Source organism: Dromaius novaehollandiae, chromosome 1, assembly GCF_036370855.1.
Source record: "Dromaius novaehollandiae isolate bDroNov1 chromosome 1, bDroNov1.hap1, whole genome shotgun sequence".
NCBI lineage: Eukaryota > Metazoa > Chordata > Aves > Casuariiformes > Dromaiidae > Dromaius > Dromaius novaehollandiae.
In genome coordinates this window covers 136,263,184-136,335,272 of record NC_088098.1, presented here as the reverse complement: position 1 = coordinate 136,335,272, position 72,089 = coordinate 136,263,184, and the positions used below count along the sequence as shown (strand labels likewise).

Here is a 72,089-nt window from a genome sequence, read left to right as displayed (position 1 = left end):
CATTATATGCAAAATGCAGTAGTTTGCTTTCTCTGTGTCATGGGCCACTATTACTACATTATTTTGGGGCTAAAATTTTTTCACACATTTATTTAGTCATTTAAAAGTCTTAGTCCCAGTTTCTGAGAGTATTGGTCGTTGTGGGTCAAGCTATACTACTGGTCCCATCACCATTTATTTATGCTGACTTTAGCAGGGCCGTTCCCAAAGCCCAGCACAAGGAGCACAAATACAGACACTGTTCTTGGGCTACAAAATAAACTTTCAAAGGAGATTATTAGACTGTGAATTAGCCTTCTCTTCAGAGTATCTTGCAAAACCATCTTCTTTACCAAGACATAAATCTCAATGAATTAGTACAGCAGAAGGAGAAGGAGAGAAAAACAATGATTATGCCAAGCAACATCTGCTTCTCCAGCAAAGGGGAGAAGTTCTGATGTCTACCACGAAACTTTCTAGACATTATTTACCCAGGAAATAGTTTGATAATATTCTTACAGGTGCTGTAAAAACATGTAGGCACAATCTACTGCACTGCAATTAGTGTGGAACTGTGATCAATGCTTACATCAAAGGACTGCTGCATCAGCCGTCTCCCACAAAAGCCCAGGCAGCTCACAAATGTCAAAGATGCAAAAATGCTCCCTCCCACCATTGGCAGAACCTTCTCTTTCTCCATATCCTCCACTTTCACCAGAACCAGGATCTCACTCTTTTGGTGTTATGCATGGCAGTACACTGTCAATGAGATGCCCTTCAGACTTTCCAGCAAGGAGCTAAGAAATCTCAGAGATGCCTCTTTTGGCTAAATTAAAAGAGTTGGGATCTAAAGATGCTACTTTACTTTAAAAATACATACTTCTGCCCATACAATGAGCACCATCTGCAGTCAAGAAAGCCACTAGAATGAGAATGTCATAACTGAAACTAGAAAAAGACGATGAAAGGTATATTCAGAACTCTTCAATTTTTTTTGTTATGTGTTATGTTCTGAGATTTAGGAAGATATACAGACAGATCAGTCTAGTCTGCCAGTATGATCTTAGGATACTGGAATACCATAATAGTGAATCAGAAAGTTACTATTTTGAACATGAAGAAGTGAAGGTGGCAGAGGTGAAGGGAGGAAGGATGTTCAGGAATGGCATGTATTCCAGACGTATATCCTTTGTGCTGTTTGATAACCCCAAATGAAATAGTGTGAGGCGGAATGATGCTAGTATGCTTCAGTCCTACTAGGTAGGATTTTCTTCTAATTTTGAAAAGAGTGAAGAGAGAAAGAAACCTACTTCCTTCCAGTCACACACAGCAATGTCTGAATGTCAGGTTTTGTCTTGATTGCCTTGCAGGCTGAATTGTCATTTACATTCACACTTAGGATTGTTTTAGCTCAGCTCTGCACAGACAAGTGTCCTGGCTCACAGAGTTCCTGCATATTTAGCCCAGATGGCTTTAGCTTCAGGACTGTGAATGTAATGAGTCTTTGCTGAAACCAGTTGTATTTTTTCAAGATGCAGAAAATGTTTTCATAGGTTTTGATTTCTTTTTGGCTTAAGGTAATCTTTGTTTACATTGTCTGGGCTGACTACACTCCAGGACAAAAAGCACCATGTTGCTGAGGTGGAGTGTGCTGCCTCCACAGACACTGGGTCACAAACGGCACACAGCAAAAATGTTTGGCTCCATCAAACCTTGCAGGAGAAACTGCGAAACTAAAAGACTTCCCATCTGCAGTCCACATGTGAAATGGAGGTGTGTGTGTGTATTTTCCATAGGTGTTATGATTATTTGTAATACAGAACCACCTGGAGTCCACTATGGAGGCTGGGCTCCACTGCATTTGTTAGGACGTGTAAGCACAGCATATACCAATGTCCTTTGAAGTGACAGAAGACAAAAGCACCAACAAGAGGGTTGGTGAAGTTTTCTTTCCCTTCAGTGAGTGGACAGGCAGATGGCAGTCTGGGCTACCTTTATGGAAGCTATGCCAGCCCTTAAGATTAATGCAATATCTTCCCGAGACTCTGTGACAGAACTGTGGATTGAATTCAGATTTCTCACGATACAGCCAGTACCTTACATCCAAAGCAATTTCTTTCTGTCTTGCTGACAGGCAAATTGGAAATGTGACAGATGACAGACAAGCTGGCAGGGTGACAGAAGGCTTTCAGATGGAGTCTGCAAAGATGGCAAGAATATCCATTTTTCTCCCACTCCAGACACTCACTTGCTTCTACCTTCTTAGCTCCTGTTTATAACCTGCTTTGCCAGAAAAGGCAGTGTTTCATTTTTTTCATGAAAGTCCTTTCAGAGACACTAATATAGCACAACTGAGCAAAGGCATTAAGATAATTACAATGAGAAGTTATTATATCTTGGCCAAGTCTTGTGCCATGCCTGCTCAACTTTTCCGAATATGAATTTCTTGCAAAATTCATTCCCGGACCACATTATAAAAGCCTACCTGTGTCAAGGCCTCCCAGAGCTTTGAAGTGGATCTGCCTGAGTGTTTTCCTTAAAGTAAGAAATAATAAAAAAAAAAATCTCTCAAGGATGAAAACTAGATTTTATGAAAACAATCCTCTTAAAACAGCAAAAATACAGAACTCAGAAGAACAGAAGTTAGACAAATCTTTGCCTTCCTGCTCCATCCCTGAAGAGAGGAACTCACATTCCCTCAGCTTTCAATAATAGTCACATAGTCTTATCTTGGTCCTTAAGTCTTTGTTACTGTCCCATCTGAGACCTGAATGTCTCCTTTGTGTTCTCAGCAATTGGGCTCTGCTCTTGTCCTACTTATATTAGGTGAAATACAACCCAAGTAAGGACCTCAAGTCAAAACTAGGTATGGGCCTAAACAGAGACACACACAGAAACTGTGCACAATAGGAAATACATGGTAGAGGGCAGTGGCTGGCCATGGTCTGGCATCTCAATAATGAGGAGGAGAAGAGAAACCTCAGAGAAACTGGGGAAAGACATTAAGAAAACACTAGGTCCACCATGATCAGCATGGAGAGCACTGGACAGAGAAAGTGCAGCAAGAGTTTTCTGGGCTGAGCCTTGGCTGAAAGCAGTTTGGAGCTGTGAGCAAAAAACCCCCCTCCTTTTGTTGAATTTCTCCTGTGTGCATGAAAACTGTGTGTTGTTCACACACTGTTCACAAGAGCTGGGGCACTTGACTCTACCATCCATTTCTTTGCCCAAGAGAAATAACCTAGAAGACCCCATAACTTGATTAGCCAACTGTGTCAAAAAGGACTAATAATATGCATAATGTAACAATTAGCTTTTGGCAGTATTTAATATATTCACTCCGGGGAAGGTTTGCATAATAGTTCTGATTAATACAAATGAATCAAATTTTAAGAAGGTTGTCAGCTGTCCTCCCCCCTAAAAAGCAGAATGATTAATGACAGCAAAATTATAACAAGATGGTAATAATAGGTTGCACTTAGCTTTTTAAATTTTAAGGAACTTTACAAACATTCACTAATTGATTTAAAGCCTCTGTTTATCCTGTGGTGTGAACACTGGGAATATAAGACAAATGTATTAACCAGAGAGATAATGAAATTCAGAGTGCTCCCCACTGAAATCAGACAGTGTTCTAGTTCTCTGTTAGCAAGGAACAGTATTAGACTCTTAAACAGCTGATGTTAGAAAGCAGATCTTTCAGCTGGCAGAGACCTAGAAGAAACGCGACCATTTATAACAAGGCTGATACTGTCCTAGTGAAGTTTCCTGCTGTCTGTAACAAAAATTACTTCCACTGATTTGTGTACATTTAGAAGCATACTCAGGCACAGAGAAACTGTACTCACATAAAATATGATATTGTTACTAACAGTGATGGCTCGCACACTTCTAGTGAACACTCACTAAACACTCAGCAAATTCAGTTGTGAGGCCACCTCTGAGGTGAAATACTAGTCACCGTGCAGAGGGATGTGAGATTTAAACTCAGCCTTCTCTTGTTAAAGCATTCATTTTCCTCAAGACAAGTCTAGTTGTCTGCAACGAGGCTTCTTCACAGTGAGGGAGAGGATATATCAGCTAGGCTTAAGGGAAGGCTCCATTTTAAGATCTGAAAGTAATTGCTACACTTGAATAATAAAAATGAGATACATCTTTTTGATCTTCAGATCTTTAAATTAGCATTACAGTATGTTTTTCATAGAGAGATATTAGCACTGTTGGATTACTTGGTGGTTCTTGTTCCACTTATGTTTATCTTTTGTAAAGGTTATGCTCCAGCTTGTAATAGAATTGGCAACACAGATTGCTAGCAAAAAGGCTTTTTGTACAGAAGTGTAAAGAATTATAGAAAGGAACACAACCCTAAAATTACCACCAGAGACATTTCACAGGGATGGCATGCTTAGAATTGTTCTTGGCCAAAAAGCAGTGTTTCTGGATCCTCTTTCAAATGGTTTCATATAGCACACTTAACATCAGAGTAACACAAGACGGAGGGACTGCAAATATCACATGAGGTAACCTTGAAGCATGGAGCATTGGCAGACACAGCACGGAGGCACTTGAACTGCTTCTGCATGGAGCCGGCTGGTATTCAGAAGCAGTATAGCTGTGTTGCACTGCTGTGCTGAACTAAAGGAACCTGCCTACCAACTTCCCATCTCTACTGCTTCAAGATCCAAGCTGACATGCCTGCACAGAGCTGTGCTGCACCATGGGAACTTCCTGGTTTCAGTGAAGTTGGAGATCTCTGCACAGCAGTTCTTATGTGGTGTGAGCATCAGGACTGAGAATCTGAGCCTAAGTGGTATGTGAAGCTAGTGTGGATAGAAAAAGAGATACTGTATTTGCTTGCACACCCTCTAAGACATGCCGCTGCATGCTGTACTAATTGGAATTTATTAAACTAGGCAAATTTCATGCCCAGATGACCATTAATCCTTGGAAGAGCAGCATCACTTCTGTCTTGCCCTGTTTGTGTAATCCAGCTAATTTTCTTATGTGATCTCAGTCTCTCTGGAGGCAGTGTTGCTGTGGGTGAGGGAAAAGGAGAGCTGTGTGTTGTTTGCATAACAATACAGATATGAAATCTATACTGCATATTTATACTGGTACTTGAGTCAATGTCTTCTGACCATTTCTACTTACAGTCATAATGTAGATGTTGAAAGAAAAGTAGAAAGCTAATGTGTCCATTTGATGGCCCCCAAAAGAGCAGACTGGGGGTGGCGGTGCAGTTTTCCTTTGTAACTTTGTGACTGCTGCAAAAAAGTTGAGAAGAGCAAGGATAGATGCCTGCTGTCTGAGAGGTTTAACTGGGTGCAATCTTGCACCAGTGCAGACACACTTTCTCTGTGACCCCAGCTAACGATGAGCTGAATGAAGACCATACCTAGGTCCCCCTCTGGGCTCACATGCACTTCTGAGTGGCGTAGACATCCCATTGCTTGGTTCTAAGGTGCATATAGCCTGCAACAGAACGGAGCATAAGCTGCAAATAGCAGGCATTCTTCTTTGGTGAAAAGGAGGCCTTCTTCAATGTCGCAAATTAGATCTGCTCCACTGGTACATGGTAAGTCAGAAGCAGGGCTCCTAGAAATCTGTGAATCCACCTCTCTTGTGAGACAGTGACTGTAATGTCCTCCCCCTGCAACTCAATGGTGTTGTCATGGACAAATTCATAGTTCTCAGGAATGTCTTGGGGCTAATTTGTAAAGTAGCAAATCATTCCCAACTGGCTCTTTCTTCAGCATGTCACTAGCATCCTGTGTTTTCCAGTTCTAGTCCTAATAATTTTCACTAGCTAATACAGGTATTTCCCATGGCTGAACTTCATCTTACTTGAGTATCTTCAGTCTGCTGCCAAAACCTGCTGCATCTCCTGAACCTGAGTAAATTCAGTGGCTTTTTTAAGTGTTTCCTTTCCTGGTTTCATGCAACAAATAGAGTTTGACACTTAAATCTAAAACTCATATTTAGCTCCCTCCAAGACCTTGCAAATACATTTCTGGGCTACAGCACTCAGTTTTTCCTACTGATCTGTCTTTCACCCTTCTAGGTCACTGACTTACTTTATTATTTGTACTTGTATCAACTCCCTTTTGTCCATACTGATGATCACACATGAATCAATATCATTATTTGCTGTAAGTGCTGCTTTAAGCATTTCATGGACACTGGAGACCTCCCCTCAAGACCTTCACTGTCTTGTAATATCTTGCACCAGCTGATGGGTTTATTGTCCAAGCCCTGTGCCTTCTCATATCGTATAAGGCTGAGCATGCTGTCTTTATTCAAATGGTAAAGTATGTAAAGATTAACAAAATGCATTGATTACCAAAATATAAAAATATGATTAACTGAAGGAACAAGAAATGCCCCCCCCCCCGCCCCCCACAAAAAAAGCTAGGGGTGACTGAACAGGAAAACTTCGTTCCAAACATTTGTTCAGAGAAAAAGGTCTCTCCCAGCCTCTAACAGGTGCTCCAGGCACCATGCTAGATACACAGCTTTGTTATGCAGGATTCAAGGTTAAACACAACACTAAGAGCTTGAAAGACGTGATTTATACAGAAAGCATGTTACTGAAAACTAGCCCCAAAATGCTGGTCTTGCACCAGAAAGCTTATTTACAAAGCACACAGGTAAAATACAACTCATCAAAATGTGTAGATACTTTGTGTCTGTTTAATGAAGGCTCTCTGAGAGTACTTTTGGGCCTCTGAGTCAACAAGCATTTGTCTTCCTCCTTAAAATGTCTTGCTTCTTTCTTTCAGCCAGCCTTCATGCCCCTGTGTAGGTGTTTTTTTTAAATGACCTCCAATATAAGTCTTCCTGCATTTTAATTTCTTTAAGATGGAGTCCTGAATGTTAATGGTACTTCAATATATTAAATCTGTGAATAATTAAGGCCTTTTTTTGCCTCACTCCTTTAGTGGGAATGATTTGTATTCAGTGCACTAAGTTCTAATGCTTGACAGCTGAAGCTTTATATTTTTTTGCAGTTTCAGAGACTAAAAGCTTCTGTTAGTTTAGACAGTCATTGAAAACAAATCTCAAAATGGTAATACAAAGAACTGGAGATCTTATTCAGTAAATATATTCACAGAGAAATATATTATTCTTCAGTGTATTTATGTGTGCATTTACCGTTAATTTTATTTTAATTTCTCTGATAATTTTTCCATGGCGCATATCAAAATTGTGCTTCAGTGATGCTTTACTGAGTATCTGTGAAAATATAGTCATCTTTCTGCTGGCTTAAGGAATTAAAAGTGAAGCTGCTTTGCTAGGAACATGGTAGCAGTGTAAAACGTTCATTTCCCCTGTTGTTATTTTTAATGCTTTATGCAGTTTTATTCAAAGTGAGAGAAGATTTGCACGTATTACAAATGCAATTGACTGGAAATGATTTCTTGAGTCCTTTCCACTCAGTATGTCCAATCCTTTCTTGACTGACTAGAAACCCATGATATTGGCCAAATATCCAACTTATATTCTCTTGGATTTGAGTACTATTTCCAGGAATGAACTTAGTAACCCTTAATATCACAACATTTTTACTCAGTCTCATACCTAACACTTTTAAAAGCATTTATGCCTTCACAGTATATTACTTGATAGCAATGAATGAAAAAAACCACAACTTTGGGAGGAAAATTCGAAGTATGTCAATGAAGTAAACATCAAAAAGTTTTGACCTGATCTTATACATAATGCTTTAAAGATACTCTCTTCCTCTTCTGTGTATCATTTATTATGAATGAACAAAGACACTATAATTTTGAGATAAAAATTTAAGTCTAAAATATTAAGCTAGAAGAAGATGATGGGATATCTCAGAGGTACTAATTACTGAGACTGTGTAGCTCAGTGTGGTGGGGGCTGGGAATATAGAACAGAAATGGTTATGCTTTCCCATGGTGCAAGTCAAGAAAAATAACACTATCAACAAGAAGAATGATAAAGCAAGGAAACAAGGATCCTTTCAAACAGATTGTTTTATTTAAGTATGAGGATGTTTTGAGAAAATGAATCACATATGCATCCACCTTTTTTGTGTACCTTAGTTACATCAAAACAACCTTGTAAACTTTTATAAAATGTCTATTAGAAGATATGTATACAGTTAAAGCCTATCAATGGATTAGGATGTTTGTATGGTGGTCTGATCAGTACCCAGCACTCCCCTCAGAACTGAGTGTAATCAGTTCTTCTTTATGATATCTTATATTGACTGTAAGCTTTTTTACAGCAGTTTTTTTTTTGTTTTTTTTTTTTTTTGCTTGTATTTATGCTAAAAAAATATGGGGCTGATGCCTCTTCAGGTTATAACAACATAAATAGCTCTTGACACTTTACCTCAACAATATGGTTTAACAGAGAAACAACAGATGGGTTACAAGTATCTCTGCGTATATTCTTAAGGACAGACTTTGAAAGCTGCATTATGTAGTAGCATGTGGGGAAGGATAAGTTAAGATAGCCAAATGATGCAGCCCAGTGCAACCTCAGCATTGCAGCATTTATATAAAATGATTTAAAAATGCGTACTTAAAAGTCATGAAGGGAAAACTTTCTTATGTGTAGCCCTGTTAAATATGCAAGTACATACAATTTTAGCTTGAACAAAGCAAAAAGAATGGGCTTTGGAGAGGTGTATTGAGCAAGAAAAGGTGAAGTAACTGTTTATTTCCTCTCTCCACCTCTAGGACCCAGGCCTGAAAATCCTTGTGAACATGGGAGTAGTCACCTTGGCTTCCACTGAATTAATTATGTGTTATATCAGTGCTTGCAGGATGAGAGCTTTATGGATCAGGTCTATACCTGATGTTAATGTGTCTTAACAACTGAAGGTGAATGATGAAGATTTTCGGCATGAGTCTTTACACATTGATGCATTTTGCCTGTTTATTTCAAAACAACTCGTAACACAAATTCTTCTGCAATGCATAACAGACATAGGACATTTTTATGATGTCAATATTAAATCAAAATGCATCTTACAACCTTGTATTTCTATGGATAGCAGTCAGATTACTAACTACATTTGCCAAGTGTCTCCTAGTGTAGCCTGGCAACGTATCACTTCTGCAGGAATCACAAGCCTGTTACACTGAAAAATAATAATAGTAACTTGGAATCAAATAAGGAGAAAATGGCATAGAAATAAAGGATAGCAAGGAGAGAGGAAGATGAAAAACAGACATATTGACTTGTTGGTTTTTATGATCCTAAAATTTGACATAAAGGCAGGCAAAAGGCAAAAGCCCATTGCCTATCGACTGTATGATGAATAACAGCAGACTTCAGACCTGCCTGAACAGCTGCCACCTGTGTGTTCCTGGAGTATCTCCTTCCAAGAGATGCTGGAATATTATTGCCTGGGATGGGGAAAACAATGAGAAAAGAACAAGCAAAATGTTTAGGCCTCAGGAAAAAAAGAATATTTTGGGCTTGTTTTGAGTGAATGCTTGGAAACTGACAGCACCTCCATTTTATTTTCTGAGTTTCTTTTTATGCCTTTTCAAAGATTTCAATACTTCTTTAGTTTCTTGTTAAGAATTTGCAAGAATACAGAAAGAAGTATGCTTAGATACCTTTAAATTAGATTTTAAATACCCATGGATACGTTTAAATTAGATTTTAAATACCCATAGACCTGTTAAATATATGCTATGTAAGAGTTTTTATAAAATCAACAAAGTTGCCTCCAGAGTCCTGTTTTGAAGGGATAAATGCTTGTTAGTCTATTTCTCAGCCTCATAGTGTCATTTATCATTTTTCTGATAGTGTTTTTATATACATTAGCTTTAATAATTAAGATATTATTTTACCCTTGTTCATAGTCATGGATTAGGCAGCTTCAGAAAAGGTATTACAGGCCAGAGTCTCAGGTCAAGGCTGACTTATCATTCTATTATATGGGTTTTTTGGTGCTGTTACGCTGTTTTGTTCACACTGAATTTTACTAGTATAGTATCATAATTCACATATCATATTAAAATCATAAACTATACAAGGTTTTGCCTTTTACTGAGTGTTACTAATGGAAATGTTTCAGAAATTCCTGATTTTAATGTATGAGCCATGTGATTTTTTGGTGCACTTTGCACCAAAATTTTTTTTTTTATCCCATAAAAATAGACCTCTAAAACCTTAGTTCAATCTTTTTTTCCATAATAAATTAGAAACTAAAAATTATTAAGCATTCTGTGCCTGAGACCCAAGATTATGTGGTGCTTGCTCTTAGGTGGGATTTAGCCCATGTAGGGAATTCCAACCAAAGGAATTTTAGACTAAAAGCAAGATTTAAAGGACCACCAGTACAGGCGAATGAAGGGATATGCTTCTTGGATGATCTCACACCTGAGAGCAGAGCTAATATAAAAACATTAAAAAACCCCCACCTATTTTGGGTTTAAGGGGGTTTACTGAATGTAAATTATATGAGTCCTTACAAAGGCATACATTTCAACTGTCTTCAGAACTTGGCCTGCCTTGCAAACCTAACTTTTGTGCAATGATTGCTCCTTCTGGGGGTGAAATATGACTTCCTTCAGAGCTCTAGATCTGTCATCTGGATAGGGGTCTTCCTCTCCAAAAAAGCTGGCAGAGAAAATGGACTGAAGTGGTGAAGCTGGTAGTAGCTTGGTTTAAGAGCTCAGGACCTGGTCCATAGCCATTTGGGCAAGACTGTCTTCGGCTCCAAGGGGTTGCTCCAAAGTCCACTGCTGCAAGTGTGGTCGCATTACTGGGGATGGAAAAGGGGGAGTGGACCCACTGGCCCAAGACTGGCTGCATTACACGTAAATACTTGATGGATGAAAGCTCCCATGGAGCTTTCCATTAGGAGAAACAGATTTAACAAGCATCATTCCCCTCCCTTCAAGGTACAGGGGATATTTAAGCCACTGCAGGTGGACAAAAACCACAAGCGTGAAAACCTACTTGTGATATTTTTTGATTGGCTAATTACACATCTACTAGTCTAGTGCCACATCTACACTTCAAATACTGTAATTTGCCTTGTCAGGTGCTTCTTTGTGTTGTGCATTTCACTGTGCTAAAATAATTGCTATCATATACTTCTAAGGGAGATTATGGTTGCTGGGCCTACAATTTTCATTAGATCTTTTCAGTCAGTCACCACAGTCACTCCCATTGCTCCTCGTACTGTGAGATACCAATGAGGAAAGAGAAAAAAAAAGGAAAAGTAAGTCTGACAGTCTCTACTATGTATTTTACTATGTACAATAATTTATTTCCATCTTAAATATTGCCATTCCTGGCAACAAGGCAACAGCGCACACCTTTCAATTATTTTCTTCACAGCCAATTTCCAAAGAAGTGAGACCCTCTTACAGTCAGATTTTAGATAATAATATAAATAAGGAGGCTAGCCAATGTTTTCTACCGTCCTACTGCATAATGCCCATTTTAGACCCATGATAGTGATCTAGAATGTCCCATTGTTGCTTTGGAAACTTTCCTTTTCAGCCCCGTCTCCAGTCCAAGGCAGAGAAGATGACACAGAGGAAAACATTTATCAAGAAAGATCTCAGCTGTCCTAGTCACTGCTCTGTTGCTGTAGGCATTACCTGGTGCAAATCAGGCTTTTACACTGTCATACGCAACCAGACTCCCCTCTTGAACTGTTTGCTCCTGATCCACCACACCACTTACCTTTGGGAGGTATCATGCCACTCTTGCCAGTCAGGGAGGTGGGCAGACAGCTGAACTAGACCACAAGCAATGCTTTAATCTTTTGCTGTTATTATTGCTACTATTTCACAGCAGCCACTTCTATCCCTTGGTCTGCAATGGCACAGCTGGCTGCTACTCCTAGCACCATCCCACAGTCTCATGTGTTTCTACTTCAGCTGAAGGATGCTGTAAACATTGAGCTCAAATGGGAAATGTGTCTGAGAGTTCATACCTGCCGATTCAGCTACTCCACATGTCATTCACCTCAGCACACTGCCTGTGCACTAAAACTGCAATAAATCTGTATAGGCATGTGCTGGCCCATTCTGCAGGCTGTGAAGATCTTCCTGAAGATCTGATGTATGCACCAGAGATGTGGGGGGATTCACCTTTCTGTGGCCATCATGGATATTTTGGATATGTCGACCTATCAATTTAACCTCCTCCCTCTGGCTGACTTGCTCTTTGGAATTGTTTGTTCTCTGTGCATTTTTTTACCTCTGTTGGCTGCAAAAAATATCTCTGCAAATGCAATTTATAATAAAGAAGGTATATGTTCCAAAAGTGTTAGCAAGAAAATGGAGCAGGAATGAACTGCTAAAAATAGCTCACCTATGATCTTAAGCCCTTTGACTTACTGATAGTATGCCTTTTACAAAACATGAAGAACATGTAACCACGTTGAGTCAAATCAATGGTCCTTCTAGCCTGCTAGCTGCATTTGCACAATGACCTGCAACAGATACATGGGGCTAGTCTGTAAGAACAGGGACACATCTCCTGTAAAATCTCCCTGCTTCACAACAGCTTATGATCCTCCTAAAGCACAGATTCCAGCTGCATCTTCATGCTGAACTACCCATGACAGATTTTTTATTCTATTCTTCATCTGATCATTTTTGAACTCATTCAAATTTTTGGCTTTCAGAATTACCTCTGACATTAAGTTCTCTGGTTCAATGATGCATGATTTGGGGGAATAGCAATTCTGTTTGATTGTTCTAGAGCTCTTCCCCAGTAATTTTATTTTGTGAGCCTAATTCTTGAATTATGTCATTTTCTGTTCACCTCCTCCATGCCACTGTGATTTTATAGAGTTCAATATCACTACTCAGCTCTTTCTTTTCCAGGACTAAAGAACACATTTTTATTTGCAATGCATTTTATGTTTTTTAGTTATGAACACTTAACTGAAGTTAAGAGTTTTGATTAAAAAATGGCTTATTTTATATCCTGTACTTATACCAGAAGAGATCTTTTGCTATTAGATACTACTACTATTTTAAAATAGAGATTCTAAAGTATTTTTTATTAGCAGAATGAAACCATTGCAAGAGTCCGTCATTGAACTCCAATATGCTTATCACAATGTGGAAGAATAAACACCTCTGCTGTTTTAATATATTTGCTTTTATATTGGAGCAGAGTTTTTTCAAGCCTATCTCAGACAGGATTTTCTAGAATAATTTTCAGTTTATGTGTAGTAAAATATTAAATATTAAGACAAAGTAATCTATAAAATTCATGGATTGGTAGCATTTTTAATCACATGGCTTTTGCTCTTTTTACCTAAGGTTGTACAGTTAAGTGCTGAACAACCCTTTGAAAATACTGTCTAGGAGATGTGTAGCATGTGAGACTATAACCTATTATTATTTATGCAGGCCTGAATCAGTTTGGCTTTGGTTTATCGTTTACCATCTTAGAAAAGCCTTTGTTATCTTAGAAAAGCTCACATACATGAGTAAGCTGGTGAGTCTGCTGTTTTTCCCTGGGTACTTTACTATTTGTTGTTAATTTTCAAAAAAAGCTGTTGATTGACTTACCATCTGTGAGTATATCATTACATACGATATACTCACAAACCTAATTAAATTCCACTGTTTGGCAGAAATGGGATCAGGTTTATCAGATGATGAAGCAGAACCTTGTAGTCAGGGTTCAGGATTTAAACAGCACAGTACTCTTTTCTGCAGATGCATTTTGAAGAATAATTTGTTAGTATTCAGCGCCCTGTAGACCTTCCCTTAATGCACAGCATTTAGAATTGGTTGAATAACAATGAAAAAAATTATTTCCGATGAAACATACTATAATTAGCAATTAAAATTATGCACATCATCCACTTCTAAAGCCAATCTGGGGCCTGTTTCATATTCCTGTAGCTATTCAGAATAAAAGCAATTGAACTCTGTATAATTTGTTTCCTTTTTCTATGCCAGATAAAGTAGAATGGAGAACAAAAGCCGGAAACATCTGAATTATAATCCCAATGCTTCCACAAAAATTCTGCCCATTTTATTAAAAGCTTCATTAATTTTGCGTGGTCCATTTGTTACGTGACCAATGTAAAATGATTTTGTACCCAGTTAAATACTCACTGAAATCTTAGTGGACTTCAGTGAACTTCTGTCCAGACCTTTGTTTAGACGTCAAAAGATAGATTAAGTCATAACTTAAAACACCCGCATTTGAAATGTCAGCCTTTCTGACTGTGTTTTGATGTTGCTACCTATAAAATGGTTACAATACATTTAACCATTCCCACAGGAGTTTGAAAGGATTCATCAGTGTGTGTCTGCATAACAGAAAAGCACCAGTCACTGTAAACATCTTCATCCAAGGTGTTTGTCTTGCAGTTATTTACCTCTGAAGAAATGAAATATTGATTGTTTTCCTCAATCATTTTAACTCTCTCTATTTTCAAAGCAGTATTGTAAGTGAAGTTGATACACCAGAAACCACCTCATCCAAAACTCACTGGACATAGTTACATTACCTTCCAGTGGGCTTTTTTAACAAATCCTTAATGGTTAGTGCTGTTTTTTTTATTTAAAAAGAAAAAAAAATCAGAAAATAGCCCTATTAATTTTAGTGGGACCCCTCATCTTGTGTACAAGCGGCATGCTATGATCCCAGGGAGAAAACTATGAGGGGAAACTAAAGTTTATTATCAGTTTGTAGGGAGACTGCATTATTTAGGCCTTGCATAAATTTGGGCTTGGAAAGAGCTAGAGCAGCCTGTTCATTTTCCTGATAGCTCAAGATTTATACTCTGTTCTGTACACTCAGTGATTTATTCATAAGATGATTTATTAATGGGGAGCTCGAGACTGACACATCTGCAGGTTGGTGAGCACCTTTTGTGCACTGCTGAGCAAACCTGTGTCCCCATGAATGCAGCAGTGTTCATGCTTCTGCACCTTTAAAGCTTTAAAAACATCTATTTCATGTGTTTTAATGTCAGAGAAAGTTCTGCATATCTAGAGACTGGCAGTTGCCTGGATTGTTGTTTTGTGCCTGCCTTTTTCCTGCTGTAATTGTTCTAGTCTGACCTTTATATGATATTCCTTTCTAATTTAAAGAGCAAATTCCATAGATAATTTACAATTAAGCAAAATAATTAGGTTCTGAATGAACAATTTGGTGCTTTGCATCTGACGAGGCCTATTAATCTTTCCCAGTATGGGCTGCAGACACACTGGACACCAGCAGTTAAGATGGAGTGCCAAGGCTATAAAAATCAAGATAAATGACTGTTTTGTTTAAACCCATCTGCTGTTGATGGGCCTCTAAATGATGTTGATGAGCTTCTAAATGATTTCATAGACCGTGTCTGTTCACAACACTTTCACTTGGAGTCATTTTAACACATTTTGAGGTAGTTTTGTTAAAACTCTTGGTTTTGTGGATATTGTTTTAAAAGATGATATGTAAAGGCATTACATCAGTCATGTTAGTAATGGTGCTTGTGCCCTTTGTGGTGCATAAAGACAATTTAATCATTCCAAATGTCACTGTCACATCCTAGGTTTTCCTCTGAGAAATTTGGCAGTCTTTGGAGGCTTGGCAATGTGATATTACAGGCACTTAAATCTGAACTGCAATTTTTTCACACTCCAATTAAATGGGGGTGGGGGGGATATTTTTAGTCTGTGTCTGGAAATACAGGCCTGAGCTGGGGCTGGAAATAGAGGGATCCAGTAAGAAGAGGTAGATGTGCCATAGAGATGCCCTTTGATGCCCAGCACCACACACAGGCACTTCCTGCATTGCATGATAGAAGTTATACATTTCTTTTGATTGCTCTATTAGGACTGGACTTCTGGCCTGCTACCACAGAGCAAATAGCCATACCACCACACAAAGGATTTTGGAGGCCACAAGCCCAGTGCTGGCATATCCAGTTCAGTGCACATGCAAGGGCATTGTACCAGCCTGCTCTCAGTGGCCACTGGGCAGCACAAGGACAAGGAGCTGCCTGCTTTGATGAGGACAGACCAACTCCTTGCATTTGCAGGGATGAGGGGAACCAGCAGTGCCAGGTGCCCTAGGCCGTGGCTGATCAGTCTTGGGTGCTCAAGAAATTGGGGGTGAGGGCCTATACTTTAAGATGGCATGGCCCAGGCATGCTTATCCTTGACAGAGTTACTGTGACAGCAGCCAACATTTCCTTTTCATGCCAATAACCATATGCTGCTACAGCCACTAAGCCAGGAGGAGTAAAATGTGCCACATCCCCTTAGGAAGCAGTTCTGACAGTTGTAGGTAATGAGGAGAAATTCAGCCTCTGCCCACTTTGCATGTCCTCACGCTCAGCCAAAATCATAGCCCTCTGGGATTCAATAGAGCAGAATGATGCTGGATGCTGTGATTTGCCTGTCTTCTGTCACCAAAATGCAATCGTAGTAGTGAAGGAAACAAACAGAACATATAGCTGCTTCGTATCCCCCAAACCGAGTTGCTATAATTACCAAGTGATCTCTTCTGATGCTTCCTCATCTCTAGCATATCTGTGTTGGTCTTCACCCCTCAGCTATTACATTTTTCTTAGGCTGATATTACTTGATTCTCTCACTTTGTGAATCAGCTCCAAGGGTACAGTTGCCTGGGATAAAATGTGGTTATCTTGGTGAATCTGATTTAGGCTTCCATTTGGTAATTTTGTTCTCGCTGGCTACAAGGAAAGTCATAACTGGTGACTGAAGAGCTTACTTAGAGCAAAGTATCATTTAGGAGAAAAGCATTTCAGAGAAAACATACATTACCATCAATAAAACAGCCCTACCCCCTGCCCATTCACAAGGTAATTAATGGTCTTCCTCATGGAGGCCCTGAAAGGACCGGCTGCCCATTTGCCCATCTCTCAGCTTGTCTCTGTGTCAGAGCTCCCTGATCTGCCCTAGTAACTCAAGGGCCCCTTTCAAGACCCCTCATAACTGCTCAGAGCCTATTGAACAAGCAAGTTCCCGCTCTAATTAAGCAAAATTTACAACACATTTGACACAGGTTCTTTAAAACTACCAGCTTGCTCTGTTTTATTTCATGTACCTACACACCATTGTCTGAACTCCATGAAGTTCCTTCCCTGCCTGTAGTTGATCCTGCTCTGCAATCACAGCATTGTCTCAGTATAACAAAGAAGTGGCAAAGTGGTTTAAGGATTACCAGTTTGGGGCAGATTCCCTCATGGCAATGAGAAAATGAATGCTCTATTACCAGCCTTTCCTCATGCTCTATTACTACTCCATACAGATGCATTTTCTGGCTAACTCCTGTTCCATTACAACCAAAGGAAAAATTCATTCTTATTTTGATGTTTTGCTGTTTCACGCTTCTCCACCTTGCTCCTTTCAGTTTCCATTAAAATGTCAATATGAAATATAAATGTGCTAAATCATAAGATATTTATGATTTATGAATATTTAAATTATAGCCACAATGTCTTCTTTTTCTCTTTTAAGGTATGAAGTTATGGTAGCACCATTTCAGGGCATTTTAGTAAAATTTAGAAATATATATTTTAAAAGTATAGCTTGGAAGCAGCAAGCAGACAATACAGAATAAGAAATGCAGACGAGGCCTGACTTTTAAGTTATGTGAATGGCAGTCCATTCTATATTCCAGGTAAAGAGTGGTCTAAGGCATACTTCAAGTGTGCAAGATCTAGTATCTGATTACACAGACATGGGAAGGTTTGAAAAATTCTTAAATTTTCTTTCTGGCCTATTAAGACGTGTATTGTTAGATACACATTAGTAGGTTGCTAGGCCATAGTTATCTCAACACTGACTCAATGTTATCATTTGCTATTTGAAATACATAAAATAGTGGTTTTATAAGAGCAATTATGTAATAATTAAACATGAAAGAAAAACACAGTCTCCTGGAAATTAATCACATCCATCCTTTGACTGTATCTCTTATCTACACAGCACAGGATATTGGGAATACTAACCTATTGAAATGTAGTTAGGAAAATGCACATACAGTATGAAATCTTCTGAGCTTGTGGGCTTTAAAACCATTATTGCTGATATTAATCATGTATAGTAAAACTCTTTGCGCCTCAAATTTTCACTGAATGGAATATAAATTTGTTCTGGACAACAACTTTTCAAAAGGTTAAGTGCCCAACAGTACAAGAGGAAACTTCTAAAATTTTTTTCCCATCCAATGAAACTCCATTTTATCATGAAGCAGGGGAGTGGTGAAGGAAAAGGGAGGACAGCAAGCACTAGGCAAGAACTAGCATAACTCAAAACAAGACTCAATGAATTTTCCAAGAGCTGTACATTTTCTACTACACAATCATATGATCTTGAACTCACTCTGGCCTTTCCTGTCCCCTTCCTCCTCTTGTTCTGCCTATTGCTAATTTCATTCTTAAGTTGTGTTGTATGTAAAGTGTGTGCTCATATATGTACAGCCATGCATACACAAAATTTATATTCCTTGTTCCAGTGGGTCTAGATTAAATTCGTGGGGAATTTTGTTGACTAATTCCTTCAAAGAACCAGGTAATTTAGGGAGAGCTTGGCAAAGGATGCTATTGCTTGCATAATACCCTTTGGTCAAAGCATTTGCTGGGCAATGGGAGAGCTATGTCCAAGGCCAGCCTTGAGCAGAGCGGGGTGAAGTCATCATTCATATTTTCTACGTGAGAGGCAGAGAACACACAAGTGGGACCATGGCATTATACCCAGCGATATGGCTATTCAGCATGGATGTAAAAGTTCTGTGTTTGGAGCGCTGTAATGCACACATCTTTGTGAAAAGGTTTGGGGTAAAATACAGAAACAGTGGTGGGAGTGGGGCTCATACCTAGAAGGTCTCCGCGTTCAAGTTCACAGAATGTCTGGGGCCTTACCTGAACTATCTTAGGCAAGAGGGCTACTCATAAATATGACTTACGCTCAACCTTGAGTTCACCAAGGTAGATGGAAAAAAGTGTTGTTAAATGATCCTCCCTTGTTAAATAATTTGGGAGGACAGTGAGGAGGTGGAAGCAAGATAGATGCTTTGGGCAATAAAAATAACAAGCTGTTGGATTCCCTATGGAACCCAGATAGATAAAATTCATTTTGTAAATGTAAGCGTGGGGAGTGCATGCTTTAGGATATGCAAATGAAGGGGATTATCAAGTCAGTGTATGAATTAAATTCATTAGAGAGAATGAGTTTATAATTTTAATGTCTGAAATAGCTTGCTGTTTAATGACATATAAAGAAAGGTTAATCAGTTAATTGATTATAATAATGAAAAGGCCAAGTTAGAATTTATATATCTATATTTGAAAAAAAGAGAGAAGTTTAACTGAGAATTAATATTTGATGTTTTTTAAAGAGACAAAGAATTAAATATTTGCAATTTTGACAAAAGATGTTTCTAGGAAACATTTATGGGGAGGGTTACACTTCATCCCACCTGGAATTTTTGTTGTCACTATTTCCCCTCACTCCTAGTATTTATGCCATAAATAGCCAATATACAGCATTTTTACATAATGGGTCAGCGTGTATTCTATTAGTCATCCTCAACTACATGCACAAGAACTATGTGCAAGCACAGTACTTCCTCTGATATGTACACAAAGAAAATTAAATTCTGTGCAAACAATTTTATTCTAACAGGGACCTCAACTGGTGTTTAGCAGGCTGAGTCTAACCTGACATTTATTATCTGTGGCTGAAAAGCAGGTAATGATCAGGGAAAACAGATGAATCCTGGACCATATCTCATGATGCGCTCTATGAACTGCTCAAGAGGAACCCTCCCACAGAGAAGGTGGTCCAGACTCAGAATAACTAGTGTGATGCTGCCATTAATGTGAAAAATATTGCCATGGTTGAACTAGTTTCCCCTTTAACTTTTCTTTGTCTCTTTTCTTCCTCTCTTTCTCTCTCCATTTGTCTCTTCCTCCTTCCTTCCCTCCTCCTCTCCCTCCCTCCTTCCATTTTTTCTTTCTTTCTCTCTTTCTCTCGCTCTCTTTCTCTCTCTCTTTCTTTCTTTCTCAGCAAGCCACACAGATTTTTGGTGTTTACTATTAGATTTTATGTGTGAAAGTAAATAACTCATTGAGAAGATTTTTATGAATAGAAGTTGATAATGATATAGGTTAAACAAAGTGCATGAATTTGCAGAGTTTGTCAGTATAATCCTAAAGTTGTTGCTACCAATGTAGTTTAATTTAAATAATTCTATGCAGAAATTTAGTTCTGAAAAGTTTGCTTTACATAAAGGGATTGAAGTGGATGTTATGGATATATAAAAGTAGTTACCCAGAAAGTGAATAATGGCCTTATTTGTTGGTTAGAAAGGAAAATAAAGACATGTTGAGTTAGAATGGTTGTCTCATTTGCTCAAATTGTTTTTGATTAATTTGAGTACAAGGTTAAAATGTAATAATAATAGGATAACCATTGGTAACACAATAATAAGCATCAATGTAAGCTTGATATAACGGAGTGATTTGTGTAGCCAATAATAATTAGATACTCTAATGTTTTAACCAAAAAGGTTAAGAAATGCTTGGAAACAAATATGTAATACAGATAAAATGAGGCTTAAAAGGCAGACTTAAAATCTGTGGAGCTCTCCCTGAGGTGATGTTTCTGGACATGGTGCCATTCTGCTCTGCCAGATGGCACTAAAGATAAACACGACAAACAAGTGAATAGGCAGAAGCTCTTGTAGGCAAAAGAACTGTTTGATTTCAGCAGTACAATAGTATTAACTTTTGATTCCTGCTTTTTGACATCTGTAGGTTTTTATAATGTCAGTGTGATTAGTCAGAGAGGATTCTATCAGAGGTTACAAGTACTACCCAGTCTGCCCGAGCTCAGGAATAGCGAGACTTCAACCTAAGTCTTCCCTTTCCCAGCAAGATGTTTCTGTCACCTTCTGGAACTGGACTTTTTTCTTTTAAAATCCCAGCACATGCCCTAAGCCATTCACAGCTCCTCCCATTCAAGCTTTCTTTTGCACTGCTTATCTCTGCAATAATAGAAATGCCAAACTAAAACAGATCTTGTCCCTTCTGCGTGATTCCATCTGAGTAGTTTATACAGCTTGAGAGAAGAGTGTACTGAACAAAACCAGGTGGAGATGGCAGGAATTTTATACCTTACATTTAAGTATGTTTCAGTGCATATTTCTCGGATTCTACATATGGATCACCTTAACAAAGTTCTCTTTAATGTGTTGTCAACTGAGCTAAATTAGGCGGGAGTTTTTTTAAGATCGTCGCTCTCATGAATAATTTTAATAAAAGATGAGGGGCTGTCCCGATCCAATATCGGGAGGGTTTCGTTACGATCCCAAGGACGAGATTAAGACGCTAAAACCGGTCAAATATCGTACAACCTTTTACCTTTATTTTCCACGAAGTGGGGAGAAAAGGCGTGTGTGTGTGTGGGGGGGGGGAAGGCGAAGGGGAGGCGAAGGGAAAAAGGGAACAAGGGTAAGGGGAAAAGATAAAGAAAAATTGGAAAAGGAGAGAGGAAGCTAGCTACCACCACTCCGAGGCCGATGATGTTCCGCTGGCTCCGCTCGAATCACAGCTCAAGCTGGGGGCCTCCGACGAGGGACGAGGAGCGAGGGCCGAGAGAGGGAGTGAGAAGGAGATGGGGGGGGGGGGCCGAACAAAGAAATCCCTCGGCAATTATAGCTTTTTCAAATTAAGTTTTCCCACCCCTCACGTGGTAGTTCAGACCAATAGTAATATTTGGGTCTGGGGTCTCCTGCTCCTTATTGGGTCTCATCACTGTCCCTAGGTAGGCCGTTTACTGTTGCCGTTTCTGCTGACAGGTGTGTCTCCATTCTTAGGTCCAGCCATTAGCTCTCAAGGTCCTGACAAAGAAGGTGATAACTTCAGCAATTAGCACTGTTTCAGCAGTGCACAGGAATGCAAATTGCTGGTAACGCCCTTATCATTCCCGCCTGCAGCAGCTCTGGGCCCTTTCTCACTGTACTAGGGAGTGCGGCCTAAGGCTTCAGCAAATTTAGCCACTCATGCCAAGCAGGTTTTATAGAAGTTGTTCTAAAAACGGACAATAATTTACAGTCCAGATCCCAAAGTCTCTGCCCGATTGCGGTCTCGTTCAGTGCAGGCTCGGTGTGTCCCGGGTGGTCGCAGGGAGACCTTTTCAGGGGTCGCAGCAGCTCAGTCGTTGTGGCCTGCCTGCACCCCATGCACCAAGAAATGTTTAAGGCAAAAAATTCATTCATCAGTCCGCCACACCACCCCGTGACTTAAACATTGATTGGTATGTCTCCTTCCTGAAGTCTTCATAGCCTTTGTTCACAGTGGTGATATGAGATAGAGATCAGAAGGAAGTATAGAAAGTGTAACACGTCGCGGGAAGAGTAAAAGGAAGGATATAGGTTCGGGTAAAAGGTGCTTAACAGTGATTAAACAGAGGTGTTGCCCAATGCAAGTTCATGCTTTAACAATTTTAGCAACATTTAACTTCACAGAATAGACATCAAAATTGAGTTAACGAAGGTAAGTGATTGTTACAACAGGTATAACAGCTGACAAATGCGGTATGGATGTCAATATGCAATTTCCTCCTTCAGGGTGTGGTAGGAACAAATTGCATATTTGACACAACATGTCGGATTAATTGAACAAAGCAAGGAATTATACAAGGTAAAAAACATTAAAGCGGCAATTGCACCTAACAAATACAATATGAACTGTTTCACCCATGGTGCCTCTGGTAACCAGGACCACAAATTGCCACTCCAGCCGTTCCAGGTTTGGACGGGGACGTGGGCTATTTTTCTAATATCTTTGGTTAACTGGAGAACTACCTTGCCTACATCATCTATTTCTAAACAACAGTTGGAAATATTTAATTTCCCACACACCCCTCCCTCTTCAGCTAACAGATAGTCTAAAACCATGCGGTGCTGAAGGATTGCCGTGCGCATCTGTTGGGACTGGAGAGTTAAAAGATCTATTGCATCAGCGGTTTTGTTGGTAATAATTTCTAGAGCCACTTTTAGGTTGTAAATTGGTTCTCTCACCCCCGATATTAGTTCATTAGGATTCCAGGTTGCAGGCCCATAATGTTGAATTATTTGTTCAGGAGGCCACTCATTTCCCCATTTTTGCATCCCACCCAAATCTACCTTAATGGATCGCGTCTTATGGGCAACCCTTCTGTCCCCGAGGTTATCATATACCTTTATGCCTAACCGAGGTCCGCCTGTTTCTGGTAAAAGGAAAAACAATGGTCTGATAATCCCTATGTAACAAATTCCCGACCACCCCGCGGGTAAAAATTTATATGCTGTGTGTCCACAGATCCAATAATGCCCCTTCTTAGCTCCGATGCCCTGAGCAAATGGCCCGTTTATCCCTGGTGGGAATTGAAAGTAAGTTGTGTCTCTGTCACCCAGAGGGCTGAAAAATGTGGTTGCCCCATCACCTATTCGGCCGGTACAATACCAAGCCCCAGAAGTGTCTTTCCATTCGCAGGTTCGCTTGTAAGGGGGATAATTGGGTCGTTGGTGAGTTACAGTTTCATTTTTGTTTGACCAGTATCCCCCAAGTCCCCAATTGTGCCCCGTTTCATTGAGCCACATCCATAGCTGGAGATTCCTGTCTTTATCGAGTAGCTTACAAGTGAGTGTCCATTGACTTTCCCCCACTTCAATCCCTCCCTCCTGGGTACAATTTAAACAATATTGTCCCATGGCTGGGAACTGAATTGGCCAGGTCCCACCGTCGTTCCACGTGTCATCCGCGGTTTCGCTGTAATTGTTTACGATCTGGTCTGGGGTGAGGGGTGTGGACATCCATGGCCAGCTTGATAACCCTATCGGTCCTCTGCAACCCCAGCAGTGGCTTAAATTGAAAGTTTGGCTTACTGCTTTCGCCAGCAACACGAACTCGTTGTTCTCGAAGGGATTAAATGGGTTGGGGGAAGGTAGAGGGAGTGGTCGTTCGTCGCCCTCATGGATGCATCCTTGAATCTGGATGGTCCAGAGCAGTAGATGCATCTTGGTCAGACCACCACCTTTGAAAACATAAATAAGAACAAACTCGCTCCTCGGGTCAGGAGGAGGGAATAATCCATTTTGTGTGAATCTTGTAGGTTTTCCCACTAGCATCTTTTGCTCTCCGAATATATTTATTATTCTATTAACCTCCCAGGCATTTTGCTCCCAAAAAGGAAGCCATTTCAGGCAGCCTTTGAACACCATATGTGAGTCCGTGTAGATGTGTACAGGGGAAGTAGCCTGGCTTTTGCACTGGGATACGCTCCACACTGCAGCCAGCTCTCCCACCTGCGCACTGCCCTTTCCCTCTGTAATGATCTGCTCCTTAGTCCCCACTTGGAGCGCCACAGCCCGGTATCACCAGGTTTTCCCTTCCCACTTTGAGGAAGCATCTGTGAACCATGCATTTAGGATCTGATCGGAAAATGTGGGAGCTACTTGAATTACAGAGGGAAGTTGGGGGGTTTCTTTATTCAAGTCTGCCTCATCTTGTATATTTAATACTTTAGTGGCTCCCTCTGTTACGGAGAAGATTTTACAATAATGCTTTATTTGTGCATACCATTTTCGTACAGAGGCTCTCTGAGCCACCCTGTCAGGGGGCGAGGTCCCTGCCAGGACTGCTTTGGTCACCTTAAATGGCCCTCGGAGAACTAGGGGTTGTTTTCGAATAGTTCGTTCAGCCTCCCTTAGAGCAAGGCTGACTACAAACAGCCCCTTCTCCCATGTAGTATACCGCTTTTCAGCGTCTTTGAAGCTACGTGAATAAAACCCGATGGGCCGTGTAGGCCCCTCTGGTCCCTTCTGCCACAGGTGGATAGAGAGTCCGGTCCGGGCAAACCCCCATTCAATCTGGATAGGGTCGGTGGGGTGGATTGGCCCCAAGGCCTGGTAAGCATTTGCCTCAAAGACCAGCAGCTGCAACGCCTCATCGTGGACCGAGGTCCACTCCCAGTGAGCCCTTTTCCGTAGTAAGTCATATAATGGCCTAGCAATAATTGAAAAATCGGGAATGTGCTTCCTCCAAAACACAAGCAGCCCTAAAGCATGTTGCAAGTCCTTCTTGGACTCCGGCATTTTAATTGAGTCCAATGAGGATAGGGTATCCGGGGGAATGCAGGTCATCCCTCCCCTCCACCAAATTCCCAGAAATTTTACCTCGCTGGAGGGAGTTTGGATCTTTTCGGGCGGAATTGTCAGCCCTATCCGCTCTAGGTGGGCAATAATGTCGCACTGCGTTTTCTCAACGTCCTCTACCCGGCTCCCTCCCACGAGCACATCATCTATGTATTGATAAATTTTGACTCCTGCCTGTATGGGGACAGTTTCAAGCTCTTGTGCTAGCGCATGATGGGCTAGCGTAGGGGAGTGCTTGTACCCCTGAGGTAGTCGGGTGAACGTGTATTGCTGTTCCTCCCACGTGAAGGCAAAACGCTCTTGGTCCTCAGGCTGCAAAGGGACCATAAAAAACATGTCTTTGACATCAGTTGTTGCCATCACAGGGTGGGACTGCTCCTGGATAGTCACTATTAATTCAGCAACGTTTGGCACAGCTGCCATCAATGGGCCTGTATTGTTATTTAATTGCCAATAGTCTACAGTTAGTCTCCACTTATTTGGTTTTCGAACTGGCCATACAGGGGAATTGAAGGGGGACTGTGCTGGGATCACAACTCCCTGTTTTTTCAGGTCCTCCAATACTGGGCTAATTCCCTCTCTCGTTCCCAAAGGTAACGGATAGGGTTTTACATTAGTCAGCCGGGAAGGGGGGAGGGGAGGCGTCGCTTGCAGCGAGCGCACTGCCACACCGAAATCTCCGGTCAGTCTTCTGACCTGAGGAACGCCGAAAGACCACGAATTCCCCTGGGAATCCCGCCACTGTTTCCCCTTCAGGACGTCTATGCCTAAGAGATTCATTTGAAAAGGCCCCACAGCCCCATGGTGTCCACAGGACTCTCTTCCCCTGGGAACCACAATGTTACCGGGGTCATGGGCACAGTCTGGGTCTTCCCCAGAGCACTTAAAACTATTAGGTGTTTGGAGGGGACCGAGATGCCACACCGTTCCGCCTCACTCCGTGTTAACGCTGTAATTTGGGCCCCTGTGTCAATTAAAAAAGTTACAGGCCTTCTCTTCGGCCCCACCGCTAGGGTGATTAACAAGTCTCCTTTGTTATTGCAGGTGAGCTGTCTTATAAACATCCGCCCTCCGCCTCCCCCCACACCCTGAGGGGGCGGAGGAGCCAGTTTTCCCACCGCCCTTTCATCCTCCTCGAACTCCTCCCCCACGTTTAACGCCGGTGCGGGGGGTTGTTTCGGTCTGGGCGGGGGTCCCTGTCCGGACCACCTTCGCACCAGAAGCTCTAGTTTTTTGGTCGGGAGCCCGTCCATCAAGTCTCGGGGTATGCCTTTTTGCAGCCCCAATTGCCATAGTCCCTGCCGGGTCAGGGATCTTTCTCTTCTGGCTAAGTCTGGGCTCCTCCCAGAAAATGCCAGCGGCTTGTTTGCTGGCTCTGCCGCCTGCACGGCCCTAGTTTCTACCCTTTGGTAAATCCAGCTGACTGGCCCGTATTTTCTCTCATAATTAATCAATTCCTGGGCTATCTCCCCCCAGGTCCACACCTTTTTCCCTAGCCGACCATGCTCGGGGGTTACCATCCCCTCCAGGGCAGCCGCGATTCTCTCCTCGCGGGGCACATTTTGGATTCTCCCCTGCAATTGAATCCCAATAGGTTTCAGGGAATCAGGAAGTCCCCGTATTAGGGGAGTCATCCGCTCGGGATCTACTGGCAATAACATCGGAGAGCTCAAGTTCGGCTTGAGTTCCCGATCGTACATCATTTGCAGACAAGCTGCCTTTTGTACACTTTCCAGCAACTGATCGACGGAACCTGTTATAGCTAGGGGATCCCCCCTTTCCAAAGGGTTCAGCCCCCCTGCCCAATATGCGGCCCTCTGAGTCAGGGACCACGGGGCTCGGCGATCGCCAGTTGTGAGGAACACGCCCGGGCCCCAATATCCCTCTGCCTCCTTTTCAGATAGCAGGATCCCGTCCCCCCCCGAAAGGGATACCCTCCACACGTATTCGGTTTCGGATTCCCTAGCCGTTTTGGCAAAATCCTTTCGCAGCTTGGCCAGTTCGGTAGCTGTGAAAGGGATTTCTTTGGTAACAACCTGGGGGCGGTTGTCGCTGTCATCCTCGTATACATATTCCGTTTTGACTAGTGGGCACATATGGGGTGGGCCGTCTACGGCCTCCTTTAATCTTTTTAGGTCCCTTTGGGGGTAAAATTGGTGTACCCCTTTTCCCTCGAGCAGCACCTCAGTTTTGGTGAGGGTGTCTGCCTCCCTCAGGAGCTGGTTTCTTAACTCCTCTTTCAATATCAGACCCTGGTGTTTCTCCTCCTCCAGCGCCCGCTTGGTTTCCCGTAATTGTTCTTGCAGGGCTGTTACCGCCGCTTGCAGCGCGGCATTCGCAGCCTCCGCCTGACAAGGTGCCCCCTTCTTCTCCTCCACCGCAGCTGCTAGGCACGCTCCTAGCACAGCGCAAACAATAGCTTTCCCTTTTCCTCTCTTAACTTTAGCTTCTTTTTGCAAGACCGCTATCCGGTCCACTACACTTTGCAATTGGGACCAATGGTTCCGTGCCCAGTCTCGTCCTGAGGGCAAGGGGCGAGAACAGTGTATTTCCAAAAGGTCATATAGTTTCTCGATTTCTCCACAAAAGTCGCCTGCCTTCTGGGCGGCCATATCCTACAAAGGGGATTTCGTCCCGGGAGGGCCAAACCTTAAATGAGTCCAAGTTTCCCCTATACGCTCCCGGGAGGCCAAACCGTAAGCTACTACAAAAAATGTCCTACAAAGGGGATATCATCCTGAGGGGGTCACACCTTAAAATCCAAGTTTCCCCTATACACCCTCAGGAGGCCAAACCGTATACTAGTACAAAAATGTCCTACAAAAGGGATATCGTCCTGAGGGGGTCACACCTTAAAATCCAGTTTTCCCCTATACGCCCTCAGGAAGCCAAACCACAAACCAGTATACTAAAAATCTCACCATTCACTCCTTCCTTACGCTTCGTTCGTCTCCGGCCGCTTCCCTCGCGGGAGAGCGGAACCGCGGATCAGAACTCCGCACTCGCTTCGTACTTGTTCGTACGTCTCATTCACACACAATCGCTCAGCACACCATAAGGTTGTACGACACTCTCGTCTCAAGGGATCCTGTCCGTGACGCCAATTAGATGTCCCGATCCAATATCGGGAGGGTTTCGTTACGATCCCAAGGACGAGATTAAGACGCTAAAACCGGTCAAATATCGTACAACCTTTTACCTTTATTTTCCACGAAGTGGGGAGAAAAGGCGTGTGTGTGTGTGTGGGGGGGGAAGGCGAAGGGGAGGCGAAGGGAAAAAGGGAACAAGGGTAAGGGGAAAAGATAAAGAAAAATTGGAAAAGGAGAGAGGAAGCTAGCTACCACCACTCCGAGGCCGATGATGTTCCGCTGGCTCCGCTCGAATCACAGCTCAAGCTGGGGGCCTCCGACGAGGGACGAGGAGCGAGGGCCGAGAGAGGGAGTGAGAAGGAGATGGGGGGGGGGGGGGCCGAACAAAGAAATCCCTCGGCAATTATAGCTTTTTCAAATTAAGTTTTCCCACCCCTCACGTGGTAGTTCAGACCAATAGTAATATTTGGGTCTGGGGTCTCCTGCTCCTTATTGGGTCTCATCACTGTCCCTAGGTAGGCCGTTTACTGTTGCCGTTTCTGCTGACAGGTGTGTCTCCATTCTTAGGTCCAGCCATTAGCTCTCAAGGTCCTGACAAAGAAGGTGATAACTTCAGCAATTAGCACTGTTTCAGCAGTGCACAGGAATGCAAATTGCTGGTAACGCCCTTATCATTCCCGCCTGCAGCAGCTCTGGGCCCTTTCTCACTGTACTAGGGAGTGCGGCCTAAGGCTTCAGCAAATTTAGCCACTCATGCCAAGCAGGTTTTATAGAAGTTGTTCTAAAAACGGACAATAATTTACAGTCCAGATCCCAAAGTCTCTGCCCGATTGCGGTCTCGTTCAGTGCAGGCTCGGTGTGTCCCGGGTGGTCGCAGGGAGACCTTTTCAGGGGTCGCAGCAGCTCAGTCGTTGTGGCCTGCCTGCACCCCATGCACCAAGAAATGTTTAAGGCAAAAAATTCATTCATCAGTCCGCCACAGGGGCCTTGTAAGTTTGGAATTCAGATGATGAGAAGCATGTCCTAGTTTGTTTAAATCAAATAAAATATCACATTTACTATTTTGTATCCAACAGATTGTATGTATTTTCCTCTAGTTCACATTCCTTATTCAGAGAAAGGACAACTGAATGCAACCACTCAAGTGCAATAATTTCCCTGCAACAGAACAATATTTCTGTAGCAAGTCAGAAGATACTTGGCAGAGGTAGCATGATCCAAGAGATTCTCTTTTGGAAAAAATCAAATGCTGACGAAACGCCATACAGAGTTAATTAAAATAGCAGCTTCCAAATTGGGTAATGGTTGTAGTTAATCATATAGATGCTTGCCAATCTGGACTATGGATAGCAGAACTTTTTGGCCTCAGATAATAGAATGGATGACTGCTCAGCCACAAAGAGCATATGTCTTTCATTGCACATGATTTAATTATCTTGGACAAGGTTCCCTGTGAGAAGCTTTCAGTCTCCATACTCCCCTATAGCTCTATGGTTCATCCAGTCTCCTGAAAGGGTACCCGGCCATTCAGCCAACTTCATCTGAAGATACATCTTTCTAGCACAAAAATGCCCTTGAAGTTCCAAAAGCCTCTCACTAGCACTAAAGAAAGTGGGCCTTCCCTTTAGTTTGCTCTTTCACCAAATACTGCTCAGGATATCCCACCCACACTGGATCCATGGCTTGATGTTTCTACTTCTCCTTTCCCCATATCCACTCTGTTTTTTTATGTTTTCCTTTCTCTCCCATATGATGTCTTTTCCTTCTTAGTCATGCAGAGGATACCTGTGTATCCTGAATGCCTTTTAGTCCAGGGTTGCAGTGTCTAACAGCTGGATACTCAGTGCCAGCAGGATCTTGCAATTGATTTTAGATATCTAGGCCTTTTCAGCCATAAATGGTTAGAGCTAGGTTCTGTGAAAGATTCTTAGCGAAGAGCTAGTATGGGAATTACTAAGCACAGGGTGGTTCTCAATCCCTCCCTTCGTGGAGTCACCTTACCTAAGCATTTAGACTTAGAATTGCAATGCTTAGGTCCTCCTCACAAAGACCTTCCTGAAGTAAGGTACCTATGCAGGAAGGTCTCGTTCATCTTGTGCACAATTTATTCTAGGATAAAGCTTGCAAACAAGAAACACAATATCCATGCTCAATTTCCTCTTTAGCCAGAAAGGACTCAAAGCAAGACTGTGAAGTGATAACTGGTATTCCACTTACTAATAAAAGGTAGTTAGCTTTAAATGAACAAAACCAGTGGTTGAGCAGAGCCCAATGGGAATAAGGCCTTGTACCTAACAGAGATGGGAGGAGAATGGAGTTTGGAGGCTATTGGAAATAAAGGAGAAGGAGAATAAAGGTGGGAGCTGAGCTGGAAAGAGAAGTAATATCTAGATCAAGTGAGAAGGTTGTCTGACATAAATTTGCTACCTTTAGCTTGTGATCATAACTTATCATTATTGTTTTACTGCTTCTTTTGAATCTGACTGCCAATTGCAAGGAAAAGTCCAAATCAGCTTGGGAATCCAAAACTTTACTTTTCACTTCTAAGAAAGTGTTATGCATGTATCCACTAATGTGAACAGCCCTGGGGACTGGGATCAGAGACCATAGGAATTTCTTAACCATTGTCTTCTTGTCCCTGTGGCTTGCTGAATCTTGCACCTCTGCTTGCAGAGTGCTCCAGTTTCTTCAAAAGGAGTGAAAAGAGCTTCCCATCCAATATATATCTTCTGTCTGTTTGGATAAATCCTCTGGACGTGGGATGGTATGTTTGAATCTTTTGGGCTGAGGAAGGAAGCAACCTGAGGTCTCCCATTTCCAAGGCGAATGCTTTAATTGCTAGGCTACTGTGAAAAAGAGGAACTTCCTTCAAGTGTGTGTCTGAATGAAGACTACCTTGGCATCTGTGAGTTTGTGCTATTCATGTATATTAGGCATTTTGGAGGCACATTTACTGGACAAGGCTCTCCCAGGATTGGGGTGGAGTTAAGTGACTCTCTGATTCTTCTCCAGATCACAGGAGACCTTTGGCAGGATCTAGCACTAACTGGGCTAGACGCAGGTATTTCTGCATGTTCCTAAGTGCCCCAAGAGCTTTACAATTAAAAATGCAGATATTTCTGGGGCTAGGTGATGGCTGGACAAACAGATTTCTGCGTCACTTTCTTAGGTTTAGGTATCTAAATTCCCCCTAAGTCTCACTCTTATGAGATGTAGTAGTCTCTGGATCTCACCTGCTCTTGTGAGTTCCTCCCTTGGGGCAATCATGGCCCTCACTGCATGTGCAAGGATTTCATCACGCAAATGTGAACCTTGTAGCTGGACTTCGGCGAAACGGTCGGTACCATCCGTGTCTCTCAGCTCTGGTCGTAGGAATTGTTACACAGCTTGGTACTGTGGGAATGCCCTCTAAAGCAATGCCCTCTCCTCTCCGCTGTTTGCACTGCAGTCATTTTACTGTTTTTTTATAGTTCTTCTCATTCTCCCTTGCCATATAAATTTCACAATGGGAATGTGGCTTCAGCTATAACTTAGTCTCTTTTACATCTAGAGCCGTTCAGTACATTAGCCTTTTAAGACCTGCTATTGAATAAGGCTATGAACTGCATTTATAGACTACAATTAGGCTAAATTCAAACATTTTTTCCTGTTCCCAGGAGTGTAGTGAACATATTTGTTGCAGAGGCTGGAAGTAATGCTACAGTTCTCACCCAAGAAACCAGCAGGCCCTCCTGTCTGCTTAAATGAGTGAAAACCAGGACTTCCCTGCATTGCCTTTTCTTAGGACTGCTAATACCCATAACTTCTTACACCATTCCGTGCCCTCTACTTCCACCTATCCCAAATGATTTCTTTCCTAACTCTTTACTTCTAATGAATGGCGCCTTCAGTGAATCCTGCTTTGGTTACTGTAAGGTCCTGAAATTGTCTATTAAATTTGTCTTCTTCACATATAATATATTATCTTTTTTACTAGATGACAGGAGTGTTATAGTAACCTGGAATTTAGTTTTAGACTTTGAGCAGAGTAAAGAGAAGAGGACAATAGATGATAGAGCAACAGAAGCCAGAAGCAATGATAATTTGAGCAAGTCAGTTTACAGATGCTTAGACCCAAAAGGTGTCATTTGAAAGACCTAAGGTTCAGCCAGCTTTTGCTGAAACTAAAGCAGAATTTCAGCAGATCTTTGTCCCATTTTCCGGGCATGTCCAAGCAGACCTGTCCTGGAACTGGAGTATTAGAAGCAAAGTTTCTCAGCCTTTTGGAATACCTTGGCATGTGCATCTTGGAAACAGGGACCACTTCTTCCCACTCAGCTTCTTTGATTAGCTTCAAGGTCCACCAAGATTCTAGCTCACAGGAAATATTGAAATTCTTTTATTCAAATGGAATCTGAGAAATAAATAAGTCAAAATGAAGTGTCTGATGAACAAGGAATGGCCAGCTCCAGAAGTACAAGGAGAAGTGAGCTGTGACTAAAAAATGTACTAGGTTTAGCCATTGTGAGTTGAGACATATGCATCTAACCTTAGCTGTGGGTGGCTACTGGGGGACAAGAATGAATCAAAACATTCCTACCTTCCATATTTAGAAGCATTAAAAGACAAAACAGTCAAGGGGAAGCTGCAGGCTGCTTCTGGTGAGCCTGAGTCAACAGGGCTGTGAGGGCTCTCCTGTGTCAGTGTGACTTTCCCAATGTTGCCTGCAGAAACTCTTTGCTGCCATCCAAAAGGTTTATCCTGCTTTCAGAGAGAAGACAGGGCCCATCACTAAACCAGATGATCTAAAAAATACTCAGGTAGTTTCATCCGTAGGTGCTTGAAGTCTTTTGAAGGATGGAGAAAAGAAAAGGGACTAAATTACCAAAAAGCATTGCCAGGAATAAAGCTTTTTAGCACAGATCTCAGTGAATAAAATTGTAGGATCATTGTACTGAGATAAAGAAGATGTCTTTGTGTAGCTATTTCTAGTTAAACATTCTAGAAAGAGAGAATACATTCCCCCTAGTGAGGGAGAACTTGATGCTGAAAAAAGCATCACTGTATATTTTCTACAGATGACAAATTCAGATTCTCTGCAGAACACATCTAGTCAGAGTACCTTGTCAGTGAAAAATGGAATAGGGTAGGAAAAAAGAATTAATTTTCTGCTGCAAATAAAGTCATCATTGAACTGCTCATCCATGAAATGCTCCACCAAGAAGCTAACAAACAGGCCTGCTTTTTATGGAATATATTTACTTTTTAACTACAATAATAAAATTCCCATATTATGTCCTCAGTGGAAGCAGAGTTCTGCTTCAGATCCTGGGTGATATCAGACTCTATGTGCAGATTTGATGCACTGTTCATGTATCATGTAGCATGTATCCAAGCATGTGCCAGAGCACAGAAATTAGTGTCCTGAAGCAAAACTACATGGTCTGCATTCTACTGATATTTTCTGCTTTGGGAGATAAAACAATTACTGAAAAAAATAACTTGCTTTTATGGTAACAGGTATATTAATGAATAGAAAATAATTTATATTCCATTTAAATTTCTTTCTTGACTGCCTCTGCTTTATCTACTATGTATTTGTCTGCTACCTCCTCCTAAAAAGAGATTTATTAATGCTGCTGTTAATGGCTAGGGATGCTAAATTCTACCTGATTTACATCACAGTCTATGGTTTATCAACTGTGGAAAGAAGGAGGTGACTCACCGTTTTCACTAGGGATGAGTAAACTCATCTCCAGAAGATAAAAGTTGGCCCGGACTGTTTCCCATCCCTTGAACCAAGCCCAGTGCATTTTCAGTAGAGAAAATTTGCTAAAATTGACCAGAATCTAAAACTTTTTCTCCCTGAATAACTTGGTTGCTTTCAGTAGGACTGAACCAGCTAGTGAGCTGTGACTCAACATAAAAACATATTTCAGATAAGAGAAAGGACACAGGGACAATTTGAGCTGTGCATGTTCAGTGACAGCATTGAGCAGGCACAAAAAACATGAATACTAAAAAGTACCAGCTGCACTGTCTTACATCTTACAGTCTTGCAATTCTTCTTTCCTTTTAATTCCTCACAGACTGAGAGGAATAGCTGCACTCATATCTGTGTGTGCCTTGCCTTATCTTGCCTTGCCTTGCCTTGCCTTGCCTTGCCTTCCCTTCCCTTTGCCTTCCCTTCCTTTCTTTTTATGGTGAGTATAAAATCATCATCTAAAAAGTTTTAATTTAAGAGTGGTTGTTTTGTAAAAATAATACTCAGAGTTTATGTTTCCTCTGTCTCAAGAGCCCTTCTAAGAAGTTAACTCAAATTACAAATAAAACAGTCAGATTTTGGTGGCAGTCAGCCTTGAAAGTGCTCGTTTGCAAAAATTATGATGCATTTCCCTGGTTTGTCCATTTTCATTAGTGTATAATAAAGCCTCTACAAGACTACATGCAGCTGCTGTTTGCATCACACAGTTCTGGTATCTTACGTGGTTTTGTGCCTGTGTAAAGCCAGGCAGAAATTGAAAATAATGGAAGTTTTGTGGGTGGTGCTGGCCCTGGAAGTTAATTGTTGTTCCTCCCCCATATATTTTCTTCCAGAACTGTATGAATTTTGCATGTCCTGATGCGAGCAAAATACAGTCAGAGGAGCGGGAGCGTGCCCAATGCCGATAAATGAACGCAGAAAGAGGATGGGCCGCGAACCGTGGTGGCTGTGCCAGGCAGCACGGCTGCTTCTCTGCCAATGTTGGGATGGGTCCTGGCCAGCAGCGATAGGACGGGCCTGGGCCTCTCCTTGCTCTGAGTGTGTTCAGAAAGAGGCGGGAGATGCGCGACTGGCCTTGGCTTGTGGTGGGCCGCCGTGGGGCCTGGGTGGCTGCAGCTGCCTGCCTGGCGCCGGGGAAGGGCTCCTGGTGCTCCCATGCATGGGGCCAGGCAGCAGCGGGACCATGTTTGCGGGGGAGGGTTTCTGCATTTCCACCTCTCCGTGGTCTGCCCACAGGTAACACAGCACCACAGTACACAGGGAAAACTGGTCCCGAAAGCAAGAAGCAGCACAGGCGGACCGAGAAGAAATGCCAGCCAGCGTGATTTCCTCCTAAGTGTCAATATGCGACAGTGAATCCATGATAAACTGCAGTTTTGGCGGCTTATTGCAAGCGAGGTGGACCTTTTGGAAATTAAAAAGAAGTAGCACACTTAAAGGCCATCAGGTAAACCAAGGGATCTAAACAACACAGGGAATATGAAAGGGCAAATTGGCGTCGACCCAAAATGGTGAATATGCAGATTTCTTGGCCCCAAAGAGACTGAACCCAGGACCTCCACCTCTAAAACACTGATGCTGCCAGCGTCTCTGCCGGAGGAGGGGACTGCAGTGCACAGTAACACTGGCTCGCGCCTCTTAAATGATAACTAGCACCCACATAGTGTCCTGGGGAAGGCGAGGGTGACCTGGTGTATGGCCCAGAGACGCGGGTGTTTTGGTCACTGGTACAGTGACGGTGGGGGAAACCTCCCTCACAAAAAGCAGCATATGTTCAGTGAGATGGTGTAACAAACCTGGACTTTCTCAAGGAGAAAAAGATGGGTTTTGTCAAGATGAATGCCAAGAGCAGCTATAATCCAGACCACTTTGCTGGCAATACGCAGTACAAGCCAATGAAGGATACAGCTGTCATTATAGGCTATAGCCTATAGCCGTTAAATAATCATAGCAGCCTGCTACAGGGACTGGCATGAACTGACCAGCAAAGACTTGCCTGCCAGCCATGTGCACATGAGCCTGCCGTTCTTTTCTCTTGACAGCTTTTATTCTGTTGGTAAAACACGTTTTAGCCTATGCTCTGTGCTGCTGATCTTTCTCTTACACTGTTTGCTGGGTTTGCTCTGACACCTGCACCCAGCAGCTATGGCCCTCCAGGTCTCATTTCCCCGAGAAATGCATTAGTTTCTCCAAATCTGTAGCTTTACACGTGAAGGTTAGAGAGAAAAGTTAATCTACTTTTAATTCAGTGATTTATATACTGAGTTACAGTTGTTTTAAATGTTAGTGGGTTCAGTTTTCGACTGAAACACTCAGAATATACTTAAATAATGCAACTGTGAGGTTTGTTTAGAATAGTAACCCAAGTTTAACTATGGAGCTCCAGCATATTTTCCCTCTTTTTTCTATCTATAATTTATTAATTCTGAGCATGTCACGTTGCTCCACATGACAGTGTGTCCTGTTATTTGCACTTACTGAAAATAATCTTTTGGCTGCAATTAATAGGGCAGTAACCCATTTTTATTGTTAATGGAATGGAGTGATTCATGTCTAGAAAAAGAGAATTCATAGCTTGAAGAAAGAAAAAGATTTTTCATACCATTGTAGTAAACCAAATGAAATTTAGTTCCAGCTGTTTACAAGGGGTAGCTTAGATGCTTAATTGGAAAGGTTTATTGTTCTCTCTCTTTTTTTTTTTTTTAACTTTTAGCATTTTCTGTCTTTTGTTTGTCCTGTTTTTCACTGTCTTTCTGATTAATATTTTTTTGTGAGCTGAATTCTGCCTTCCTTCACGTAGGAAGAGACCTATCAAAGGACATTTCCACTAATCAGATCTGGATTTAGTATTCTTCTCCTCTCATATTGTCTCAGATACTTAGATACAAGGATGAAAATAAATGGCTTGACATAATTTCTAACAAGACTGGGGAGACAGGCTGTGGCTGTCAAGGAAGGTGACAGTCCTAGACAACATATGCATCAGTTTGTTCTTTGCTTCAAAGCCTTTGGTTCATACTTAGCATTTCACTGTTGATTACATAACAGATAACTGGCTCGCATTGGTTATTTGTACTTTAAGGTCTGTCAATAAGGATGAGTTTTTCTTTTTGGACGTGAATCATGTTCTTTGTGTACAAAAGCACTGAACTGGCACTCAATTTTCAGGCTTGCTCCTATTCACTCCTGGACTTTCTGAATGCTCTTGGATATTAAGTCTCTCAGAAGAAGATTCATCTCTTAATTTTAAACATTTGAAATGCAGCTGTTGCATCTAGGCTTCCATCAGGAGTGCATGGAGAGAGGAAAGTTCCTCCAGAAGTGTCCAACCTGAGTGAATTAGTCCCTGGGAGGTATTACACCAGAAAGTGCTTATTGCTCTGCCAATCACTATGTAAGGAACTGCACTGTGACTGCATGACTTATGCAGTATTCAAACTGCTAGTTATGGGAAATGGGTCCTGTCTTCTGTCTCCCAATTTCCTATCTGTAAAATCATATAATAACAGTCCCTTTTCTCAGTGAAGAGATACAAGTCTGTAGGTTTGTGAGGGATCTAGAGAACATGCTGGTGGACCATATGAGCAGTTAGGTAGGTTTTTCTAACTTTGGCCTTGAGCCATAAGGGAGGAGGCTTACTCTGGATTCAGCAGTTTCAATTGAGGACAGCACTGTAATAATCCTGCAGTATAATCTAGATTTTTATAGGCACATGATTTCATGCATGTCACGGTTGCTAATGCAACCTACAAGTTGCATTATTTCATTTCTGCAGTAGCTAGGAAGGCAGATACCTTTTTCTGGCTTGTTTTCTGCCAGTGTAATTATGATTTCTTCAGCTATAACTGCTGACAGCATCCGAACTGTCATTTTTTCAGGCCAAAACTCAGGCATGACCGGGAGAACGCATCCATCTCACATCAGACATACTTACTTACCTTGGGAAAATTCTCTTGAGTGCTTTTGCTTATAACATGACAGGGACCCCATTTATGTCCAAATCCAAGTCTGCTTGGGCTTGCAAGAATACAGATGTTCTACCCAAATCGTATTCCTTTCAGTACTGCTGAGGTTCTTCTTTCTAGGCTGATAAGGCTGTCAAGTAGATTTTTGTGTTGGAGTAGCTCCAAGGTGAACTGCAGTCTTCGTCTAAAACAATAGTATCATTCTTCATCTCAAGGCAAGGTCTAAGAGTCTGAGAAAACCTACACAGAGAAACGTGCCTCTATCTCAGTGCAATGATTTTTTTTTCTAATTATATCAAGATATAGGATTTTCTAATCATGCTTTAAAGAGGTAAAAAAAGGCACATATAAGTTACATAAATCACCCAACTTGATTTGATTGTTATTCGCTAGCTGATTGAAATGCTTTCCTTTTCTGAATCAATGACATTCCTCAGCAGCATTTTCAGAAATCAGGGTGTTTGATTTGGGTGCTGTACTGGTTTAGTTTAGAAGGCACCAGGATGCAGTAATAAGAAGCTATTTCCTTAGGAGAACTGGTAGCTGAAAGAAAGGAGTGTTGAAAAGAGAAAAAGTGTTTAATGTTCATGGGCATATTTGAGTTGTCCTTTATGTTCTGCCAAAAAGAAGCCCATTCTTCTTGCCTTAACAGCACTTAGATTTCAAAGTAGACTGCCTCCTTACTTTTACAGGTGCCATTTATTGGGCCAGGAAAACACATTAACAAAAGATATTTGTAAAATCTTGTGGACAATAGTTATTCTCAAATGAATCCTGAATGAGATGTTCTCATGTAATGTTATTTGACTTTTTTCAGAAGTGTTTCTTTTGCTGAAAGCAAAGCTTGCTTATTACAGTATGAGTGAAATGAGCATAAGTAACACATTTTGTAACATTTAAAAGTACCACAGTTTTACACTTTATAGTCATAAAGCAACACACACAGAAAGGATGTAGCTATGGCAGCTCTGCAGTGAAACATGCTAGGGAAGCGTTAGTGTTTGGCTGCCAAATAATAGCTGCAGTTTTGAAATGTTTGGGCTTAAGTGTCCTTTTGGTTGGCTGTGTTTTATCTAGTGCTTTAGCAGGCTAGATTATTACTGTTATATAATTAACACCAAAATAAATCTGCTAGACACTTTCATCCAAAAAGTAAAGGAACAAGCCCTTTGCTTAGTAGTTTAAATTCTAAATATAAGCTTGACCTCCCTCCCCAATCCAGGAATGATGGAGAAGGGAAGGAAAACTGTTGCTATAATAGGACCGACTGGCTTGTCATGAAGATATAATCCCAAGTGCAGCCACAGCTCTGTGCAGAGGGACTTGGGGCTAGTTCTCACAGATGTAGTGGCAGATGCTGGAGGAAATGGCCTCAGAAACACAACTGAGGTACTCCCAGGACTTCCCTGTTGTACCTGGGGCATGAAGAGGAGAAAATCCATCTCTCATTGCCTTTTCTTTTGTTAGCAATCTTTTGAATCCCTCTATATCTCTGCCACGAGTATTGCTCAGCTCATTTACCACCCTAACCTGGAGACAGCAGTAGGCATTTTAGCCCTGTGCTCTCAGTCTGCAGGGAGCACAGAGCCGTGGTTTGAATACTCTTCCTGGAAGGGTTTGGGGCAGAAAGGTCTGCACCTGGTATCTGCACTGAAGTCCATGGTATTCTACTGTGGCTGTACTGTGGGGGCCTAACTCTTCCTTACTGCCTAACTGGTTAGCCCTCATTGTGCATCCTATATCATATAAAGTTTTGCCAGACCCATTCAACTACAAATTTCAACAGTTCACCTCTCATAGATAATGAAGGTTATACTGGATTATGGCTTTAAAGACTAGCTATTGTCTGATGGCAGATGAGGCAATATGGGCCAACCAGTAGATTTCTTCTTAATCTAGTGGGAAAAAATACCGAAAACCAGAAGGTGAAATAAGCCAGAAACTTTTAAGATAGAGCAAGTGATTAATCATTGGAGCAGTCTTCCTGGATTGTGATGGATTTTCTGTCACTTTACAATGAGGATGGGACTTGTCTGACCAAATCTTGACAGGGTAAATAGATACATCTGAGTCAGTCCCGCCATTCTTCCTGCAATGGAGAGACAGAGCCCTGTTGGGGGCTCAGCTTGTGTCATTACAGAGTGGACACTGAAAATAATCATATGAATTGTACCACAGAAGTGCTTATTTTGCTCCATTGACTGTAAGGGCAGTTGTGGCTGACTGGTTCACCTGTGAACATTTGTTCTACGTATACTGGAAATCAGACAAAATTAATTCCACCCTAAATTCCTTCTTATCATACTGCCGTAGCCCACACATGCCTAATGCATGGGCTTGATATACAAAGCATAGAATAAAGCTTTGTTCCTGGTGTCTTGCAGGAGCTCAGACTGCATGCTGACATGGATGATCATCTGCAACAAAAAAAATCTGCAACAGGAAGACTTTGAGACTCATAGGAGCAGCAAAAGGCCTAACAATACAGCTAGAAAAGCAGATAAGCTACCACCATACTGGTCAGAAACAGATGCATCGATCTTCAAACCACAGTCATATTGAAAACTCTTTGTTTAACTTAATTCTTTTAATGAATTAGGTTGTTCTAGGGAGCAGGGCTGTAAGCATCCGTGGAGCAGAGGAAGGTGTTCTCAAGGGAAGAGATGATAGAAACTGTGCTGGTTTAGCACGGTGTATGGAAAATGAAGTTATGACAGAAAGCTAAACTGATATAAGTGCAAACAAATTATTTAGAAAACACTCCAACTGAAAAAAATCTCAGATCAAGATGTTTGCTTTGCTAAATAGAGACAGAAATGGTAGATGAATAGCTAGGTTCAAACAAAGCATTTCCCATAAAGCCCTATGAAAACTTCATGCCCAAACTTCCTGTTTGTGGTCTATATGAATTTGTAATGTTGTCATCCATGTTAAGAGAAGCCATGACAGTGCTCGCCCTTGTGTGCATTCCCTGCTTTCAAAATAATGTTTACCGAGCTGGAGGAAAAAAAAATGAGGCAGTTCTGCAAGGCATTTCCAGCAACTAACCTATAAAGGTTATCCTTCAAGTATCACCTGTTGAACATCATTGCAGGCACATATTTTATTCAAAATATTTACATAACAGCATAGGCTATCAGATTCTTACAGGAAGCTTTTAGAGTGTATAACTATTTATACAATCATTCAGTTTGTTGGTCAAGAACTTTTAGTGTGCAGACAGTAATACAGACAGGAATTTGCTCTCTTTTCACTTAGATATTTCCAAGGCTTTATTTTAACCTATATTGTAAGAATCTTGACTGTTACATGTTTTTCCTCCATACTGCATAGAAAGAATCTCCCAGGGACTTTTATAGTAATTTGGCAGCTGAGCTCTGCAACATAACTAGATCTCTCAGAAGACAAAATCATTGTTTCCCGGCTAACGGTTCTTAATTTTCTTAGTAGAAGACATAAAATTCATAGTGAAAATCACTCTTTATTAAATGACATTTGTAATAAACTGGTACATTGAAAATAAGAATGAATCAAAACATCTTTTATTGTTGCTAACTGGTTGTTAACATTTAGGCTTCTGCAAACAGCAAGGATATGTGGATGCTCTTTACTATTCGCCATTTCTTCCTAGTCAGCACAGGGTTGAGAAACAGAAATAACTCTTACTCCCTTCTCCTTTCTGTTCCCTTTTGCTGAGGGGATTATAATGTGACCTCAAAGAAGAAGTGAAATTTCTGGAGTCTGAAAGCAGTGGGGGAAGAATAAAAAAGACACAGTGAAAAGTGAAAATCATTCTCTCATAGAGTGAAAATCATTCTCTCAAAGAATGTCTCAAGAAGCGTCATAAAAACTGAAATCTTATAAGCATGTTGTTGTGTGGGAAACAATACTTAGGACATTATGCAGACTTTTGTAGGTTTTCCTGATTTATAGTTATCACAGGTAGGGCATAAGAGCACGAGAGATGCTTGACAGGGTCAGACCAGTGGTCCATCTAGCTATGTGGTCTGCATCACTGCCTGTGAGCCTGCCCACTTTCTACAGGATACTCCCTTGTACTCCCAGCATCCAAAATGGTTGGATTAGGGATGCTGAAAGCCATTTCCTTGCCCGTTCCCTTTATTGCTTGTTTACGGACCTGTTATCTACACATTTGTCTAAGCCATTTTTGAACCTGCTGACACTGTCTGCCTCACTCCTAGGGCAGCAAATTCCAGAAGTTCACTATCCATTGTGTAAAAAAAATACTTTCTTTTATACATCACAAGCTGACCCCCTACTTGCTTCCTAAGTGACCCCTGGTTTGAGGATTGCACCATTTGGTGAATAACAGTCCTGCATTCACATTATTCACCGCCTTGATGATATTGTGAACCCCAGTCACATCCCGCTCACCCTTTTACTCCACTGATACCGCAGACACACCAGCTCTGCATGCACTGGTGGTGGTTGCACTCCATTGAGCTCTGCCTGGATGGCCTGGTATGGCTACAGCTGTGGCTGGTCGCTGGCAGCTTTAATTAGGGCAGATTCCTAGTTTAGGTGAGACCTAACACTGGGATTTTGCCTTTGTGAAGGTGATATTCATGAGGCAGCTCAGATTCTCTTGCCACCCAGGAAAATATCAGGGTGTTGCAAAGTTAGTGCTGTCTGTCTGTCCCCCATGCATATCCATAGGCTTCTGCATGGTCACCTTTCATAAAATCTTACCTTTTGTTAAAATCATAAATTTTAATAGGACTGACTTTAAAGCAGCACATAGGTTATACCAGGAACAAGCCAGTGTGCAGTTTTAACAGTGCTCAGTGGTGTTCATTTAGAACAAAGCTCCACAGAGAAAAACAGTTGTTTCACATGAGCACCAGAGTACCCCCATTTTCTCCCCTTTGCAGTAGCAGCACCCCTTGCCTCTCCCCTTTTCTCTCTCGTATGCCCTTTACGATGCCCAAACCAAGGAAGAGGCAGCAGTGCAGTGACTTTTCTGGAGCAACCAGAGTCTCACTGGACGGTCTGTACATGTGCACCAACAGATCAGTTGGCTGCTGCCAAGAAGAAGAGGTTCGAGCTATGCTCTGTCAACGGGGACACTGTGGTGGACAGATGAGTGAGCTTTTGCCTTAAACATTTCTTGGTACATAAGGTGCAAGCAAACCATAACCCCGAACAAGCCATCTGTTTCCGGCGGAAACAGGACTGAGCTGCTGCAACCCCCGAAATGGTCTCCCTGCGAGCACCCAGGACACACCGAGCCTGCGCTGAACCAGACCACGATTGGGCAGAGACTTTGAGACCTGGACTGTAAATTATTGCCGCTTAACACAACTTCTATAAAACTTGCTTAGCATGAGTAGCTAAATTTGCTGAAGCCTTAGGCTGCACTCCCTAGTTCAGTGAGAAAGGGCCCCAGAGCTGGTGCAGGCTGGAAAGATAAGGGAGTTACAAGCAGTTTGCATTCCTATGCTTCACACTCCGAAAGGGAGGATGTCAAAGCTTTGAAATAAGGCCTGCTTGGGCGCCAGGACCCTGGGAAACAAAGCCTCCTCTCACTGCCGGAACAGTGTTAATTAGGGGGGGTCTGGATTATGTCCTCTTCATCAGGACCTTGGGAGATAACACCTACTGTCACTGCTGGGGCAGTGCTAATTGCTGGAACAACACCTGTTTGTCAGGGCCTTGAGAGACAAGGGCGGGACCGAGGAATCAAAACACATCTGTCAGCAGAAACCGCAACAGTAAAGATAAGGGAGAAAAACAGCCTGCCTAGGAACAACGATGAGACCCAATAAGGAGCAGGAGACCCCAGACCTAAAAATTTCTATTGGTCTGAACTACCGCGTGAGGGGTGGGAAACTTAATTTGAAAAAAGCTATAATTGCCCAGGGATTTCTTTGTTCGGGGTCCCTCTTCGGAGGCACCCAACTCGAGTTGTAATTACTGCACGCATGTCATTACAATTTATTTATTTAATTTGCCTTGATTTGGCTCCGAACTTTTCCAAGACACCCAGGGTGAAGAGGACTAATGGGACGCCGCTGGATCCACGGGTGGTGATATCTCTTTCTCTCTCCCCCCCTCTTTCTCTCTCCCCCTCTCTTTCTCTCTCCCCCTCTCTTTCTCTCTCCCCCTCTCTTTCTCTCTCCTTTCCTTCGCCTTTCCCCACTTTTTCTCCCCACTTTGTGGAAAATAAAGCTAAAAGGGTGTACAATATTTGACCAGTTTTAGCGTCTTAATCTCGTCCTTGGGATCGTAACGAAACCCTCCCGATATTGGATTGGGACAGACACTAATCTGAGTTTCTTTCTACCTGGCTCTCAGTTTTCAAGAAGCACTTTGTGTCCTTGAGATTTCTGCTCTTCTAAATTTCATTCCAGGTGAGCAAGGAGTTCAGCAGATACTGGAGAAAGAAAGAGAAAAGAGAAGAATGGCTAGACCAACAAGCTATGCAGTTGCAACATTAAATTTCCTTAGGACACCAAAGTATAAACACAGCTAGTGAGCAATCTAAACTACTGAGGTATTATTCATTGTCCAAGAAAGACTGCAGTGAAAGCAGCCTCACATTTGTCACTTTTTAGACTCTATCCGAGTGTCTTCCTTCAGGTCAGAGCTGTCTCTTTATATAGAGTTTACCTTGGTGTTTACTGGACTGCCTGAGTGAGAAAAATGTAGTGTGTACTTTTTAGTGATCCCCTCTAATGAAATAGCCTGAAAAGCCTTGTAAACACTGCATGGGAAATTGTGGAATGCTGTGTAGAAAATGATGTTAAGGTCTGGTGTACGCCTTTCCCTTGGGGGCTGTCATTTTTTACCTAGTACAAAGTACTCTGTCAAAAATTGATACCAGCTTTAATCTTTGGCTACAGGTAAGAACTGTGATTACTGATGTGCACATACTGTCCTAAATTTCTTGGTGTAGGGCACTGGAATATCTTGCAATTAAACGCCTAGAGGTATATGCTCACACCAAAGCATTTCTTAAATGGGTGATATTAAATGATTCTCAAGGCCTAACAGGTTTTGCAATACGCAAAGAATCTCCAGCCGTGAGAATATTGGGAAGCCTTGAGGGCAGTCGGTTTATCTGCTGCCGCGTGACTCAGTGATCTGTCTGGTAAATGGACAGTATTAATGCTTCCTCTGTAAAGTGCATCTGAATTTATGGATGGAGAAAAACAAAAACTGCTAAGTAGGCAATTAAAAAATTCTGTTCCATATATATACTCGCTTGTAAAGAACTCTCTCTCTTAAGACTTGGGAGAGGACAGTTGGGCACAGGATAGGAATACGACTGTATGTTAATAATTTGTTTAACTTCATATATTAAGATGTGAAATATACATTATGGCTTTATTGGTAGCATGTGAAAGGGACAGCTTAGGAATTAAAGCTCTGGATCTAATAAAGGTGCAAGGAATTGTGGCTACTGAAGAATTTGCTGTCTGAAAAGGGACAAAAAGAACTCTATGATGCAGTGCTCTAATGCCTGTTTAAACAAAAACCTAGGCTAGAAATATAATGATTTTCTAACTTAGATTGCTGCAGCTTCCATTACATGATTTGTCTCAAAAGCTGGTCAAGTCACTAAGCTATGCAGTAGGAGGGGAAGGACAGCTTTTTCGTTGCATCTTTAAACTTGCTCCTTTCACTTCTGGCTTCCTCTTTCCTCACTGAAATAGCTCACATTCAGCAACAGTCTGAATATAAATATATTTATATATTTATAATCCTCACACACATAAATCCTCAACATATTTTGAATTTATAGGTTATTTGAATGTTATTGGTGAAGTGCTGGGTTCTATGCCATCAACAAAGGCTAGGACCTCCTTCATGGGAAAAGCATATGAATTACAGTGTGAGATTGAATTATATGCAGGTAGCATTAATAAGAGATCCTGGCTCTAACAGAATAATAGAACTATAAAATCTAAGAATGGTTGTGCTGACCAAAGTTTGAGCTTCTCAAAATCCTGTCTCTGACCATGGATACAAGTGGATGCCTAGAAAAGATTATAAGGACAGGCAAAGCACGTAGCAATGCTTCCCTAATACCTTTTTCAGTCTCTAGCAATTTGTGATTCAGACACTTCTAAACCATAAGCAGGATCTTTGTATTTAACGGCCCTTAACGGGTTTTTCTTCTATTAACTTTTCTCACTGTGTTTTCAACCCATTTAAACTTTTGGCATCCACAGTCTCCTGTGGCAGTGAGTTTGATAGTGTAACTGTGTGATATGTGAAGAAGCTTCTTCTTTTGCTTATTCTGAACCATCATCCTGCTGATTTCATTTGATGCCTCTCTCTTTTTACACTAGCGAACAGTGCACAGTCACTGCTTATTCACAGTCTCAGTGTTACTCATGATTTTACAGACAACTGTTGTATCTGCTTCAGTCACCTTTTTTGATATGGAAGACTCCTAACTTATTTGGTTGCTCCTTGCATAAAAGCTCGTATATAACTTTGATTGTCTTTCTGTCTGATTGGTCTTCGCTGTCCTTCTCTAAACTGTGGCAGATCCTCTGTTAGAGGTGAGTGGTTGAGTGTGGTTGTATGCATTGATTTTTGAAGATATGTTAATTGATACCACTTAGCTGCTAAACTGAAAATACCATCTTCCTGTCAAATCACAAGAGTAAAAGTTCAGACAGTGTTCTAAAGACAGAGAACAGAAGTTCTGGTAGGCTAATTACTTGCAACGTCAGTTCGTTTAAATCTCTTAGTTTCATAACATAAGAAAAATATTTATGAGGTACTATTTTACGTAATTTTCTGTCTGCAGTGTGGTATTTAATGCAAAAATGTTACTTTTTAAAGGAAAATAATTTATCAGTAAACATTCAGCTTAATTATTGTAAAAGGATTAATTTTCAAAAAATTCAGAAAGTATTAGAAACTGGTTGTACTGCTACGCTGACATCTGATTCAGCTCTTGTTAAATTCCTACTGTTGGAACCTGAGCAAGCCTGGCAGCATATTTGCTGCCATGGTTAAAACTAGTCTGTAGGTTTGTAGAGGTAGTCTTTGAGAAGACTAATAAATTTGAGAAGACAAAAGAAAATTTTCTGTTAGTGAGATTTTGAAATGATCAGAATGTAGAAAGTGTAACTTCAGTATTGAAGAGTTATTCTTCCATTCTCTAATCTACCATAAGACAGATAATCAAAGCAAATCTTTTGAATGTACCTCAGTTCTGGGTCCTTCAGGACTCTGGTGTCTGTGGGTACTCAGCACTCACAAGATCACTTGGAGTGAGCCAGTTTCTTTCAAGTAAGCTGAAGTATATCATTGAGACTTGTGCAGTTAAGAAAACAAGGCAGTTTTTAGAAACAACCCCAAAGTTCATACTGTTATTTTAGCACATTCGACAGCTGCGCTTTGAGTCAATTTAATCCGTGGATTGTTTTTCCTTTGTCTTGATCACAACCCAAACTCTTGTAAATAGTCCGACTCTTCTCTTCAAAACAGTAGAAATGATGGACATCTCTACTAAAATAACTGCTGTTACCTGATGGCTCCCATTAGAAATACTCCTGATTTGAAGCAGTGACAGACAAACCAGGCCTCTTTTCTCTAAGTGCATCAGAAACCCTTCATCAATCTGATTGCCCTGCTGCAGGGGCCATGTCCCCCATCAGGAGACGGTCTCACAGCATTCAGGTTAGATATATGGCATTTCCTGCTTGCGGTCACTGATTTTTCCCTTCCTTACATTTTTCAGCCTCCCAAAATAACAACAGCAGGGGAATAAAACCAGAAACTTTGCATGTTTGGGGCCATTTAGTGAATAAAGACACCTAAGGAACAGATGGTGTTTCTGTGACTTTCAATGCAATCAAGTGCATAACTCACAGATTTATGAAACAGATGCACATTTCATTACTGCCTTGTAAGATAGCAGGATTTACAGAAATGGTGATGTGACACCTCTGTGGCTCTATCTTTCTCCCATCTCCAGGACAATTTTTCTTACTACTAATCAGAAAAACAGCTGAATTTCAGCCACTGAACTCCCCATCACTTTCACACACACAGGAGTTGAAATTAAGTTTGAGACAGCCTTTCTGATCTCCTGACTCACAATCACAGTGGCAGTAGTACCAGGAAAGGTGGCCAGAAGTGCACTTTCTAGTTTTCCTTTTTCACATCTTGTTCTCTGTTTGCCAGGATCAATTACGTTAAATCTGTGAAACAAGCATCAGCGAGGATCACCTTGGCTCTGTCACTGCACTGATGAAACCACTGTTTCTGTATCTGAAACTTGCAGTGAAATATCCTGATAAGATGCTCACTTAAAGCAGGAGGAGAATAGGAATGTGGAGCACATTTTGGATGTAAGCAAGTTATCATCTTAAACAGTGGCAAACAAACCTGATAATACTATTGAGGATCATCTGGCCCTAATTTGTGATAGCAATACCTATTTTCCACAATTCAACAACATTGTTCTTATTGAAGGTAGAATTTGACATTTTTTTCTATGTTTATATTAAAAAATAATTCAAGGCAGTAGGAGTGAATCCATGAATTCAAACATTGGTGCTGAGGCCGTGACATCTACTTATCGTCAGTTTGATGGGTCTACTTTGGTCTATTCCCAAAGGCCCCAATCCTAACATCCCTCACATATGGTTCAAAGCTAAACAAGGGACCAGTTATCAGTTCAGGCCCTCATGTTGCCAATAGTGACTGGGGCTCATTTAACGTCTAGCTGGACCAGAGTTAGCAATCTATCTTGCTTACTTCAAAATCACTTCTAGAACCAAATGGACACACAGAGTAAGTTCCTATGATCAAGACATTGGCTTCAAAATTGCTCTACTACTCTAGCTCACAATGTAGATGTAGACATGGCCTTTCTCTCCCTGCAGGTGCCCTCATCATACCCATACAGTGCTTCTAACCAGACGCTGTTTGCTTGTATCCTAATTAGTCCACACTTCCATGTTTCCCCAAACACATCTCTGATGTGGTTCCCATGGGAGGATTGAGATGAGGATTATCATTTCTGTGAATAGACCAGCTCATATGCATAAGCATTCCTCTACCCTGTTAACAAAAAGGATCCAAAACACAACCCAAACTTATGACAAAGTAGAATATGAGAGGAATGGTTCATTTAACACCAACAATGAAAGAAATGACTCAGCTGAGACCTAACAATGAGAGTTTGTTCTTCCTTCTTCAGTACTGGAACAAACTGGTATTTGCTCTCTTGACTACAGCAGCTACTGGCATTTTACAGCCCCATATTCAATTGATGTTTTGGCTTAATTCTCAGCTGGGGCACTCTTTTTCTCTTTCTTCCCTTCAATAGCCTCGAGTTAGCTAAGAAAAGAGCCACCTACGCTGAGCTGGCTGTTTATTGTTCCCCGCTCCCCATACCGGCAAGGGACAACGGTGGGCAGAGGACAGGTGATTCAGTGTTAATTAGAACGTTTCCCACACAGCAGGTTTCCCAAGTGCTTCAGCTACTAGTGACACTCTCAAATGAAAGCCCAGACTGGGACTGCAGCTACAAAACATTCACAAAATAGCAAGTCTTTAACCTTGCCTTTTTGTTTTTCTGTTCCTAGAGCATCCCCATGCTGGGACGGTCTCTCACCAAAGTGGTACCACTCTAATAGAGCTCCTCCGTGCCAGCTCTTTCAAGAGGACCCCTGAGGTATTCTCAGTGTATTCTCCTCCCTTCCTAACCCCTCCGTAATGATTCCTGGTTTCTGCCTTTACTTGCTTGCTACCTACCAGTAGTTTTCTGAATAAAGATAAGTAAGATATAAGCTCAGTATTCCTGTATCCATCTTCATGCATTAGAATAGATGGACTGTTGTTAGTACATTTGAATGGAACATTGCGACCACATTACAGAACAAATCACCTCTTTCCATTATTGAGCATGGGGAAGTATAGGGTTAAATATTTTCCCAGAGAGCCTAAGATATATTCAGAGAAGCTTCCAACAGCCCAAACTCTGGCTTGTACAAGTTGTGGATTAGGAGACAAGATTCTCTAGCTCATTTATACATACCTTCAGAGAATCCATCACAGATTTTGCTGCCAGTAGTAGCTTGTGTCCCAACTAGACGGTAGCATTAAGATTTGGACTCAGATCCTTTCTTTCCACTCTGTGCAATGGTTCTTGCTTTTGCTACACCATGTCAAGACAAGCCACTGTTCAGAATTCTTCAGCAACATTTCACATGGTGCCATTGCTGGTTTTATTCACCTTCTCTTTCAGTTTTTCCTTTTATTTCCATTGCCAATGGAGAAATAAGTGTTTGGAAGGAGAGAGAAGAAAAGCCATATGAGGAGATAGCCAAGGAACTTCTCTGACTATGAGAAGAGTGGTGGGTGATCATTTCCTCAGTTCCATGGTTTATACAAGTGAAATCCTTAACCCTGCCTTTCATTATTAGGAATACCTTTCATTCACTTTTAATGCTTTATTGAGGTGCACAGACTCTTTATTCTCAACATCACACCTGCTGATCATAAAACTAAAGGTAAAATTTATGCCTTGATCCACTATCATGTATCGGGGCACTTTCCTGAGCTCAGGCATGAAAATTTGAGCTCCAATGGTCCAAAGAGGAACAGTGGCTTAATGGGCCATTACTGGGATTTATTGGTATCTTCAAGAACTTTGTTTTTGCATACCCTTTGTTTTCATCTCTGTCTTCTCAAAGTATACCATACCAAAAGAAGGATCTTCAGGATCAACTATGTGCGTCTTGCAGCCACCAGCTGGCTGCCTCAGCCCTAGATGTTTATATCACCTTGTAGATCTGGCTAAAAGAAGAGATATAGAGCATTTTTCCTTTCCAGATGCACTGATGTATTTTGTGTGGTTGTTTTAACAGCTCTGCCTGGATCACATCAGGCATAAAGGTCTGAGTGGCCTGTTTCTTAGTATTTGCCTTAATTCCTTGAGGTAGGAATTCTGGGTATAATGGTTGGGACCTAAGAGGCAGAGCCTGACTTTTAAACTGGGGCTGCGAACAAGGGAAGTTCTTCTAAAGTAAAATCAAGCCAGATGGTAATGATGCAAAGCAAGGCCCTTCCAACCTCATCCCAGTCTTCTGCTCAGGTCAGGCTCATGATTTGTATGATAAACCATGGCCACACATCTCCCATCCATACCAGAGATGTGAGTGTTTTGGAAGCACGTCAGGGAGCAACCTAAAGACATGTGTGACAGAGCGCAGCTTCCCAGCTAGCACTCAGGAACTCTCCACTGAAAATAGGCAGCTTGGGAGCACCCAGACGAAGATAGGCAAATGACTCTCTGAGAAGACCTGGGAAGCCCTTGTGTGGCGGACAGATGAATGAACTTTTGCCTTAAACATTTCTTGGTGCATGGGATGCAAACAGGCCATAACCCCGCCCTGGCGGAAACAGGACTGGGCTGCTGCGACCCCCGAGATGGTCTCCCTGTGACCACCCAGGACGTGCCAAGCCTGCGCTGAGCCGGTCCACGATCGGGCAGAGACTTTGGGACCTGGACTGTCCGTTTTTAGTACAACTTCTATAAAACTTGCTTGGCATGAGTGGCTAAATTTGCTGAAGCCTTAGGCCGCACTCCCTAGTTCAGTGAGAAAGGGCCCCAGAGCTGGTGCAGGCGGAAACGATAAGGGAGTTACCAGCAATTTGCATCTGAACCAGTGCTAATTGCTGGAGTTACCACCTCTTTGTCAAGACCTTGAGAGATAATAGCAGAACCCGAGGAATGGAGACACACCTGTGGAAGAAACTGCAGCAGAAAACAGCCTGCCTAGGAACGACGATGAGATCCAATAAGGAGCAGGAGACCCCAGACCCAAAAAATTACTATTGGCCTGAACTACCACGCGGGGGTGGGAAACTTATTTTGAAAAAAGCTATAATTGCCCGGGGATCGATATTTTCAGGGTCCCTCTTCGGAGGTACCCAACTCGAGCTGTGTGAAGAGGACCCACCTACCACCAGACGGGAGCCCCCCCCCCCCAACCACCACCACCACCGCTGAGACTCCCAAAGGAAGAGGACCAACGGGACGCCGCTGGATCCACGGGTGGTGATATCTTTTTTCTCTCTCTCTCTCCTCTTTTTCCCTCTCCTTTGTTGAATCTGTTTGAAACGTGTGGCACGGGACTTGTCTAGCTAGTTGATTATCCTATTTGACCACATGCCTTATCTTTGTGTTAATAAATCTTAAAACTGGTTGGCTGGTGTTGTTTCACCTTAATTCAGTCCAAGGGCATCGCGAAATTGGTTGTTGGTCCCAAGGGGAGGGAGGTCATCCTGAACGACTCCTTTTGGGCCGCGACAACCTTGCACAGAAAAAGTATGCAAGCAAAAGGGTACAGAAGCGGCAATGACCGCTGCAGCCACTGAGCAGCTCATGTAGCAATGGATTTTGAAATGTGCATGACATTAATATTTTATCATGTCTAGTTTGCTTTGGCCTTTTCTGTCAGTGATCAGAGTCCTCCAAGAGAGTAATAGAGGAGGGGAGGAGAGACAAAAAAGCAACAAGCTTGCCTCTGTCTCTTTGTCAATCATGGGCAGGACAGCTGAGTTAAACCCCCAAGTCCCTGCCAGCTCTCCCACCTGCCCAGCATAGCTGAGACTCTGATGAGCCTAGAAGCCAGCTTCACTGAAGGGGTCTCCCAATCCATGGAATCCAGACTTTTTGAGCTGGTGGGATCAAAGCTGTTCAGTGTGTCCCACCCTGCTTCGTGCTCTGCCTTCCAGGAAGGAAGGTGACCTCCAGTTTCTGTAGCCACCCCTAACACCTGATACAAGGTTGGTTGTGCGATGACCTGCCCTAGTTGGTGAGGTTAGTATCTATGCTGCTAACCAAGGCAGGAGACTGAGCATGAAATTCAAATGGAAGAAATGTCCCCTTACACTCTACTATTTTGCAGGCACTGCATCAAGTGTATCTTCCGCTTAGCAAATGCCCCTCTTGAGCTTAGAAACCAACCCAATCGTATCTTCATTGTTTGAAACTCCTGAACCAATCTCTTTCACAAGTCATTCCCTTCTTGTCATCATAGAAAGATTACTTTAAATGATATTGTTTCCACAAGTTTGAATATATATTTTTTAAAAGGCACAAGCAAGAATTCTATTACAGTCCCAGATTGCATCATGATTTCACTTCATTACTATTTAACTTTCAAATAAGCCCTTCTGGAAGAGAGAATAGCCTTAGTGTTGCAGAAAGAGATCCCTGCTGAATGCACTATAATCACAAATGCTTTTTCATGTAGGCAGAATATGTATCATCTCAATAGATCTCTGATTTCAACTTGAAAAGAAAAATAGTCTGATTCAGAGCTGTGTTCAAAGAAGGGTGTGCAAAGACATTAAAAAGAATCACTATCATTCTGAGCTTTGTCAGCTCATCTTTCACTTATGCACAGTATCATTTATCACTGTCTTTCTCAGAGAAGCTTCTTTCTATTAATCTGTATGAAAAAAATCTTCCATGTTATTTGTCACTTAGTAAACACTGAAAATAAACACTCATTTAAATAAACTGTGTAAACTCTTTCCAGGAAAAAGACATCCATAACTGAATAAAGGCAATCTGGAAATTAAGCAAAGATACTAATGGATGCAAGTACCCAGCTTTTATTTTAATAAATATAAAAGAAGAATTTAATGACAATTATAATTATAATATAATTAAAATATATATAATTGTAATTATAATATATAATTATAATAAGAGCCATGGTTACTCCATGGTACAATGCTCAGATTCTTGTGGTCTTGTGGTCAAAGGGAACACCCGTACATGCAGGGAATTCTAGAGAGTGTTTGTGCATGTAGATCTTAAAGTTACTTAGAGTATGTCACTGAAACATATCATCTTCGCATAGACATCAGAAACTCATATTAAAAATTAACTCCCTAAAACTTTTCTTCTCTTGTTTCTCTTATATAATCCTGATCCTCCTGCCTATTACTGTTTCACTCTCCATCTTTGTTTATCCCTTCATTGGCTTTATGCCTTGCTTTTCTTGTCTTACCAATATCCTCTTTTCCTTCTCTTTAAAAAAGATCTGTTCCTATTCTCTTGTTCTTTTCGCTCGCTCCCATTCTCCTGGATTTCTGTTTGGCCATTATTTTCTCCCTCTCTACCATGTTTCACACAAAAACATGAGGGTTCACAAAGAGAACTAGATATTATTAAGGGCATCTGAAGTCATGAGCTAGCTTGTTCTACAGTTAAATATTTTTAATCTCTGGGTAACTGAAAATAAAGTTAGAGGATAATCCAAAAAGCCATAAGGCAGGGATGGGTAACTAGCTGTCACAGTGATGAGCAATGCCTACATCTGGACAGGCATATGGACCCATCAGTTATTAAGCATATTTTGCAGATATTAACATATCTGAAGAAATCCCAGATGAACTGCAATAATAACAACATAAGTGATGGTCAGTTAAGCCTCTGTTTTAGTTAAAGTTTATTCTCACAGAAGAAGAAAAAATAATCAGGGTGTGATAGAAGTGGATATGGTTTTACAGTAAGTAAAAAGTTTCTGTATAGCCTTCAGGATACTATAGAAATGCCATATTTCTTGATGACTCACCCCAGGAAACTGCAGCAGAGTCTGGGCTAAAGAAATGCATGTGGGCTGTGGTGTGAGGATATCAGGTGTCTGATTTGCCTCATTCACCATGTTGATGGTGAATGTGTACAGCGTGTGATGCCACTTTCAGTAGCCAACAGCCAGTGCCTAGGCAGCAGAAAAGGCTAGAGGAAACCATGAGAGCAGCCCATGCCAAGTGCATGTCCAGCCCCCTGGAAATAGTGCAAACGAATGTGCCAAAATACTATCCCAGAGAGGCATATTCCCAGGATATCCCCAGACAGTCTTCTGCTCAGGAAGACTCACAGCAGTTATTATCTGTACCAAATGCTACAAAAGCCTACATACCTTTTCATCACAACATTTGACTATGACAATATACACTTATTTTCTGGTAGGGGTGATTGTATGATTTAGGACATAATGCTGTTTAACAGGGTGTCAGGACACTTTAGTTTTGCTTCACAGTAGCAAAGAGCAGCAGGGACAGGGAGCTCTTGGGGAGGACTGGAAGGAGAAACGTGAGGAGGTTACTGGTATGTGATAAGAAAAGGGATGTTTTAACTGTTTTAAAATCTGCCACAGGGTGTATCTGCATTGGTGTTCTAGTACACATCAGGAGGGCACTTTCTGAAACAAATCTCCCAGCCATCTCTACTTTTGGTTTGTGGGGTGCATTTTGGAGCACATGAACTTGCTTCCTTTCAGTTGAAACTAAATGGATGTTGTGGTCCAGGCAGCTGTACTGGGCACAAGTGGCAGGATTTGGGTGGCAGGGAGCTGTGGGGGTGCACTGTGTGGAGGAGGCCATGAGCTGCCCTGTGCCCGTCACAGCCAGCTCTGAAACGGATGAAAACGACCCACTGCATGCCAAAGCTTCAACCAGCCAGAGGAGCATATGGTGCTGTTGCTCAAACCTATTCAAGAAAAGGCAGTAGCCACTTGAGACAGGAGACACAGGAGGAGAAACAGGAGTCTGCGTGTGAGAGCAGACACAGGAGGACACACAAAAAACAGACGTAAGGAGAAATGTGAAGAGACACTTTTGAAGAAACAAAGCGAAGGAGGCACATGGAGGAGGACATTGCTGGGGACACAGATGGAAGTGTGCTTTGGGAAGGAGCAGCTCTGTGCAGGACAGGGTACACCGTGGAGGGGACTGTGGCCATGGGCGACCCATGCTGGGGCAGGGACACTTCCAAAGAGATGCAGCCCACAGGCAGCCTCATTCCAGAGGAAATAAAATCTGCTATTTTGCACTCCACATGGGAGGCCAGTCCCAAAACAGTCTTTCATTAAGAGCACAAAAACAGTAATCCCCACCGCCACTGTTTGTAGGCCGTGAAACAGGACAACTAAATTACTTCAAGGTCAGAAGAACAGGCACTATCCTTCTGCCACCTAAACCTGAGGCTGTCTCTGTACTCAGTTAAAAGTTCCTGGGACATTTTCGTGGCATTGATGCAAACAAGCAGAAAACTGTGAAACTCTTTTTACCCTCTTAGACAGGGTGGCCACATCACAACTGCCTTTTGGGAATGGCTTGTCCTAACTCCCAAACGGTGCTTGGGAATTATCCAGGAGTGTGCTAGGTGGCTCAGGGCAAAAACACAACAGAAATGACTCTAGCAATTTATAGCAGATCTGCTTTCTGTGCCTGGGGAGCTTCTCTGGCAGTATTTAATTTCCTAGAATAAACATAGCCTCAGAGCTCCAGAGGCTTATGTGGACCTAAATTTGTAAAGAACAAGAAGTGCAAGAACTGGGCATAGAATACTTTCAGCTCATGATTTTACCAGAAGTTGTGCAATACAGGGTCTTAGATCCTGCACTTTGAGCTACCAGTTATGATGTGAAAATCTCAGCTTTCATTCTCCCTGCATCCCCCCACCAAAGAAGTTTCAAGCTTCATAGCTGTTGAAGAAGGTCTGAAAGGTTGAATATGTCTCAAGGATACTAGAGAGCAGGAAAGAAAGAAAATGAACTTTGTTTATCTCTAAAAGTCTCCTGATTTGGAGGAAATTAACTTACCACTTAAAAGTATTTTAGGAGTGCTCTTAATCTGAACTCAAATGTAACTGAATGAGTGGAAAGAAATATTACCGTTAATATTGATCGTTTGTCATTTTAAGTTGTTTATTCAAAGCCAGAATTTCAAATATTCATAAAAGACCTGTGATATGAAAGGTCTGTAATTAAGTTAAATCTGGAGAACATGGCAAGTCTCACCTGGGTCCATCTTCAGGGATGAGACAAGCAAAGAAATATGCCCAGGAAGTTACATTAGTATGAATTCTCACATCAATGCTTCGTTCTTTCTGTGAAGCATCCTTCCAGCTGCCATTGGAAAGGAGAGTATGTTTATTTAACCCTCTGTCATAACTTAAGCAGCAAATTCAAAAAGATTTGACATACTTTGTCCTACTAATCAGAGGCTGACTAGTTCAAAGTTGAATTCAGGTTATCAATATGAGATAACATAAAACACTGTAGTGATTTATTCCTCGACAATGGCCTTCCTCACCTGGGAAAGAACACCATTTTAGGAACCTTGATATAAATCTGCCATAGCTTTCCGTTAGATTTGAGGAGCTGTTCTTGCAGTGTCTTTCTAAAATAATGGAACATATTCCAAAACAGAATGACATGATTTGCTGGCCCTAGGTAAATCTTGTCACCGTTAAAATGCTACGGGCTGGATTAATCTCCCCTATTGCAGCTGATCAAACTGCAATTAAAGATTTCTTACAAGTTACAAGCAGCAGCCTAATTGTGATTTAACTCCCCTGGCAGGAGGCCAGTCTCCTCTAAGGGAAGCATTCAGGGCATCTCAGCCTTTTCTGTGTTCTCATATCATCCCCTCTAAAATACTAAATATTAAGGTAACAAGTGGAAATTTATCAACACCTAATGTTTATGTGTTACATATGCCGTTGTGAATTTGTTATCTATTATGTTCAATGAATTAGCTACTAATTAAAGTTACTAGATTAGAAAAAAATCTCACTTCCCCTGACTAAATGATAGTTGTAATCAATTTACTGAAAGGCTTGCGAGAGAGAATACAGGAAGGATTAGAAGCAGAACAGCATACAGATTCTGAGATTTATAAAGCTACATCTCTCACAATACATCAGGTGCCCTTTGATTATTGGTACATTGTATTCTTGTTAAACTATACACATTAGTTGCCATGATTTTTTTCTTTTGACTCTGTGTTTTAATGACCATTTCATACGTAATGTCAGTCCTCCAAATCATGCAGAAAAAAATTCCCAAGATACATTTGCTTTTCACAGTCTGTCAGTCTTAGACCCCAAATTTTTATTTGAGCCTTACCAATATTGGAATGATATATGATTCCATGGTGTGGGTGTGTGTATACATATATAGCATTTCTATATATAAAGCATTTCTAAATTCCTAATCTGTAATAGTTTGGCTTTATTCCCTAGCTTCACTCCCTATATCTAAATAAACTGTATTCTAAGCTTTGTTTATAGTCAGGCTAAAGTCTAAATCTTTCTCTTTGCACCTGCCTTGCTTCACTGCAAGGTTTAAAAAATGGTTGACATAGCAAATGAGAGAGTATTTAAGAGTAAGTACAGGTTAACATTATATCTAAATGCACATGCTTTTTTCAGTGGTGGGAGCATGTATTTATGCGTAGGATCACCGCAGTGCTGGATAGAATAGACAGATCTTTTAATGTCTCACTTTGGTTTCATGTAGACATTAAAAGTACTATATGGAAAAGGAAAGATTAGATTCATCCAGTACCAGCACTGATCTGTCCTGAAGAGCATCACAGCTCAGCTAATGCATGTGAGTGCCTGAAGGACTTGAAAGAGCTGGTTAGCTTCTGCTTTCTGAGGAGAACTCAGAAAGTGAGGATATGATTTTTCCATTGGGTTGTCTTCAGAAGCATGGGAAGTTTGTTTATTTTCTCACTTTCGCATTTTTAGACTTTTAGTCTCCTTTTCTGTCTCTCCCCAGGTATGATGACTCTCAGTTTGCTTATTACATTCCTTCTTTTCCTGTGACATGATTGTCTTTTAAATAATGTGGTGAACTTTATTATCAGCCTGTGTTATCCCATATAAATACATTATTTTCATCCTCCTGTCATAGTTCTTGGGATAAGGACAAGTTTTTGTGTCTGCATTTGTATAGGATCCAGCACTGAGGAGCATTGCATGTGACTACGTGCCTTACTCATTCTGACACCGATAATTAAAAACAGTGACCATAAAATTAACCATTACTTATTGTTTTTTACAACTCATTATATTGATGATGCTTCCTGAGCAAATACCCTGATCACATCTTGATTGTGTGGTAGGATGAGCATCATCCTGTGGTAGGATGAGTAGTATGCATCATCCTCCTTTTGGAAGGAAATCAGGACACGTGGTTTCAGGAGAGCTGCATTATGTTCCAGGAGTTCCCCCCGGCTGCATGATAAGGGCTATACAATGGAGTTATCTTCCCACAAGCATAGTCACAGCCTGTATTGCTATTTCTCGGACAGCCAAAAATTCTTATTACAGTCATGCATTCTATCTCATTCTACCATGCTGCTTTTCATCCTTTTTGTCCTGTAAAACCGTGTTTCATCATTTGCATCAACAAATACAGTTCTGCCCCTTTGTTACTCAGGCTTCTTGCATTAGTTTATAAGATATTTTGTTGTTTGTCTCTAATCTTACTTGTTTAAATAGCTGGAGAGGCATAGACTTTCACAAACTCTATCAGTTTCTTGACTTGACTCCTTTTGAAATTTTAGTACTTCCAATGTCTTTTTCTGTCCATATTTCTATCTGTTGGTGTTGCTGTATCCAAGGATCTTCTATTTCTTTGCTATGCATGTAGAGATTTCATAGGTATTTTGCAGCTTTCATAAACATTACCCTACTTTCAGTTCCGTGTGATCTGTACCCCAGATACTCAAGACTCAGAGACCTGTTTCTGTAAATGTCTCATAGTTTAAACATCTTACCTGCTTCTTCATAACATCTGTTAACCCTTACAGTGTTTAGCTGAGCCCTTGTCTTCTCTGCGGACTGGAAGCATTTCACAGAATACTAGTGAATCTCTATTCCTCAGAACTGTGGCTTTTAAATATGTACTTAATTTTAAGGCCATGAATTGTCCATCCACTTTATGAGATCATTAATTAGGCTATAATGGCACTTCACAGCTTTTATATGGCTATGTGACTCTACAACAAATCTGTTTATTGTCATTTAGCACTTCTGAATTGACAGTGTGAATGTTTTACGTTCAAATTAAAGTTTCTGTTGTGCTCTAGCTGAGGTCTCAGATTGTGCAGAGAATATTTATTTTTCAAATGATTGTTAAAATAGGTTCATTTTGACTTATATCTTTCACAGCACCACATTGAATAGCCTTTTAAATATCTTTCAAGAAAGATATCATTTTTAATGATGAACAGAAGAGTGCAATTATTATACATTCACTTCCTGATTTACTCCCAGTTATTATTACTATTTAGTCTGCGTTACAGAATGCAGAATAGCCTCATCTTTCAGCCACTCCAAATACAGGTTCTTGATCAAGCTAAGAAACAGTGGTGTTTGGGCCCAAAAATCATAATGGCAACATGCTTAATAATACAGACTTTGTTGTATGATCAGTAACAAACTGTAACACACTATTTTTAGATGCAGCAATTGCAAATGCAAGCACAAGTAAGATTTTTAAATATTTTCTATAAGCAGTTTATTTCTGAGATGATATACAAATAGCTGTACTTTTTTTCATTGTAACTTAGGTAGACCTGATGTGGAGTGAAACATAAGGCCAGGATTTGTTTAGAAAAACATCTTCATCAGCTTGCAGGGTTTCCAGTAGTCTTATGGCATGTCTACATCACACAATAAAATTAGGCTGCTGCTCCAGAGCTAAATTCTTGTTAAAGTCTCAGCTAGGATGGAAAACAGAGAGAAGGTAGCCCCGCTTTGAGCAGGGAATTGGACCACATGAGCTTCAAAGATCCCTTCCGACCTGAATTATTCTGTAATCCTATGTAGGCAGAGTACTTTCTTTTCTCACACTCCTTGCGTAGGGACCAGCACAACTCTTCCCTTGTGTTTTCAGAGCCTGGCTCAGGTTAAAAACGGTATATCTGCCCACCAAGCTGGGGAGAGTCTTCTACTTCTGACTCTGTCATTTTTGCTAGTAGGATGCAGTGAGGAATACAGTCACTCCCTATATAGTGTGGCATATCAAGTGCATTTCTTATTCACTGTGCCTGTTAGAGGAAGGAAATGCAATGTCTTCCAGGGTGAGTTTCATCTCACTTAACTTCAGGTGTTTGCAGCCTCTTTAGCTTCCTAGATTGGAGCTCAGTGCCTAGACTTCCTTTGCAATCAATGGAGAGAAGCAGGCCTATCTAGGGCAGGAGACATCTCATCCTAATACAAACATCTAAAATAGGCCAGACGAATTTTGTCCTGTTCCCTTTCTCTCTACTGCCTAAAGGCAGTAAATCTTTTCATCCCATCAGCTGGAGAATCCCATCCATCTCTTTCTTTCTGACACAAGTTTGAGCCACTCTCTGCACCCACAGCTATTCATTCTTACCTCTTGCAGAAGATGGAGAAAGGTTGTTCCTGCCTACATTTTAGGTGAGGAAGAAATTTTGGTGGCAGCTTGGCAGAAGGGTATGGTTTGAATTCCCAGTACCCGTATGCCTTATCATATACAATGTTGGCAAGTCATCTTGTCCCAGGGGCAGCTGAAGTTGCTCAGACCTCGGACCCTGAGTGCGTCTCAGAGGTAAGTGGGCTGCTGTGGCTGCAGAAGTCAGGCACCACCGCAGACATCACTGCCAAAATGTACCCTCTTTTCCATGTTGTGCTGAAAGAGACTGGCTAGTACTGTGTCAGCCTCATAAAGAAATTCTTTAAGGAATAGATTAATTTGGGTGATTTTATCAAGCTTCATGGATGTGGGGGCTCTTTGGTATATGTGCAGTGCTGGTGCAATCCCTATTTTGTCTACCTTGCATCTATGTATGTGTTCTGAAAAGTGATCAAATGCAGTTTATTCTATGATTGAGAAGATTTTATTACCTCTCCAGCTAAATGAACTTGCAATGCACTTTGATACTACACAAGCAAATGAACTGTTTATAAAACTGAGAAACTATTCTGAAACATGTTTAGATGATAGTTTTCTGGTTTGGTTCTTCTGAGAACTATCCCTTTCTCCTGACAAAAACATCACAATTTCAAGGCCTTGAAATTCACAGTCATTTATTTTGACTCCAGGTTTTTAGTGCAAGTGTCTAACCTGGAGAAGAATTGGAATAGTATGCTCAAATTAACAATCCCTCCCTTGAACTTTTTTGTTCCCTGGCCCTTTTGCAGGCCAAAAAATATTCAGCTGCTTGTCTTCATCTTTTAATTGAAGAAAAAGTGGATGCGAAAATTTGTTTCAATCCTGTCATAGTTTTTGAATGCTGCAGTGTAGATGGATTTGAAGAAGAGGAGAAGAGAGAACCGAATAAAGCAGCTCAGCGAACATCTGTGCAGCAGTGTGCTATGTATGGACTATAAATCAGCACTGCTGCTCTTTCTGGAATATTAACTTTGGTGATTCTATTTTAAAAGACGGATCAGAAACTGAGGGCATTCAAGAATGGGTTGTGCAAATTATCATGGTAAGATTTCCAAATGAGGACACGTTGAGGAGACTGAGCATGTTCATTTTAGAGAGGCAATGAAGGATCACCACGCTTATACAAAACTATGCACATCGAGCTTAAGTAAAAAGAATAACCTTGGGGGTTCAGTGTCAAACACCCAAAAGTTAGGAAAAGCAAGGTGAATCCAACTCCTTGAGTGTTTTCAGTCTGACCCCCAGGTTTGCCTACCCTGCCTACAGTGTAAACACTGCTATATATCATTTAGCATGGGTTCTTGCAGCAGGTCAGTCGCTGCAGTGAGGAGCTCAGAGGATCTCTCTGGTATTTCCTGAGCTACTCAGTGAGGCTTTGCAGCCCTCCTTGAGTTTTAAGGATCTGTGACTGGACTGCTTCGGGTAGCTGAGGTAACTATTATAAAATGAGCTTAGGGATACATTTGTTTGACTACATTTACAGTAATAAGCACAGTGTAGACATACCCACCACTGGTAATTACATGATACTGTTTTTTGCTGTACACCTTACCTTTTTTAGCAGCTCTTCATTGCTGTATTTTGTCCTGCTTCCTCACTGTTTTGACTCCATGTTTTACCTCCTGCAAGCTGCTCAAACCACACACCCATGGCAGAATTATTTCTTCCCATGATGCCAATTGTTGCCTGATCTGTTAATGATTTGTATTTTTGTTACACCCCCAGCAAATGAGTAGGGCTCCATTATGCAAAGAGGAAGCTGAGACACAGCTATTACAATAAAAAAAAAAAAAAAATCACGAATTTTGAGTACCCAATTAGAGAGACTTTGGACTGTATTTTTTTCAGAGCTTTATATAACACATCTTAACTCAAATGGCAGCTTTCAGTGTTTAGTTCTTTGACAAATCAGATTCCAGGGTTTCAAACCACATGTCACAGAAAATATGGGACATACCATTTTTGACCATATGTGAAAGTATCACCAGACACCTTGTCTGGTCTTACACAGGAGCCCTGCTGCAGAGGCAAGGACTGAAGGTGATCCTTCACAGCAGCACTGAACTACCTTAACCACTTCCACTTTTTCTAGCAAAACAGGGCAGAGATCTTACAAACAGCTGTTTCCTTTACTACATATCCCAGATTAATCCCTAAAACACTTTAATTCAGTATTTTGAGTGAGGAGGTGATATCTGGCCAGTGTGATAACTGATTGTGTAACTAAAGACTTCGTAATACAGTACATAAAGAAGATGAAATCAGTCTGCACTGACAACCTTGAATCTAGTATTTCCTAGCTCTGAATTGCTTGATTTCCATTCTTTCACTTCATTTGCTCATGCAATATTGTTCCAATGTGGTGCCTCAGTATGTAATTCTTGGGTTTTAGAAAAGGAAATAGGAAAAAAAATCCAGAATTTTTTTTGCTAGTAATCCCCACACAGACTGTCAACATGGATACATCTTTAGATCCCCACATCGGTAAGCACTTGAGTTAACAGAATAACAGATCAAAATACTATGAATGTATTCCCTGTGCCAGGATCTTCACGCATCTTCAAATGGGCACGAAGGGAGAAGCAGGGAGGAGGGAATCAGACGTAGCAGATCTGGAGAAGACTGGCCGTCCATTTGCCCTCCTGGCCAGGGAGAGGCACAAGGTGGGCAGAGTGGTTTGCAGAGCCTTCCCCTACCGTGCTGTGGGTGGAAAGCCATGCACAGACCTGCTCCCCCGCCTCCTGCTGCTGCCACTGCCGCTGCCTGGCTCTTGCCACATCCCCTTGGGAGCAAGGGGCTGGGGCGCAGGGGCTGGGCGTGAGGGTGCACCTCACAGCAGGGTGTCGGAGGATTAACTGCCTGCAGGTTGCTCAGCTGCAGTTCCTGGGCTGACCTCCTGCCTTTCGTAGGTCACCACAGCAGGGCTGGGACACTCCAACAGTGGTGCCTCGGCTGTCAGTTAAAAGCATAAGATGGGTGAAACTGAGGTCTTCAACCCCATCCCATGCTTTCAGGGAGAGTTTGATCACTGGGTGCCACTCCAGCCTATCTCCTCCCATGGGTTTTCACACAGGCCTCTCCATAGCGTCCTATTGTAGCCAGGTCTCTCTGTCATGTCCCAGTCTCATTTTCTGCTCTTCACACTTCTGATTACAATCCCAGATTCCTGACCTAGCAGGTGATGCCTCCAACCTCTCTCCCAGTCTCCAGGACCACCTAACATCCTGAAATATCTGCCACACTCTTGCGTTGCACACCCAGTCCCTGGGGCTGGCTGACAGAGGTGTCGGATACACGCACTATGTCCAGTCTCCTGAGCCAGTTAATTCCATTTTCTCCCTGATCCGACTTTCTCCTCCCTTCTTCCATCATCAGTATCCCCACTCCGATGTTGCCCATCCCTATCTCTGTCTGGTCTGAACTAGGAGCTGTGAGGGGGTGAATAGCACTCAGCTGCTCTGTAGGGAAGGAGACCTGACTGTTTCATGGCACAGAGCAGCTGTCAGAGGGTGGATATTCAAAGCAGAGGACGATATTAAGCTGCCAGACCTTTACTGAACATGGAAATAATAGAAATTTCTCAGATTGCTGCCATAGCCAAATTTGCAGATTTTTCCACAGTGGCAAAAGGTATATCTCTGATGGAAAGCCTGCAGTTCCAAGACCCTGAGCTGGAGGACCCAGTTTTAGCTTTCTCCCAAAATAAGATCATAGGATTTTTTTTTAACACTGAAAAGCAGTTTTGTTTGTTTGTTTGTTTTCTTCTTTCTCAGAAATAACTAATCTGCTTTGCTTGAAATCTTCCAAAAAAATTCAGCTTAAAGCAGGCAAGTAGAACTGATATTTTCAGCCTGGAGCATTCATGTCTGACAAAGTTAGAAGCAACTGAAAACAGGGTCTTATAATAGGAAATACCAAGCAAACTTAGTAATAAGAAGCTATTCCACCTCTGCCTATTATAATAAATGATACAGAGAAGGTACCTCAAAGGACTCTCATTTGTACTTTCTCAGAACACATGAACAAGGGGACATTAAATGAAAGGAAAAGGCTAAAAGGAAGTACTTCTCACATAGTGCACAGCACATGAAATTCACTGCCACAGGATAACATTGAGAACAAGAATTTAGTAAGTTACAGAAGAGTCAAAGCCATATAATGAGAACATCTATGATCACATTTGATAGGACAGATTTATACTGCACGTAATTCCTCATGCTTGAGGATATACACCAAATGCTGACTACCTGAAGAAAAACCTTCCCTTACAGACTGATTGGGTACTGTCAGTATCAGATATGTTCTTCCAAAGCATTCAGCATTATTATTGAGTGTGTTTTGACTATAAATTGTTCAGACCTAGCAGTCCATTTATACAGGCCTATACAGTCCATTTGTCAGATCTAGAATGATAATTCCAAAGATCCTGAAGAGAAATCTTGGTCTTTTAATCCTATCCTTCTCCCCGTTTTGATAATCCTTTTGTCTTTGTCAGACACTGGTTTTTATCAATTTGCAAGCAATTTAAAGGAAGATGAATTGTTCTGTTTAAATTATGAAACATTTATCCCTTTGTGATTTTAGACCCCTTTACTGAATTAAGTAATTACAGCTTTAACATCAACATCAACATTTAACATTCAGTGTTCCCCAAATAAATTGAAACCACAGCTTTTTTTTTTTTTTAAATATAACCTGTTTTCTTCATCAGTATCTCACCAATGGTTTTAAATCTTAAGATATGTGTAGGATGTAATACATTTCAAAGGCAGAAGAGTCAAACCCATCTTTCACAACGAATGTCTAAAACCAGCGCACTCTTTAATTGCCAGCTTGCTGCCAGATATTTGCTGTTACTTATCTGAAATACTACTGAATATTGGCATCAGTGGTACAAATGACTAGTCATAAAACAAACACTATTATCTTGCCATAGGAGCTATTCACCCTGCTTAATCTGATCTAATGAAAATGTACAGGCATTTTATTTAGAATTTATCCTTTAGATACATGGCTCATGGTATCTGTGTAATAACATTCCCTGTATAAACAGAATACATTACCTTTGAACCGTAACAGCTCAGTGCGCTAGCTGTGAATTTGAGATAAAATCACTCACCATTATCAAATTGTGCTATATACATTTGTTCATATACTTTTCTTTATCTGGTAAACCTTTAACTGCAGCTAACAAAGGTTACTGATAATCTTATTGTTTTAAAAATAGTATGTGGGTTAATTTGAATTAGTTTTGATTCAGAAATTCCAGCTGAGCTGGAAGTATTGCAAATAATGCAGGATACTTCCACTGTATTCTGTAGTTCCTCTATTATAATATCTCAGTACTCCGGCACTCTTTCTGAATGAATACTTGTATACAACCCAGATTAGGTATAAACACTACCAACAAATCAATTTATTATTGTTATCAGACTTCAAAAATGAATAAAAGAGCAGAAATAGCTTTGCTTATCCAGGATTTTGATCTAGTTTTGGATTTATCAGGCTTTATGCGTGATATTGATCAAAAATTGATAGAATCAGTTCAGCTATAACCCATAGTCTTTGTTTCTGCACCTGTTGGGGCAGAGGGCTCTATAGTCTAGAGGAAAAGACCTCCACTTTTGGACCAGAAGCTGAGTGCTAATCCTGGTTTTGACCTGACATCCAAACAGGCTGTAGTGAGCAGGATGCAGATCACTGAGAGTGGTGTGTTTTTGTCCTTGCTACAATCCTTACTGAAGTCACCTGAGCACTTGGAAATGAAGAGTCAGCTGATCACAGCACTTAAATTCTAGAAGATTGTTCAAAAACTCACCAGGTAATAATTTAAAGGCAGAGTATTGAGGGACACGGAAAGAAAAAAAAAGTTGTTCAGGTTATAGGCTCATTAAGGCAGATCAGAATTTTTTTTACTTATAGTTTCTACCAGTCTGTGCCAAAAAAACAAGTAACTTGCCTTACACATTCTTGGTGTGCTGTGGTGGGGGTTTTTTTGAACAAAGAATCAGTGTAGAATTCAATTCACTGAAGCAAAGCTGAATAACTACAGCAAGGATGCTGAGACTACAAGAAGCTTCTGCAGAATGCCAAGGCCGTAAGCACCAGAGATACAGGCACTGCTTCACTGGTGAGAGAAATGAGTCAGAGGGAAGCAGGTGGAAATGCAGATAAACTGGGAGAGGACTGGGGGAATTTGATATTTCTCTGCTTAGCATTACCAAGTCTCACCCTAATGTCTGAATTGTTTGGTATTTTCTTTAACTGGTGGTAAAGTTGATTGAATTTTAAAAATGTAAATTATGCTGACATTTAATTTCTGATTCTAAGTGGATAATCCAAGAAATTTGGAGGAAAACAAGATACAGAATGAACTCATAGTGCTAATACTGCCCCCAAAAAGAACAGGTTGTTTTCAAAACATTTGAAAGGGAAAAAATCAAGAATGATTAATAGACAGTAGGGCTGAATAGGACATTCCATATATATGATAAGTATCTCTGCCTGCTAGATTTATATGTGTATGTGAGTATATGTGCATGTGTATATAAATATGTATGTAAATATATATCTTTGTGTATATATATATATGCATGAGTATATATGTATATTTTACAGATACATAAGTTGGATGAAATCACTGGAAAAGCCCAATGTTTAGTTTTGCAAGTAGGAGACATTCTGTCTGTGAAAACCTTTATTTTCTTTCTAATCTATCAAGTGCAGCAGTCTAGGATAATAATCTGATGCTAAAGTGATGCTGGGGGAAAACAGAAACAAGACTTTTCCTCTTCAGTTGCAAAAACATGCAAAATGATGGATAAATTTACATTTCTCCTGAGGTACAAAACTGGCTGAAGAGGTTCTCATTGCTGATCATTTAGCTTTGCTACTATGGAGTAATTTTCTGCCCTTTCAAATAAGATAGTCCACATGTTTATGGGGTAGCAATATGAATTACACAAGTCAGATCATCCTGGCTAAAAATAACATACGCCAATTATATATTACATAATTATATAAATTTATATTTATATAAATAACATATAAACTTATTTATATTATAAAATATTATTTATATTATAAATAGATATAAATTATATAAATTTATATTTATATAAATAACAAATATTTTAACCCAAATTATTCCAACATTCTGGTTTGCACTGAAACAAGGAGAAGAAGGGAGCAACAAGATGTGTTTTGGCAGCAGGAATGAACAGGCACAGTGGGGACCACTGAGGCCAGATCTACTGATATATAGACATACAGAGATAAGATATATCGAACCAGACTAATAAATTGAAGTGGCTTTCAAAGTTCCACCAGCCCTCGGGAACATGCCATGTCTCACAGGGAAGGATCCGATTGTGCTGTGAGGGAAGAGGTCTCCAGTCCATGGTGGTCTCTGAACTGCAAGCATTAAGATCAAGAGACAAGAGGTCATATGGCCTCAGTTACCAATGCCATGCAGATATGTGGCTTTGCAGTGCTAGTGCGAGCCATCCCAGCTGCTTCCTCTTGAACATCATTTAACTTGGCTGATTTTTTGTTCAGAAGGGATTTCACTTCAGGTCATGTCCCTTAGTTTTTCTCAGCAGGTTTCTGCAGAGTTGCGTGCACAGGTCCAAACACTGGATGTGCTGTAAGGGCAGGCAGGGAGCAGAGTGGGCCACACCTGCACCGAGTTCAGAATGAGTGAGGTGGGACCACAGTGCTGGCAAAGCCACCGTGGGAGTGGGTGACGGGCACATCATCCCTGTCAAGAAATGGCGCTCCCATGGTTGTCTTTATCGCCAGCCGCTTGCAGTTCAGTTACTCAGAGTCACTCCAGTATGTCTAGTACTGTTAGAAGCTGAATTCAATGAAAGCAAATAATTTGCTAGCTTTCACCCAGCATTTGCTGGCTGTTTAGATGTTAGTTTATACCAGCTTACAGCACTGTAGCTCCATTAATCTTAGTAGAGTTACCTGTGGTTCAGAGTGATTCAAGTGAAAACAGGTTCAGAACTTGGAATCCAGATTGTAAAGGTTCAGGTGTCTTCACAAAAAGGTACTGTACAGCAGTAACAACGCTACCCAGTTTGAGGCTACTGTCCATGCATGCCCAATGGACAGTTGAGGTGTCATTTCCCAAGACAGCTGTCCTGTTTGCACTCAACAGCCTGATTAAAACAGACTTTTATGGAACCATCAAGACCAAACACCATCTTCCCTAGATGTAGCCCAGAATGACCAGGTCAGGTTCAGTAGCAAAGCTGGAATTCAGCTACTCTGTTTCTCGTACAGAAAGACATCATTGTTATAACAAACTCGCGTTTCCCTTTACAAACCAGTTGAACCTGTTGTGAGGCCACAGCCACTATGGTGCCCCAGCCAGCACTGCGGAGTTGTGGCATGCTGCATCTGCAGAGATCCCTTGGGGCTCCCTCCTCCATGCACTCTCACAGCTCCCCTCGATACCTGACTCCTGAGCTCTCTGGTGCAACATCGATTCCAGGTACAACCTCTCTGTAACATTTTTGGTTAACCTGAAGAGTGTTCAGCACTAATTTCAGCTTACCTGAGCTTCATAGCAAGGAGCTGCTGCAATATGGGCAATATACATGCCGTCAGTTGCTGCCCCACAGCACCACAGCGCTGCCGGCTCCAGACCCATCCCCATTCCTGTGGCAGTACCTAACATCCCACAGCACTGGGGCTGCTCTGGCTCCCCCAGGGCCCTGCTCCCTTGGGGAGGGGAAATGGGTTCTGGTGGCCAGGACCAGCGCTGCCCTGCCAGCAACTCCCCACCCCGACAGCCGCCCCATCCACGGGGAGCCCCCAGACTCGCCACACCATGACACTTGTTGGTATTTCTGATTTGACACAACTTGCAGCCACAGCCTCTCGGTTCTGCTGGTGATGCGTCATGTTCAGTCCATCATTGTGATACGTCAGATTCAGCACAAAATAACTCACCTTGGCAGAACTAGGCCAGTTTGCATTCACCATCTGGTCCCAGGCAGTACTGTGTCTCACATTATGTCAATAGTTACAATTTTAGTTCAGTTGTTTTTACTTATCTATGACATACCAGCTGCTAGACACTACAGCGTGTTTTATTTTTGATTCTTATTGCATATGTTAAAGTGCCTGGATATTTTCAGTACAGTTTGGCAAGCTTTGGAAGTACCAAATGGTCTACTCTTGGAGATTTAACACTATTGTACCAGCCTGTCTAGAAGCGTTATCTTAGGCGATTCTTAGCTATGTAGGTTTATTTTGTTTTTGTTTACCATAGCTACAGTAACTTGGATTTGAGCCGTTTTGCTTCAGTGTAATTTTTGTACATGATTGCACAGCCCTATAGAGGCTATAGACTTTTTTACACAGTGAAACTGCTGCTGGAGAGAGCTTCTCCACCACCACCAAGAGCATTTTGATGAGTTCTGATTTCTAGGTTAGTCCATCACACAAGATTTTAATGCTGCATGAAGCTGCAGCTCTAGTTTCCCAGCTAATGCTGGCATTTCAAACTATGCTTTTCACAGGAGGTGAGAAACCTGCCATTGTGGTACCTTTTTAAATGATAGTGAAAACATGCTTAAAACACAGATATTCAGAACATTGCAATTTAACCTCAGACAGCATTCTCCTTACTTCCCAGGAAGTTTCCATGAACCAAGATTAACTGCCCCTGGAGCCTCACTGGCCATGGCTATACCAAAGAAAAGTAAGACCAAGGAACAGTCCCTGCACTGGAGGCCAAATGCCCAGACTGGCTCACAGTCTTGTGGCTAGTTCCCTTCACACACCTGAACAGGTGAAAGTATCTGAAGCAATACTGAGGCTATGTTGTAGCCCACCAGTATGGTGTTTCATCACATGAAACTGAAAGTGTGTGTTCCATTCTGTGGGGTGGGGTGAAAAATATCAGTGGGTTTATTCAAGGAAAAGCTGCTAAAGGACAAGTGTAAGGGTGAGGCGGGGGCACCGCCTGGACTCCCAGCAGGGATGGATACACAAACACAAGGCGTATGATGATTGATATGGAGCATTTATTACCTCTGCGTCTGAACGGGGGTTCCCTGGCATTTTCCCGATCGAGGCAATAATGGAGCAGAGGATCCCTGGCACCGCTGAGCTTCGGTCCAGGGTGAGGAACACCGCCGGCGGCACTAGATGAAGTTTTTATGTACTATACACATGTGCAGTAAGCATGTTGAGTTCATTGTTATTCTTGATTCAAAGCCCAGGTGCAGTGCCACCCTGGCACAGGCTCAACTACATGACTATGGGTCAACATGCCCTGTTGATGCTCCTTTTCCCACGGAACGGTCTGGCTAGCTTCCATCGCCTATCTCCTCGACATTCTTCCGCACTTTCCCATACAACAAGAGATCTCTGCACTCATACAGTCCAGTTCTCTCCCGTGGTTAATTCAGCTTTGGGACATTGGAAGGTCTTTGCTATTTCAGCTCTTTGCTATAATTCCCATAATGAGCTGTCATCTTTGAATTTGTAGATGTAATAGCTATTTTCTACTTATTTTTATTGTTTCTTTCCAATTTAAAAGATTGGATAAAACTGACGAATCAATCCCAAAAGAAAGAGCCACAAATCAGCTATGTACAACTGTGCTTGTTTCAGCAAATCCACAGGAGGATGTGAATAATAAGAAAAGTGTATGAATAGTAGGAGAAATAAGGGAAATGTTTTCATTAAGGTAATTTCCCTGGAAATAGTTATTGCTTGAAGCAATGTAACAAATGATATTTAGAGCTCAGTTTAAAGAGATAATATAATATTATACCTATGGCAGTTCTGTGACTTCAAAATAAACCGTAAGTTCTGAGTGCGTGCCCAGAGAGTTAATAACATTTGGACTGGGTCTTACTGACATTAAAAGCATTTTACAGTGCTCCAGTCAGTCTCAAGAAATGGGACTTCTTCTGCCAAGCTTAAG

At 41.5% G+C, this 72,089-nt stretch overlaps 1 long non-coding RNA gene across 1 annotated transcript; it reads left to right on the top strand.

Annotated features, from left to right (window-relative positions):
• The first annotated feature begins 43,641 nt into the window (after nt 1-43,641).
• On the top strand, nt 43,642-52,111 carry LOC135324144 (uncharacterized). The gene is made up of 2 exons (XR_010385492.1): nt 43,642-44,424; nt 47,379-52,111. It is a non-coding gene; the product is annotated as an uncharacterized LOC135324144 (long non-coding RNA).
• The last annotated feature ends 19,978 nt before the right edge of the window (nt 52,112-72,089 follow it).